The sequence below is a fragment of the Diprion similis genome, chromosome 2 (genome assembly GCF_021155765.1).
Source record: "Diprion similis isolate iyDipSimi1 chromosome 2, iyDipSimi1.1, whole genome shotgun sequence".
NCBI classification, from domain to species: Eukaryota; Metazoa; Arthropoda; class Insecta; order Hymenoptera; family Diprionidae; genus Diprion; species Diprion similis.
The window spans coordinates 15357516-15413846 of NC_060106.1; the positions used below are offsets into that span (position 1 = coordinate 15357516).

General features: G+C 42.1%; 9 protein-coding genes across 10 annotated transcripts; 3 read left to right on the plus strand and 6 right to left on the minus strand.

Annotated features, from left to right (window-relative positions):
* Positions 1–2287: 2287 nt before the first annotated feature.
* Positions 2288–5320, minus strand: LOC124411598 (endocuticle structural glycoprotein ABD-4-like). The gene is made up of 2 exons (XM_046890820.1): positions 5191–5320; positions 2288–2939 (listed from the first exon to the last, which is right to left on the minus strand). Exons 1-2 carry the CDS (start codon positions 5200–5202, stop codon positions 2541–2543), a joined length of 411 nt encoding a protein of 136 aa, XP_046746776.1. The 5' UTR covers positions 5203–5320; the 3' UTR covers positions 2288–2540.
* Positions 5321–9575: 4255 nt separating this feature from the next.
* Positions 9576–10428, minus strand: LOC124411605 (endocuticle structural protein SgAbd-6-like). Its single transcript, XM_046890832.1, has 2 exons — positions 10298–10428; positions 9576–10159 (listed from the first exon to the last, which is right to left on the minus strand). The coding sequence occupies exons 1-2, from the start codon at positions 10307–10309 to the stop codon at positions 9767–9769; spliced, it is 405 nt and encodes a 134-aa protein (XP_046746788.1). The 5' UTR covers positions 10310–10428; the 3' UTR covers positions 9576–9766.
* A 2782-nt stretch (positions 10429–13210) lies between these two features.
* Positions 13211–14181, minus strand: LOC124411591 (endocuticle structural glycoprotein SgAbd-1-like). Its single transcript, XM_046890809.1, has 2 exons — positions 14026–14181; positions 13211–13844 (listed from the first exon to the last, which is right to left on the minus strand). The coding sequence occupies exons 1-2, from the start codon at positions 14038–14040 to the stop codon at positions 13374–13376; spliced, it is 486 nt and encodes a 161-aa protein (XP_046746765.1). The 5' UTR covers positions 14041–14181; the 3' UTR covers positions 13211–13373.
* Positions 14182–22110: 7929 nt separating this feature from the next.
* On the plus strand, positions 22111–24738 carry LOC124411584 (cuticle protein CP14.6-like). Its single transcript, XM_046890798.1, has 4 exons — positions 22111–22263; positions 23136–23269; positions 23364–23641; positions 24272–24738. The coding sequence occupies exons 1-4, from the start codon at positions 22126–22128 to the stop codon at positions 24274–24276; spliced, it is 555 nt and encodes a 184-aa protein (XP_046746754.1). The 5' UTR covers positions 22111–22125; the 3' UTR covers positions 24277–24738.
* Positions 24739–27462: 2724 nt separating this feature from the next.
* LOC124411733 (endocuticle structural glycoprotein SgAbd-2-like) lies at positions 27463–28116 on the plus strand. Its single transcript, XM_046891077.1, has one exon. The coding sequence runs from the start codon at positions 27517–27519 to the stop codon at positions 27928–27930; it is 414 nt and encodes a 137-aa protein (XP_046747033.1). The 5' UTR covers positions 27463–27516; the 3' UTR covers positions 27931–28116.
* A 3960-nt stretch (positions 28117–32076) lies between these two features.
* Positions 32077–39115, minus strand: LOC124413051 (endocuticle structural glycoprotein SgAbd-2-like). 2 transcript variants are annotated; one of them, XM_046893375.1, is made up of 4 exons: positions 38996–39088; positions 38769–38874; positions 34133–34136; positions 32077–32440 (listed from the first exon to the last, which is right to left on the minus strand). In XM_046893375.1, the coding sequence occupies exons 1-4, from the start codon at positions 39071–39073 to the stop codon at positions 32155–32157; spliced, it is 474 nt and encodes a 157-aa protein (XP_046749331.1). In that variant the 5' UTR covers positions 39074–39088; the 3' UTR covers positions 32077–32154. The 2 variants fall into 2 exon arrangements, with proteins under 2 accessions (XP_046749331.1, XP_046749340.1); XM_046893384.1 differs by lacking the exons at positions 32077–32440; positions 34133–34136 and having other exon boundaries at positions 38420–38874; positions 38996–39115.
* Positions 34472–35670, minus strand: LOC124413064 (endocuticle structural glycoprotein SgAbd-1-like). The gene is made up of 2 exons (XM_046893396.1): positions 35566–35670; positions 34472–34984 (listed from the first exon to the last, which is right to left on the minus strand). Exons 1-2 carry the CDS (start codon positions 35578–35580, stop codon positions 34604–34606), a joined length of 396 nt encoding a protein of 131 aa, XP_046749352.1. The 5' UTR covers positions 35581–35670; the 3' UTR covers positions 34472–34603.
* Positions 39116–44745: 5630 nt separating the features above from the next.
* LOC124413072 (larval cuticle protein LCP-17-like) lies at positions 44746–45988 on the plus strand. The gene is made up of 2 exons (XM_046893407.1): positions 44746–44980; positions 45520–45988. The coding sequence occupies exons 1-2, from the start codon at positions 44966–44968 to the stop codon at positions 45880–45882; spliced, it is 378 nt and encodes a 125-aa protein (XP_046749363.1). The 5' UTR covers positions 44746–44965; the 3' UTR covers positions 45883–45988.
* A 3322-nt stretch (positions 45989–49310) lies between these two features.
* Positions 49311–50563, minus strand: LOC124415903 (endocuticle structural glycoprotein SgAbd-2-like). The gene is made up of 2 exons (XM_046896620.1): positions 50408–50563; positions 49311–49999 (listed from the first exon to the last, which is right to left on the minus strand). The coding sequence occupies exons 1-2, from the start codon at positions 50447–50449 to the stop codon at positions 49619–49621; spliced, it is 423 nt and encodes a 140-aa protein (XP_046752576.1). The 5' UTR covers positions 50450–50563; the 3' UTR covers positions 49311–49618.
* Positions 50564–56331: the final 5768 nt, after the last annotated feature.

Genomic DNA, 56331 nt, shown 5'->3' on the forward strand with positions numbered 1-56331 from the left:
CTCTAATCTTATGTAAAATTTTATTTCTCACAGCTTTTGACCTTTGCATTTTATAACCCATCACGTAAGAACAGCAACTATGCAATATTCTGTCTCGTGAAGTATAGCTCTCAGACTCGTAACATCGAATTTAGCATAATTTTGACACCACGGTTACTTGTTACTTTTTACTTCTCACCCGATAAACGAATTATCTCGAAACGAACAGGTTTACGAGCCATTAAAAAATCGTAAAAAATGCATCTCAGTTTCTGCCTGATTTTAATCGATACACACTATAGCAGAATTTACTGTGTTTTTTTTTTTTTTTTTTTTTTTTTTTACTTCTGTTTTTTCTCTCGCACTCGTAACTAGAAGAAGGTCAGTAGCAGCACGAGAATGAGGCATGACATTCATGACATCACTATATGTCTGTTTAGTTCGCGCAAAGGCACGCGGATGCCGCCACCGTCAAGTAAATCGTTATGATATACCGGTTTTAAATAATCGGTTAATAATAATGCTTGGTCAGCCGCCAGAGGCTTAAACAAATTCCGATGAACCGATGCGGTTATTTTTGTTCTCCGATTCTCAGCATTCTCAGCCATTCTTCCTTGCGGTCATCCTCGATGAAATAAGCTAGCAATTATGCAGAAGAAGACGAGGAATCAGAAACACGATGATTAAATTTCAAAAATAGCTGCGGCCAAGCATGTAATTGTTGCTCACCTATATTTTTTTTATCTGAGACAAAAAATCAGCCGACGAAGACACTTACATCACTTCGAAAGCCTTCGGCAAGGACAGATCGTATGAAATATTCAGAGACCTCTAAAGAACCATTTTACCGGTATAATTACTGACTAATTCTGTAGCATCGTAATTTGGAATTAATTAATCACACAAGATTCGAGCATACAACATTTCACTGAGAATAAATATGCTTTCCATTTTCGATATCAATATGCAACGTAGGTACATCAGGTATAAAAGCAATGTCCATTAATTAATGGAACAAAATCCTTTTCATTTTCAGAGCTGCAATAAGCCCTGAAATGGTTTCCTTAAGTAATATTTCACCCAAGCCTTGAGCTTTGCGATCCATTCGCTGGCACTCAGAGTTTCCATCGAGCGTATTCGGCCATAAAGATGGACTTCAAGAATATCTCTTGAAAGGAGAATCAAAAGCTGACAAAACTTCGCGCATCCATGCAGTTATGACATTACACAGCCCGTCAAGGAGGAGTTCAGAAAATATTTCGTTTCGTAAGATGTTCTCACCAAGTTGCAGCAGCAGCTGCAGCATCAAACGAAAGTTGAACCTCGGCGTAATTTCTGCTAATTGGTCAACGTTTCACTACTCGAGCCATTTCCAACCTCCTGAGAAAGGTAACAAAATATTCGCGCAATAATCTACGTTTTATATCTGACGCTTGTCCGTTGACCTTACGCACGGCTGTCAGGTAATTGCAACTCTTCTCGTTACAGCAACCAATTCGTCGGGAAACTGCTTTTCACTTATTTAAACCTTGGAACAGACTTCATCTGGCCGAATCTGTCCGCCAACATTCAGATGGGCTACATTGATCATCAGAGTATCAAATCTGGTTGTGCAACGAGAATATTGATATGGACCGTTCAATTTTCGACACTTATCTTGAGATCGAATGCCGAGGTCACGTGGTTTACCTCGTCGCGGTATTAGAAATTAATGCGAAAGTTACGGGAGATTAGGTATTTCGCAACGCGTTCGCTTATATCGATATAGATGTCAGTTGAAATTACATTCCATCACTTAGCACATTCATTACTTGCAAGACAAAGTTGCTTGTATAAATTTTTTCATTTACGTACGTTAGGCATAAGCCTCGCACTGAATTTTTACGTGTTTCCTCTCAAGAAAACAGCTACTACGGTCCAAGTTTGAGGCTGTGTTTCAAATGCACAACGCGTCGCTCAGCGGACACACGTATTGTAGTTTTATTATTCAGAAAACAAAATGTTACTCAAGGGAAAAAACTATGACCTCACTTTCAGTGTCCCTAATTCTTCCTGCAAATTCTGTTGATCTGAACTCCGTTAATCCTTGCTTTACAGCGAGTCAAGATTGTAAACTTGGAGTTAAACATCCCCGTGATCCACCGAAACCAACCCCATAAAGTGTAAACTTGTCGCTGGAGCTCTGTTTAAGTTTCTAACGAATAGTGAACATTGGGGGTTTGATGCTTCGTAAAAAGGAAGTAAAATCGTAAAGAGTTTTTTTTTTCACTCTGGACAGGGGTGAGTATGAATAATATTTCCCACAAGATTAGGTAGCAAAAAGCACAGTTTATTCCAGCGACTTACGGTGGCCGTGTACAATATGATGTGAGGATATTCGTATTGAATATAGTGTACAAAATAGTCCTCTCAACTATCTGCCACGCAATATTTACATTATTCTTATCCAACATTGACTTTAGATTACGTTATACGATTAGCATAAAGAACCTGAGGCTTGTTTATCGCCGCCCGTTTTCGCCTCCGCGGTTTCACAAAAATTACAAATTCATATATTGACCCTACGCGTCAACGACAGCCGGTGGGGGATGTGCCGCGTTGAAGTCCAGGCTCTTCTGGATCGCCTCCGGGATCGCGGGTGACGTCGGGATGGCGTCACTTTGTGGCTGGAATCCGTTCTCATCGGCGATGTAGGTCACCTGAATCGGGGCTCCATCCGGGCCAGGATAGGACCACGAGCCCTGAACGACCTGGGCGAAGGTCTTCTCGTCGATCTGCTTCAGGCTCCCCTGCTGCTGGACCTGGATTCCATTTCCGGTTTCGAACGCGCTGTTGAACGTGCCATCAGGGTTGGGTCCATCCTGGGTCTGGCTGATGATAGGAATCGGTTCGTCGGCGGAGCCCGAAGATGGAGGTGGTGCTGCGACGCAGACGGCCACGAGGGCGGCGATGACGAAGAACTGCATAAAAGGGGAAGAAAATCGATTGAAATTAATTTCGTTTCAGTTTTTTCGTGGCAGTCCAAAGGGGAAAAAACTGAAACCGGGATGAAAATGGCAGGAAACGTTGGGCCTAAGATCGTGCGGTGTGCGGGGAAGGACGCGATGACGAGAGGAGAGGAGGAGGACATGCAGGGATGGGACGACCTTTCGCTGTCCATTACGTAAGCCTCGCACTCGATAACCTTTGCTCGACTCTTGGATGATCGCGGCATTTATGTACCCCCTCTTAGGATCTCATATCATCTGCATCATAGGAGAAGACGAATCGTTCGGTTGTTGCTACCTCGAAGATGGAAATTGAGAAAAGTGCGGACTTCGGAATGACACAACGCGAATAGGTAAAAAATATGAATAAAAAAAGAATAATATAGTACCGCTTGAGATGAAATTTCAACGGTTTTGCTCGACGTTTACGCGGAGCAACTTGCATTGGTGGTATTCAGATGAAACACATCCGGCAGCTTTTCATGGCACTAATTATACCCAAGTTTAAGCCCATTAATACCGGCACCTTTTCAAAGGCGTAACGCATGGTTTGACGTAGAAAGAAACTAAAACTTTCCTGCGAACTTCGCGTAGCGAACAGTGAATACGTCGTTGAGTTGAGTTGAACGGTGAATGGCATGTGGGCGGGTGTAGAGACCAGAGAATATTCAAGTATTTCAATAACGTGTTTATCCTGAATAACATCCTTGTTCGAACGCAGCGTCAGCAGCGTAACATAATGCAGCCTGACGATTATTAATAACAGAGTATGATAGGACGCATTGCAAATTATACCGCATCTTATATCATGTTATACATGTATATTTATATATATATAATAAATGTATATGACACATATATGCGGAAGAGCCGCTGACAGGTGAAGGATTTGATAAAAATGATCCTGTACTGCAACCCGTATTATATTATACCGCTAAATGGATGTTACGTCAAGTGCTTAAAACTTTTTCTTTCTCGCTCTCTCTTTGGCTTTTCGCTTCTTTTTTTTTTTTTTGTTCATTTGTCTTTTTTTTTCGTACATGCGACATGTCAATGGTCCAAACGATCACGCGTATCACTAACGTGATAAAAAAACTTTTGAATCATAGAAAAGTAGCAAGTTATATCTACAGGTAATCTTGTATGCGTAATTTATTTTTATTCTTTTTCTGCATCGTGATAGCTCGGGAATATTTTACGACGTGACTTGATAGCGAATAAAGCTTACTATACCCTGCCATTGCTACCGCATGTGTATTTTTAAACTGTTTGACTGTGTAATTTTAGTTGCGCAATTGAGCACTATTTTTTACGATCAACTTTTCGAGTAAAATTGAGGCCTCCTTCGGCCGTAAATCAAACGTCGCGTATATGCTCGTAGCAACGCTTCAAGTGTGACGATGGATGAAACTCAGGCAATTGAGGCTCGCTACGCGTTCACGAGGATTCCTCACTTTCCCTACCTCCAGCATCCTTCACCGAGACTGTGAATTTACATCTAACTCAGCGAGTGTTTTTACCACGCGATTTAACGCCGCTGCAAACAAGGTACATGTACTATGTACGTTTATTAAATGAAAAACGATGAAATCCTCGCTGGAGGAAATCCGGGGTTTTCTTATCTCGAGAAAAAAATTCACCCTACCGAATAAAATTCCGCACGCGTATGTTTAATTTATGGGATACGTTTCCAAGTTCAATATGAAACGGGCCAGAATTTCACAAAAAAAAAAAAAACTTAGCTTTGCGTCTGATGGTAAATCCAAGAAATAAGTAATTTTTACGATCGCTATTCACCCGAATAAATTAGACTGCTGTTTCATCAGATATTCCTGTGATAAATTCGAGACTTTTGAATGGCCGAGGGCAGACGGTCCGGTAGAAAGGAGAGTCAGATATCGGCGAAAATTTGAAAAACCCATTCGTCTCGAATCACCGGGGCAGATTAAATTTGCGAGTGAGAGTTTGTGAGTCTGGTTTCAGCACTGACAATGAGCTCTACAACAACAACAACAACAATTTGAGTTTCAAATAATGCAGGATAAACGCGACACTAGACGGGGTTCTTTCTGTTTCAAAGATATTTCCACAAACTTATTGTTACCGAAGACTCAATATCCTTTTCACTTTGTTCACTGACTGCAACGTATTTCAGACGTTAACAGTTTTCTCAACGCGGAGTTTGGGATTAGATAAGGGTGCGGAAAATCGAGCCGTTACTCACCAGGGCGTTCATGATGAGAGTTCGGTAAGACGGATGTGTTCGCTGACGATTATCTGTCGAATGACGTACTTCTTGATGAGCTGACTGACAAAAGTTGGCTTATATACCCCATTCGGCAACTCGAAGCGGGGGGCAAAACGTGTGTACATACATTTCTTAGCCACTTGTTACGTACCAACGCTTTGACATAGACAAACCTTGCACACGTTTGTACTGTACTACACTATACCTGTGAGCCAACCGCCGAACCCATCCAAGACGGTCAGAAAACCACCGAATTCAATCTCTCGCGTTAGCTGTTTACTTTACTAATACAAACGAAAGGCTCACCACCATGAATGGATTACTTCGTTTCATTACGCGTTTTGTAACACGGTCACGACTCTATGCACCGGGCTCAGAGATCCTCCGTCAGGCTTCGTTTGCACCGATGATTTGGTCAGTTGGGAAGCGGCATTGACTCAAGGGTCTAGGATTTGGCTGGAAGCCTAGATTTTTTGTGCATTATAATTTGAAAAAGATTTTACAAGTCATAGGAAAGTCTTCGAGGATTACCAATACGAAGAAAGAAACGTAAATCGTTGACGTTACGAACAAAGTTGTCATTTCAGAACTCATCTTATCCGGTATGGTGAACCATTGGATAAACAAACGATGGTGAAACCACGAGAAGAACCCTGAGTTTCTTCAAATGGTAAACACTTTTTTTACTGAGCTATGTCGGATTTTATTTCCGTAAAGATTCACTCACTGTTATATTATGTTTAAGGCTTATGCAAGACCCGGGAATGTTTGGTGTGAAGGGAGCTTGAGGTGGGAACGGTCTATTTGTAGGCATAGCACGGGGAGCAGAGACCTTCGATACGGAGAAGGAAGTTCACGGGACTTTTGTAGTCGAAACGATACCTGTGAAGTCAATATACAGTTGGTAGGGAAAAATAGCACCGAAATAACTGGACAGTATCATCTGTTAATGTTTTAATGGGCAAAATCTGCTCGCAAGATAATTAAGAAAGGTGAGAGAGTTTTTGTTCGCATTAATTTTCACTTAATTACTGTTTTTTCATAGCCTCGAGCTATTCTAATTGCCCAATAATTGGCGAAACGAGAAAAAATATATTTTATCACTTTGCCAAGGTATCACGGCTTGTTTCAATTGACGGTCTTTCGGATGATTGCCCTGATTGATCGTTAACAATTAATTATCGCCGCAATTGCTCGGTGATAAATGTTTTCTTTATAACATGCATATATGGTATATCATACATACTTAACATTAACCGTTTTAGCTTAGAATGAGGAGGTGAGTTAACGATCGTTTAAATTCAATGTGGGCTTACTGTTCGTGAATTCCGAGCTAGAACTCATGCACGTCTCGTCTGGACACGCGTTAAGACTAACAATATTTACGGTCAAGTTAACTGGACGGGCCAACACATGAAAACGAATTAAAAGACGTGTTTCTCATAGCATGCAGCTCGCAGATTGTCTCAATCCAGTGGCAACTGATTCATTCAATTTTAACGAATCATTGCTAATAAAATCTTGACTATTTACTTGCTATAATTGATAGTTGATTCAAATAGCTAGCAAACTATATTCATTTTTTTTTTTAATTAAGAATACAGACATTTGAAATTAGTGGAAATATGATCAACGCATTCTAATCATTAAATTGTAGAATTATTTCATTCGAGTTGAAAATAAAATGGTAAAATCTACTGCAGAATTTCTGTGTGAGAGATGCGTTTTATCACGGAAGGAAAAAGGGAGAAATAAATATAAATAATGCTGCAACGGATAATGGAAGAAAGGCTACTGAAATAACGAACGGAATTGCTGGTACAAAGAAAAGAATCTCTGGTAGCTTCTCAAGTTTCGACCGTAATTGTGGATGCCGCAAGACCTGGCTGAATTTTTTACGCCTAATTGTTTAACAATGGGTTGCTTCCTTCGTTTCTGAGAATCTGCGTAAAACGAACCAGGGATATTAGCAATGATCCGGCGTGTCGTTGGTCAAATTACAGCCATTCGGTCAGTTTCCTTAAAAATAAATTTACAGACGACTTCCTTCACGAAATTTCAATGTGAATTTTCGAACTCCGTTTGACTTTACAGTTCTTCAGCGAATGAAAAAATGTCACTCGTCAATTTCTGCACGTACGAGACATGCGGTGACTAGAAAACGTGTAAATCGTAGATAATCAATCGGCACTGAATGCAATTGAATAGAAAGAAGTTGAGTTGAGAAAGTAAATTTTCACCATATCACATAGAGAGACATTCAGTGAGGCGATGATTATGAGAATTGGCAGGGGCCTAATAGCCAATGCCTTTCAGAAGACAAGACAGTTATTTGCACAACTCTTTAAGACACGTATTTGCAAGTATTGTAAATTTACAAGGTCTCAATTGGTACTGTAAAGATTGGCAAAGCTCTGTTGTTTGTCAGTATAGGGGTAAAATGCAAGTGGTAAAAGCTTCTTTCGTAAGCTCATTTGCACCAGAGAAATTTTTATATTGTCTGTCGAGATGTCTGAACATTACGGAACAACAGAAGAATGCACAGTATGAATATCCGGAACGAGAATGTTGATGCGGAGGCGTGCTCACAATGGATGCAGTGGGCCGTCGCTGTGATCTATGGATCATGTCGGATGATCTATGAGTTCGGAATGGAACGATCAAAGGAAATCGACTGCAAGTATGTAGCCGAGATAAATTTAACACATCATATGATCTTCGCCACGCCTGTAAGTCGCGTGATTTTTCCGGACAGGCAATTCCATTAAAGGAATCCCATCGTTGCGATAGATGACATTAATCCCGGTAAGTCGTGTCCTTTTTTATTTCTCTCCGCGAGGATTCCTCCGGCAGGAAATATAAGCGTGTGAGCCGCAATGGGCTTCCGGATACAACTGGAATCAGAAAAGCCTGGAGACCTCGTACGAAGAAAGCAGTTCCAGAATTATGGCCAAGGATTATTTCTAATCCACGTCCTTGGATGCCGAATAGATTACACAATGATGTCAGGATTTTTACACGATCTCGACACTCTGGGGTTATTGATTGATTCATTTCGTTCTAACTTTCACTTCTTATTGATGGCCAATTTCTGGCCTGCTCGATAAGTGAATCCATATCCCGTTATCGCACTTGCCACTTTATTAACATGAGCATACGCGCAAATGGGGCAGAGTTGATACAAGTAATTAGGTAACTGACTTATACTGTCCGCCAGTTCTTTCCTACCGCCTAATCACTAGACAAGTGTAAATAAATGGCAGATATCCTTGACGATGACAGGAGTCAAACATCGTCAAGGAGAAATTTTATAATTCTATCATAAGATCCATCACTGATGAGAAACAGGAAAGAAGAATCTCTTGTCAGCCGACGAGTGAAGAGGCTCGCCATTACCATTTTCGAAAAAATTGTTTTCATGCGCAGACTTTGCACATCGGATCGTAGTCTGGACACTAAAATGACTGATTTCAAAATGGGAATTGCGGTCCACCGTTTGCAATCGTGATGTGCGGATTTTATCACATTGTTTTACAGATTAGTGATCCAAAGTACATCGAAGGAAAAACCGGATTTCTGGTATAGAAAAATGTTTGAAAAAAAAATCGCATTAGAAGAACGATCTTCGCTTTGGATCCGTGAGCTCCAGCCGAGGATCTAAGTACGCATGTACAAAATGAACGTCTCTGATTGTGAGTAGAACCACCCGAGTGAAAGTTTGGTAAACAGAGCCAAGGCCCACCTGTAGCATCGTCTTAAACGTTGATATTACACAAAAACTCCTAATTGCGCTTAACATCTCGTGTGACTGATTCCCGATTGGAAACACAGACGGAATAACGCGGCTAAATCTATCAGCCTTATACCATTCTATTCTTTTTTTTCTCCGACTTGTACTTCCGGTTGAACAACGCTGTTGACGTGACTTGGAACCTTTTTTCGTTTACTTCGTTAACCATTCTTGATATTATTTTTTTTTTTTCCCCTCTCCTCACTGATTAGGAAAACATAAATCTTGACCTAGATTCCAGCAGCTACCATCTATCGCTACTCGTTCTATTCGTACGCGGAGTTCGATGCTAATTAAAAGGACAAACACCCGATGGCGATAGTTGCATAAGTAGCGTAACAAGATTCGTCTCCCAGTAGCAAAGGAGTATCGAAAATTTTAAACTGCTCGAGTAACTTCTGTTTTAGAAATACGAGAATTTTTATTTTCTGCAAGATCTGAGGCTCATCACTAACAGTTGACCCCTGAACGCTTAAAGATGATTAAATCTTAAAGAAAGGAAGGCGAGGTAAGCACAGTTCTTATAACGATCAGATCAATATTCGTAGAAACATATTTTTGGTAGAAAAAAAACCTTTTATTACTTTAAAATTAGTGAAACCAGTTGGTAGGTATATTATTAGTACATGGCACGTACAGAATAACGTCTAAAATAAGAAAAAAGAAAGAAAAAAAAAAAAAAAAGCAATCATGAACTTAGATGTTACTGAAGTAAATCCACTGAATGATTTCCTGCCCAGGCGACGCCTCACTCCTCACTCCTCACTCCTCACCCTGAACCGTGGTGCTGTCGGGATGAGTCTTGGCCCATTCGATGGCTCTCGCGATGGGCAGAGGAACCGGCGGGGTTGTCGGGAGGAAGTCACCCTCGGGCTGGTATCCGTTTTCGTCAGCGACGTAGGTGAACGTTTTGGTGGAGCCGTCGGCGTCGACCCAGGAAACGGAGCCACGTACAACCGTGACTTCGCTCCCGTCGGCGATCTTCTTTATCATGCCTTCAACTTGTTCCGAGATCCCGTTGGCTGTTTTGAACTCGGACTTGAAGCTGCCGTCGGGCTCGATGGACTGGGATTGGCTCAGAATGGCGATCGGAGTCGCCGTCGGGTCGGCGTTTTCGGCGACGGCGACCGCCGTTATGGCGAAAATTGTGAAAAGCTGTGGAAAAGGGGAAACAGGTATTGATTTACACTTGAGGTGAAGTTATGTTGCGAATTTCTTTGAAATCACTTGTAAATTTTAGTGTGTGAAAAAAACTTTGCGAAATTGATATTTTTGCACTTTTTTTCTACTCACGATGGTGTTCATGCTGCTGGTGTTCACTCGATGAGTTACTCGGGTACTTGGTTATTGACGTGTTGCTTGAAACCACCAAGACAGGGCCTCATATAAGGCAACCCCCACCAAAATGTGCGGCTCCCTAATTCCTCTAATGCTTGTGATAATTAGCATTGCCCCATTCTTGAGTGTCGGAATACCCCAACACTGGTGCATTTACTCCGAAGCACGGTGTCCGATAACCTTGCCTACGAGGATCTTTCCAAGGAATTTTATATTCCGACTTATTATCAATACTTGTGTACCATTCCGTACCGCGGATATCGTCTGGCATTGCTCAAGTTTCAATCGGGCAATGCGACGCTTTTATCTCCTTCAATTCACTTCATTACACAACGTTGTTTTACCTTTTTTCTGTTAATTTAATCACATATCAAGATTATACATGCGATGGCATCGAGTTACATTTTACACAACTTTGACAGAAAATCTTTGCCTCCTGTATCGGATTTCGATAAAAGTTATCGGTTGTTTAGGCTTGAGCATCTATCTTTATCTAACTTATTTCATTACTGCTTTAAATAAATATTTTAAGTTACGCGCGCGAAAAGGCTCTCAGATAACAAAACAGCCAACAAATATCAGAGTAGGTACTGCGTACGTACATTGTTATAGAAATACATTCATTTATGGGATGGCAGTAACACATTTTTTGCGGCGGTGTATTGAACTGATGCAGTGGGAATTAAACAATCGAAACTGTACTGGATTTAAAAAAATACAAATTACTCTTAATGTAATATGTAAAAAGAAATTTCGTGGTACCTATGATTTTCCATTTATATTAGTAAGGAGGCGTAGAAAATTGTTCGAAAATAATAGCATATCCGTTCAATTTAACGATCGACCACTTAAGAAAATCATCATCAAATTTATTCACATTACCTGCTACACTATAAAATCTGTAAACTATCAATGGACAAGGTCATCCACCCCATATTTATAAACCAGCAATCACTTATCTATCCTAATGAGGTGCAAGTGATTTATAAAAAACCAAATTAGATGAGAATTTGAAGGCTTATGTAAAACTGACTTCAGAGTTTTGGATTTCATATCTCATCACAATTTCGATACACATCGTGAATTAAAGCATCGTACTTCCATCCAAGTGGTCGAGAAAAGTTGTATTGCTTAATCGGTGATCAAATATTCGGGTACACTTCTAATTCCATCAAAATCATTTGAAACGCAATGTCGATTTAACTGCTAAGGTATGAAACAGTCAAGGAAAAAAAAACGGAAAAACTTTATCCAACACACGGCTTTGAAACTAAAAGTCATTGAACGTTCATTACACGTGGATCTATTCAATTAGCACAGTTCTTTACTGGGTCCTGCGACTAGCCTGAGATTACGAACTTTGGAGCTTAGTGTTGCATTGGGAGTTGATTTAGTGATTCCATCTCGTGGTTCGTTTCAGTTTCAGACATGTAAAAAAAAAAGTAACAGCTGCTAACTAAGTTTTGGACTATCGTTTTCCACGTGGCATCGAACGAGTAGTTTACCATTAAAATTACGTGTTACACTTCTAAAAGATTTCTCGAGAAGAGACCTGGAAAGAAAATGATTACGAAAAGGAAATTATACGTTCTCGGCTCCTTTTACCTTCCCGATAAATAATTCGCGCAGATTTTGGAAAGACCCTGCAGTAGCAGACGTAGAATTCCGAAAGATCTCCGGGTTCGGATTCAACCTCGTCACGAGCCGGCATCTCGACTGCGAAATCTACTCACGTTTCAATATTCGCATGTCCGTACATTGTGCGAATGTGTAAGCCGTCTGCGATTCCGTATTTTATGCGGGAACAGCTGGTAATTGATATCGCTTTTATTCGGGCCTGCAAACATACGCGGCCGTGAGTTGCAGTAATGAATATCGCCAAGGACTCTAGACGAAATTAATTCCTTGCATATGCCTAAGTATTCGCATTTCCATACAGAAGGATACGCGGATCTACTCGTTGAATTTTGGCATCTCAGGCGATGCGAGCATTATTCGCGACGTGCGTTAGCATCGACTAAAATTAATAATCTTCGCCCCATCTTGTTTTTCACACTTACGAGTGTACATTCCACGGACGAGTGGGTAGAAATGAGAAAAATGGTGGCACCGTGCCAGACAACCTCCTCGGGCAGTGGTAAGAGAATCGTTGATCCTCGTGACACAGATTTACGGATAACTTTCAATCTCTCATCGAGAAGAGAGTGAATACGCGTTCGAAATTTCGTCACGAATAGCATACGAAAACTATGAAACTAAACAATAACACGTAACACGAGTAGAGCAATAATGACGGATTACATCACTGCGTACACAAATTGTTACGACCCATGTTTCAGACCGAAACGTTAACTGCGATCATTGAAATTCCTAAGTGTCTTGAAAATTGAAAAATGGGAAATGTGCCAAGTTGGTAAAAAATTTCTCATCGTTGTACGATAAAATGCTGAAAATCATCCGAAGTACCGAAAGCTTCAAGCGTAAAGGTAAAAAACGGAGAAAACAACAATTGCCGTAAAGCAAATGCCTATTATTATTCATTGCTACTTAACCTGTTTTTTACCCCGAATACGCAGCGCCCTGTTCATCTCGCCTTAAGCAAGACGTGTCAACATCATGCCAACCCAACGACGAGTTGCACAACGCAAACGTTCTACTCGGATACTGCAACTTCCGATCCTCGAACAATAAGGAATTTGCATTCGTAAATCTGCGAGAAATTCACGCTCGGTGCAGGCGTGTGCAGATAATAAGCTACCGGTGAGCAGACAATTGGACGACGAGGATTCAAGGCTCCGTTCTGAGCTCAAACAGTCGCACGCAATTTCGCTGTACTAATTTGGATACTGGTAAGGTTACTTGAGCGAATTTCCTCTGTTATATACTGTTAATCAATAGCGTGCGAAACTTTATTCAAGTGAAAAAGGTGATTAATATACAGAAGTGGCTTCGCAGAAGCCAGAACGTTAAGACTGTCAGAGATGTTTGGAGAGTAAACTGTTGGCCAGAGTGAGGACGGAGCGTAGAACCTCTACAGTTTCTTCTCAACCTCCTCGACGTCTTCTTCGGGATGGGCAGCGGACCATTCCAAGGACTTCAAGATGTAGGCTGGAGTCTCTGGGCCGACGGGAAGATGACTCCCCGAAGGATGGAAGCCGTTCTCATCGGCGGTGTAGATCGTCTCGATGATGGTTCCGTCGGGGGAAGGATACGAGATGGAACCCTTGACCACCTGGATAATTTCACCCTCCTCCAAAGTCTTCAAGCTGCTTTCCTCCGATACGGAAATCCCGTTCGCTGTTTGGTACTTGTTGACGAAAGTTCCGTCCGGATTGACTTCGGCCTCTTGACTAATGATGGCAATCGGCTCCTTGGGGTCAACTGCAGGGGATGATCTTTGCGCTGCGGACCCAGGGGAGGCTGGTTCAGGAACTGGAGCGGCAGCTGGGTCGGCAGCTGGAGCAGCAGAGATGCTGGCCACGAGGGCGAAGAAGACGAGGACCTGAATGGGGGTAGAATGTGATTTATTTTAGTGGTAAATTGCTTCGAAACGTGCGGAAATTCATTGAAGATAATGTAAGACAGTCGAGGAGGCACAAGAGGATGGATTGATGGTGCCTGATGAGGACTGAATGAAGACTAATTGATGATGTTGAAATAAAAATGTTGGAAGAAGGACTTACTGCACGTGTGTTCATGGCTGATTGCTGGTAGGACAATTACTGCCTTTTGACGATACTCTCGCAGTATTTATACTGCAAATTCGACACCCCACCAATCCTGCTGGTAAGATTTGTAATCAGGTATTCTCCATTGCTAGTTTACCAATTGCTCTGTCGCGAACACCTCGTCTCTAAACCAATACAGAACTCAGAATTAATTTTTGAAGCAAATACGATGATAGACACATAATTCTCGTGACAAAACGATGCATAAGTCAGGCGATAGTGTACCGTATATAATGTATGCTAAACTAACAAACGATTTCGGCGAAGTCGCTGTGTCGATAATAAACTTCATGACTTTCGATCTTCATTAGTATTCTCTTAGCTTGTTTGTGGATGTCAAGTAACTTTTGAGGGTACCTTGAGCATGGCCTCCGAATTTATATGCAGCCGAGGGATAAGGAAGAATTTGCCCCCAGCACTTACTTATCCTACAAACAAACGAATAATGCATTTTGATAATGCACATTCAAGTCGACGGACCACCTGGTGTGAAAAATTTTTAAATGCATGACTGACCAGACAGTTCTGGTTAGAAAATTTAGTAACTTCGATCTTTTCAGTTGTCATCTTTTCACTTGCAGACAGATATCAGCTGCTGACGTATCGTTACAGATTACACTGTTCACAGGGCCAACGCAATGTTTTATCTGAAACCAATATTCGTAGATGAAATAGATTGAAAGTTCTCCAATTAGATCCTGCACCAGGACGAACAGGCGATATGAATGAGTGACTTGAAGCGACTTTGAAGTGAAGTTGGTGACTGAGAACCATAGAGCAGTAATGTGAGTCAAAAAAAGTAACCTCGTGAAATCAACTTCGTTCTTTGAATCCGTAATTTGTATTCCGACAAAGAACACGAAGTCTGGCCTCAGCTGCACCCGTGATGATCTAATCTTATGCACACGCGATGTATTATGCACGTATGCAACGTATCCCAATATTGCGGTCACATAAGCAAAAAAAAAAAAAAAAAAATTCGTAGGTACCTGCTAATTCAGGGTGAAGAAGAGGCCAAATATAAATAACACTTCAACCTAAGTTTACAGAGGTTTCAAAACCGGAGAATATTGGCGAGTCGTATTTGATTCTAAGCATAAAGCAAATCAACGTAACAAAGATTCTATAGCTTAAATGTTTCCAGCAATTGGTTAATTACAATTGTTAATGAAATAAAGGATGCATAGCGTTATTTGGTTCAGGGTTCGAGGGATGCAAGGTACACGGTAAATTTTCTGAAAATCCACAAATTTTTCACAGTATATAAAATTCAAATGCATCCAAAATAACCGAAAGTCTATTTAGGGGTTCGGTTGAAATTTTTTGAAACAAACAACAACTCTTGAGATAGATTAAATTAAATTAGATGCGTCGCTGTAAATTGACGCATCGACTTTAAACAATGAATACTGCAATTTTTTTATATACTGTCCCTGTGATTTGTTGGCCAACGCGAATTTGGTTATCGAGCAAGTCGCCCGCGACGATCAGCAATTTTTCATTGAACATGCACGAAGAATTGGCAAATTGAAAATTCATGATTTCGCCAGAGTTTAACGCAGTTCGCGTATAATCGATGCTTGAGATCTTACCGAGCTCTACAACATTGTAGCATAAATAGCAAATCCGTGGACATGTCATTAGTCAAGCAAATATTAAACATTATCATATTCGTGTACTTCAATCAACCGCTTACCAGAGCGTGTAGTCTTATTTTTAGTTGATATAATAGGATAATAATATTGACAACCTGAAAAAACCACACGAGAAAAAGTGTGTAAATTAAAAAAAATTACAACCACGTCGCCACGGATATTGAATAACTTGCCTCATTTGCGGTACCACTTTTTTGGCGACCTTGTGTACCTGTGGCATTTTACGATGAGTAGGTCACTTGTGATATCTCGTGAATGGCATTGCTGAATCATCTTGCACTTTGTGAAGAGACCGTTCATTGTGGCTAGGCTTCGATTTTTGCCCAAATCTCACGAATACCAATTGGAGCCGATAATTTTGAAAAATTTTATCATTTGAAAAAGTAATAACATGCAAACGAAAGTGTTCGTTCTTGACATGTACCAGTTACGGTCAGAATTATTATTAGTCAATTAAAAATTCGAAATTACATTTTTATTCTTAATTACAGCAACGTAAAGTATCTGATTGCAGAATACAAGAATAATTTCTGGTCTAATTCTTTCTAATTATAAATACTTATGTAATATGTAATTCATTTCTTTCTGATTAGAAAGTACAACATATAATTTGTATTTTTTCTATTCCACTTACGAATCACACATGTACATTATAACTTCAATGTAATTAATTACGAATTGTAATTAATCAGTGCCCAACACTGCTTGATACCGCCTCTACTTTCCAATATCTCATCAATAGGCGAAGAAAATCTTGACTAGCTGTAAACAGACGTAACTTTCACGGTTATGCGGGATAGGAATTGTATAACCTCCGTCAGATCTGGATCAATGTTAAACAGTAGTTCACCTAGTCTTGAAAGCGAACTGTCTCAAGGTCTGAGCGAGCTCTGCCATTTCCAGGCAAGATTGCAAGTAGTACACTAATACCGTTACAAATCCATGTTGAATGGGATGTGTGTAGGTACATATTGTGGAGGCATGGGCAGAACTGCTAATACCAACGAGGAAAGGCAACGGCCGAGAGACAACGCTGTGAGGTGAATGTACCGCGCATTGCGCAACGAAGCCAACCGCGTGTCGGTGAACTAGACCAGACTGCCTGCCTCTCGAGAGTTAATCATCTGCGGATCACCTGCATGTCAACTAGAAAAGCCAATTGTCGATAGGTAAAGTTTATCTCAATTTTACCTCACATTAAAAAAATTCAATTTCATAGTCTTAATATCAGAGATATAATCGTTCGATGGGATAATTTATGCGCAGACTTGACTGCACAGTCAACCCACCCTGTCAATTTTTTATAATTCTTAATTCTCATGCTTGAAATCATCGAAGAGTGAGCTGGTGAAGAATTTCGATGGTATACGCATTGAACGCTGTAAGTGAAGGGCAATTTCGCATGATCAAAGAGAATTTCACAAGACCAAAATTGTTAAAGGGCTATATTAAATATCGAGTAGAAACTTTTAGCCGATGCAAATGAACACGTTCGTCTGCTATTTTTCTATCATCATAGCCTGCAGTAAATTGTCGGCTATTACACAGCCTCTTGTGTTTAAGGTGATGGGCTTATTCGATAATAGAGTTATGCGCTTGGCAAATGAAAGCGTCTCGCATGGTACACGGTACTTGGACTAATGAATCTGAGAACCCATGACGTCATTGGCTGAATGAAGTACCAGCTCCATGGAATTCTGGGTCAAAGTAACGAACCCTGTTGTGCAGCATACCTACACTGATGATTCTCTCGAATTGCTCCGCTTATTGTAGGATCGTGCACAGCAAAAGGATCAGGATGAATGGAGTCTACGCGGAAGGGCAGAGAGCTGGAGGAGAAGAAGAGAACAATGGGCAGACTCGCGTTCGTATGGGACGACGGTGGCATTTGTTTTACACCGCGTATATACATCCTCGAAACTCGTTGACTAACCTTTCACGAACGTCTCTAACGCGACGTGCCATTATCTCTGGGTACCTGCCTCGAATTTTCCGAAGTCTTCACACCTCCCTGCGAAAATAGTTGAAACAACTTTTCCCCTGATTACTGCATCCTAACTCTTCATCGCACGAAGCTTTTACCGCTTACGGAGATGATAAATATTTCATAAAAGTGCCGTTGGGCTTGCGAAAATATTCCAAATTGCAGTTTTACTAGGGAATCATAAGTGTTCGAGAAGGATTGCAAAAGATTTTTGGGAACGTGCGAGAATTCGGATGTCAAATTTGCTTCGCTGCTGGAGAATACTGTCAATGTTTGTTCGTACCGCCTACTGGGGGACATTTTTTATTATGCAATCACTGAAGGCGTGTAACGTGCGCGGAATTGGGACGCGAATTTGCAAGTTTGATGCACCTCGACAAGGCTTTCGCTGCTTCGTTATATTTCTGCCGTAGGGTGTGATCCACTCCGACGGAAATACCAAGTTTTTGCATCGTCACTGGGTGAACATCACAGAGGAAAATTGCGTCAGTCATCCGACGCAGAATCCCTGGAGACAATGCCTTGTCGGTGACCTTCGATCACGCATCGATATGAACATTTCGCTCTCGTGTCGCAATTGTGTGAACCCGATTCCAAATCGAATGAAATATTTAGAAGCATTCCGTGTGTTTCTGCAACTTTCGCAAACAAAATCCAGGCTACACAGGCATTTTGCATAAGTAGCGAGAAAATTTTCCACTCACACGTGACCATCGAAAGCTAGAAATATATTCTGTTACTTCGTTACTCGTTAGTGATTATGGTTAAAGAACCACGAGGGACCAATGGTCCGTAAGTACCTACACTTTTTTGTTACGTCACATGTACGTGGGATGAATATTGGATGGATGTTCTAAAAATAAAGTATCTGTTGAAATTCTTGTAAAATAATATTTTTTTGAAAACATGCTTAATTGTTATAGAGTTGTGGCCAGCTGAACGGCTGCACGTACCGGTAATAAAATGACTGGTAAAACGGACCTCGAGCCATTATAATGTGTTTAAAATTCAATTTCCAGTCAAGCGTATTGTCGTAAGCGGACAATGAACTACATGTGACTGTTGTACGCTGAATTAATTTTACAAGTGAACAGAGAGTTCGCGTAATCTATAAATATTGCATAAACACAAAGCGAGAAAACTCTTCCTGAAACTGCAGTATCGAAATCCTAGTTTCCTTTGCGTATTTCAAATCAGCATTCAGATTACGCAGCTTGCATAATATTGCAACAATGGTGGTAAGGAAATTTCTGTGGAATGTGACTACGACCGTAAAACGATTCAATCAGTAGAAGTTTTTGAACTTTGACCAATGTATTAAAGTACGCATAAATCTCAGACGGTAAGTAAATTCGCGAACGACGAATTTGAGGTCGAGAAATTCGATGTTTTTGGTAAACTTGCACCCCTATTAAAACAGAAAAGACTTTTCCGAGTTCCCTAAGCACATAAAAATCTGGAACACATTTGAGCGCTCGAAACAGCAATTATCGTACTGTAACTTGAGCTGACTCTGAGGTTGCAGTCCATTAGTATACTTACCTACTTATACAATAATTGTTACGTACCTGTTATAGACTTAAATTTCTTTCGGTGTTGATAATTTCTTGAACTACGCTTCGGACAGACAATGACGTAAGTTATTTGCTTTTCCACTCGACTGTTCGGTACCACATGTCTGTGTATATGGTGAACAAATGTGCCCCGTGGAGATTTGTTTTAGTGCCGAAGGACATTCGTGTCCAGCGAAATACGTGGTACATCTATTGCGTGCGATTTTATTCTGAACTTAAGCCGACACGTGTCTTTTTGGCTACAGCTAGAAAATTTAATGTCAATCAATGCTAACGATGAGTTCCTTAATATTAGGATTTTCAAGAAAGACGGTGACTATGTACAACGTCGAATAATTGACGAGTCAAATCGTAATGAAAATTGGAAATCAATGGGCAAACGCATCTATGTCAGCGTAATTTCATCCGTGCATTCCGCAACGACGACGCCCTGGAGCTGGTCGCGTATTTGCGAAGATGATTTCCCTCGCGGTAGAACGTGGCAACGAGTCGATTCAGCATCTGCCATTTACCTCTCGGAGTATAGACGCATCCAGCGCATAAATTAACTCGACCACTTTAATTTTTATTTAAAATCGCTGATGATTTTTCCGTCGATGCTGCAGCCGCGACCTTATACAATCGTGTATAGATGACGTATAATATTTCATAAAACCATCAAGAGGCGGATGTTAGTCATGCACGTCTTATACATGCAGGTTTAGAGTACAGGTGAAGTCGAAAGTTTTCTCGTTTCCGTTTCGGTGAAAGAAACCTTGAGGTGAAAGAATCGCCCACAGATTCAATTAATAACATCTGTAATTGACGATTATTACCGTACATAACTACGATGATAAACATGAAAAATCACCATACGCGTTAGTTATTCACACTTCGTCTTCCATTGGTGGAGTTCGTTAAATTATACGGCCTCAAGATTTTTAGTTTTTTATTCCTTCATTCTTTCTTTCTTTCTTTCTTACTGTGTTAAAGGGTATCGTAAGATAGATGTCGCAATAAAACACTTCAGTAATCTTGATTTATATCTGAACAAATTAATAATTTTCATCGCTTCCTTATAATTGGAATGTGAAGGTCTTTTTTCATGAATAATCATCCATCTAGTTGGTTTCTGCACATCCCATATGTAATCGTGGTTGACATTAAGTATTTTTGATAAGAGGCGGAAAAGCCTTGGAAGCAAACGGAAGCGGTGAACCAAATGGAAGTGTGCTTTTGAAAACAAGAATAATCGAATCGCGATCGCTAAAACGAAGTCGAGTCGCGTGGATTTCTTGCCACGAATTACCTGCATGACTTTAAGAATCGCATGACAAGGTAAAGAGAAAGAAGAATTATTCCGAGCAAGAAGATGAGTCTGGATGGATTGTTTTCTAGGCGTGCCATCGTGACAGGGACAAGCTCTGGGAAGGGATAAAGGTTAGTTATTTGCACTAGACGTTGCGCAATCAACATTTTACCTCCGAGCAGAAAATATTTTCAGCACTTGAGTTACACACCGCGTATTAAATCCGCAGCGATAAACGCCCACCCACGTTACTACAAAATAACCTCGAGAGCGTAATTTTCTTCGAAGGCTTACTCTCACCCCCCTATCCATGCATAATTGTCGAAAAATCACGCGAGCTCGCATGCATTGCATCAGAATATCTCGGCGTCTCAAATTTCGCGAAATTTAAAAACAGAGAATTAAACTAACGTCACGATTTCGGTAAATGCATGAAATTTATCCGATCGTTAAACGACTGTAAAAGAGAAACAGATTATAACTACGTCGGCGGTTTCTATCGATGAAATTTCAGACTTATGGCGAGAGTTGAGATTCATCCTCGTGTGTTAACTGCGAAGCTGCATCAACCGACGAAGACAGGTATCCACCGCACTTCAGTGCAGTTATTAAATATGATTATGCAACTCGACATGCAACTCTAAAGGACGAATACGGGATGGCGAAGCCATCCGTCCGCCGGCACTTGGCTGCCAAGCAGCTGTGCATCGTTTTGCAAAGTCGTACCACTCATACCGGCTACTCTACTCTTAGTGCAGCTTAGTGGCAATATGATTCGTTCATAATGGCGGTACAGTCCCCTGCAAAATGAGTTTGCATCCTAATGGACCAGCGCCTATTGAGACATAAATCGCAGGGACGAAAGATGCGACCGTAAAATGTAAAATGTACTGACTTGCAGCAGATGTTTGCTTGCGAAACAGAATGGAACTTGCAGCTAATCTCATATTATCAAACTCTCACAGGATTTTTCATCCAGTTATGTATAAGTAATAAGTATATACCTCTTCAAACCATCAGACTCTAGGTGATCTTTGCGATGGTCAAATCACGTTGGAATTCATCTGCAATCCTTTGTTCAATCCTGAAATCCTAGAGCCTGTGGTAAAGTGAATTAGGGACATCACGGCTTCGATACTGCAAACGTAAAGTAAGCGTAGGGCGAAGGATGAGAGTTCAAGGCTGACTGAGGCTCGTAACTGCGATTGGATGATCCATACCCTGAGCAACTGGCCACCATTGAAACAGTTTGACCTAGACATTGCGTTTTCAGCGATAAACGTCAGCATTCTATTGTCAATGATGATGCCAGCAGGCATCCTCTCCACTGCTGCGTTATGAAGATCGATAGTTTCTTCGAAATATGCCTTCTAACTTGCTCGTCATTCGGCACTAGGACCCTCGTTTCGGGTCCTGGCCCAACGATGAGTCCGAGCGAAAGCTTTGTGCCGTTGAACTTAGCGGTCAAATGATTTCAAGCGAGATTTCGCGGGTTCGAAGTGCATCAGTTCGATGATGCGTCGGTCAGAAGGAGTGCATTATGCAGCGGCAGGGATGACCCCTTTCACTGCAACAAGTTGCATAGCCAGCGTATATAAGAGCCTTCGCTGCGAACAAGAATCACAAGTACAAAACCAACTGCAACTCGAGTCCTTCATACTAAGATACTACGGTATTATGTACACTGTTCAGGTAAGTCCTGCTAAAACCACTGTGCATATACTCTTTCAATTGTGATGATCCAGAAAGGAAAACTAAGTAGTTTGAACGCGAAAAATTATCCCGAATCTGAGGCACGTTCTTTGGAGACCATGTAAAATATTCTTTCTACAGCTATCGTGGCTCTTTTAGTTCTACAACGCTTCTACCGACCGTTCAAAATCCGTCTTAACGTGTTCCGATACTTGAACAGAAAAAACATGATCGCGACGCAATTAGCTTGAAAATGCCCATGAAACTGCTTCCTGGTTTCGTGTTTGCCACTCTTAGCATCGGCTTCAACACTGAACAACACTCACAAAGTTTGCTTTGCCTTTAAGTGCGAACTTAAGTGTCATTGCGAAGTAATTAACGGTACGATACGAGCGTTAAGTGACCATGAAAACGTAACTCGGTTCCTCCAAATCTTGCACAAACGATTCATTTCATGGCCTAAAATAAAACTGAAATCAAGATCCAATTCACCCTGCGTTTGACCTCACCAAATATCTCATTCGCGAAAGGGCTGTAGTCCAATGTCTGCAATCTTCCTCGGTAAGATGGCCTAATCATCCTCACTATGTTAATACGCCTAACCGTCAGTTTGCATTGCACAATCTGGTCTCGTCTAACGTAACGCCGTCAAGCAGCGCGCCACAAGGAGCTCAGAAAAAAATAACTGACACCAATTGTAGAAACGACACCTTGGAAACGGGCTCATTACGCCAATAGTTCGTGGTGTTCGAACCATCGTAAAATCTTTTCCGCGGTTCGAGTAGTCACTTGCGTTCCGTTGTACTTGGAACAACAAGTTTTCGACAAATTACCGTTGACAAGACTATCATGAATGTTGAATTGACTTGAAGGTGCTGGTGGTCGTCGCACTATGTGCGACGCGAATCTTCGGGGCGCCACAACGTCCCACCGGTGGATCGGATAAGGATGCTGTCATCACCGCCCAACAACTAGAAGTCAATTTCGATGGGAACTACGTGAACAAGTAAGTGAAACTTCATGGTTAAACTTGTCGATACTCCCCGTCACCAAATTCAGAAGTACGACGTTGGGACTGACGGCGATAATTCACTTTGCAGCTTCGAGACCAGCAACGGCATTAGCCACCAAGAGTCGGGCCAGCCGAAGCAAGTCGACAGTGAAACTCCTGTGGTGGTCCAGGGCGCCGACTCGTACACGGCACCGGACGGCCAGCAAGTGAGCATCACCTACATCGCTGACGAAAACGGCTTCCAACCTCAGGGTTCTCACATCCCAACGGCACCTCCAATTCCCCCAGAGATCCTCCGGGCTCTTGAATGGAACGCGGCTCACCCTGAAGAAGAAGACGGCGGCCAAGGCAGACCGCCCCCAAGAGGTGAACTTTTACTCCGTCACGAATCGGTGACGGGACTGTTTTTAACCAATTCATGAATTATCGAGTTCCTTCTCCGGTAGACCTTAAAACTTGGAGGATTATCTGAGATCCTGCGATTATGATCCAATGGAAAGGTCACCTCAGAGTCAGTTCGCTATCTGAATTCTAATGGATGGATTAAAGTTTAAGTGGATTCCGAGATTATTCTCCTCACTTTCATGAGCAGCTTAAACCAGTAGACGAATGTTGTATGCCGTAGGAGAGGAAGTTTCGATTTCGTTGGGCGTGTGATCTTCCCAAGAGTACGTTCAAACGTCGAATCAGGATCTGAAAGATTTTAAAACCTGTTTTTCTAGTTTCACCTTCGTTGTACTGACGTTCCCCGGAATATCAACCAGGAATTCACAGTAATTGCCTGGAGTTCTAATAATACAGGCTTCGCCACGTTTATGGGACCGGCTAGTAAACCTGTTACATAATTCTCTTCGATAACTGGTTTTCTGGGAGGTTTCAGTACAGACATGGCGCTTTCGATAATCTTCCAGCGATGCATATTAAGTTAGACATACTTGACAATGAAAAATGTGCCGAAGAAAATTTTGTAATTTCTATTTTTCTCTGTTTCTTCAGGATAAACTGAAGCCTACATTGATCGAACAGGACCAGACCTAAAGCAAATGTCAACCTAGCCGCGGACACAACCGATTCAATCCTTGGACATGTCTACAAAAATAGATCTAGGTTTCATATTAACTATAGAATACAAATAACAAAGCAAGCCAGTTACACGCATGTAATTTTCTCACCATAACGCTATTTTTATAGAAAAAAACACACACGTGAAAAAAATAGACACTAAAAAAACTACTCGTACCCAATCGTAATACTAATTGTATAATGTGTCAACGTGAACTCGACCGCAAACATGAATTGAACGTGGCCCGGGCCCAGGTTTTGCGTTCATTAAAATTACGTGCCTGTGCAAGTACACTGGTTCATGCAATATGGTGGTGTACCGACGCGCTGTACACGTTACAAGTGCTACTAGATTGTGATTTTTTACATGTAAATAAATAAAGGATATACTCAAAGCTTAAGAGGTTCGTGATTTTCATCAGTCTTATTCGAATTGGAAAAATCTTGTGGGAATTTCGGCATTGACATTATTTTAGATTTCATGAATAATTCATGATCATGGTTAATGATTATTCACATCATAATTTGTATAAGACAAGCGCGGGGAATTCTTCCGCAATAATGAATAAGGTATCGGCTAAAAAAAAATCATCTACGTGCAAATGCTGAAAAATTATACACTGGGCTTTCGTCTAATGAGAATGAACATTATTTTAAATCAAAGTAGTATGAAGGTTATCAGGGCATATCAATATTCAACGTTCGAATACTTGGGTGTTTTGAAATTTTCAGTAGATCATCTTCTCATCGACCAAAAAATAATCCATCGACGTCTGACAGTTGTTGAAAAAAACCTCTGATTAAATACATACATACATACCTTACGAAACACACGTCGAACGGCGGCTTCGGCTGACATTCAAAAACTGAGGTGAAGATCGGACCAAAACTGATAGATGAGACGAATATATTAATAATATATAGGATAGGAAACGATTTGGTCATCGAAAAATGCGGCTTACCTTCGGAATTCAAGTGTCAGGTTTGAGATTCACCATTTTAAAGGTGGACGGTAAAAGGATGGTCTTTTTTCTTGACATATTTCAATGCCTCGCAATCCTAGATATTTTCAGCATATCTGTTTATATAATTATAAATTTCTACGACTGGCCGCGACCATGCAAGCAATCCTTCACCTTAATCGATAAAAAAATCCTTATACTTTTGGTCACCCAAATTTAGTGTGTTTGCTTGCATTTATCAGAAAACCAGCATAATCTTCAAGTTAAATCTGCCTAGATTGTTAGTGAGAAATCCCTGAATTTTTTTCCCTGGAAGACACTTCTTCGGATAAAATTTAAGCGATTCATTCAATCGGCAGTATTCAAGTTACAATGCAATTCTCGAAAGACACGGCAAGTTCTGTAATGAAGATATAATGAGAGCACGTTTTTTATGGAGCATCCTTTGTTCGTGCGCGCATCTGTCTGATGCTCATTTTTTGCCGAAGGTATGATTACTGGGAACGGTTAATTCAGCCTGCCAAACGAGAAACAAATATCGGCAAGCATCGTCCAGGAAGTAGTAACGGTTAGATATTAATTTTCGCCATGCGGTTTTTGACGTTTGGCTATAGCTGATGTACGACTTTCGTTGAGGAATCGTTTACACATTATGATAATCGGTCCGACCAACAATTATCAGCCTCAGAACCGGTTCACCCTCGATCGCACGAAAAGGTTCGATTCGCGAATAGCCTTGACGCCTTCTGTAATGCAGACCTAAAATTGCATAATAAATTAGCTACTTAAATTTTAATCAAGTGTCGTCGGGTCGTGAGGCTCATCAGCCTTGAGGTCCAAGTCTATAAGTTTAGACACGGAAAGTAGAAGAGAAATCGAAGATGAAAATATACGAAGAGTAACGTGTACTTCTGGTACATTCATCGTATGCCTAGAGGTTCGTGGAAGTACCTCAAGATTCTTCCACTAGAAAGTACCATCCGCTCGTCTAGGTATCCGATGGCTCAGCTATTCAAGCACATTCACTGCAAGTTGGATCGGAAACTTGAGATATAAATAGTTCTGACGAAACAAACGACCGACGTTACTCGTATAACACGCCAGTACAACCAACGATGCTACATTTCTCCGACCTACAATTTCGTTACGAAACGATCGATGATTTATCGGAGAACGCTACTTACAACCACGCCTGCCTTGGTCGTGATCTTGATCTTGATCTTACTCTCCTTCCAGTACTGTTCATTGATGCCAAGAGCTCCTGCGAGTACAGCAACCGCGGAGAGTAAAAGGCTGAAATCTTGATCGTTAAGGTCTCATGTAACGCACCGAGGCCACGCCCTGACAATTTCGGAAACCGCAAGCCACGCTGCTTCGGAAACTTGTCGATGACGTGAGCATAAGTTAATTTGACGACTCGCCAGGCTAAGCGAAGAGTATTATAATTGCCAAATTTCCAGATACCTCACTCTGCGCCATAGCAGACATTTTCTGTTTTGTTCTTTTTTTTTCTTTGGTATAGTGCAATTTGCATCGCTGTTAAACTCAACAAAGAAGATAGAGGATCCGGAGTGCGTTACAGGTTCGATTATCTTTTACTAGTTTTTTTTTTCTAGCAACGCTGCCGAACCGGTTTCGACGAGCGATTCTCGATTAGTGCCTTTAGAAGCAATTGGGAACGGATTACAGAAAACGTGATATCACAATATATTACTCCCTACGGCGATCAATGGATTAGAGAATAGCTCTATACTACTCACTCACATCGGTGACTGAAAAGCGAGAGTTACGTTACTGATTTGCTCCAGACAGCTGGCCATGAAAAAAGATTTAACTTTCGATTCGGACATGGGTTGCATTCTTCAGCGCGAGATAGCTTGCCGCTGGATATAGTATTGGATGAACTAATGAACCACCTCACCAGGTGGTTGTGGAATCGGCGATCTTCAATCGATATAAGTTGGACGCTTTTTTTCCTTTCATCTTCTTCATCGTCTTTTTATTTCCTAAACGAAATGGGCATCGAATAAGTGGGGAGCTGTCTGCCTCGTCTCGTATACTCGTCCGTAGAAATATTCGGTGACATTTACAGGCTTGACCGTGTGCGTTTATGTGTGCGTGTAGTTTAATCTACCAAAGTTTGGGTATAAAAGGTTGCTGGTCTGCGATGGAAGGTATCAGTCGTTCTCAGTGCTCAGTACGCTTTACTCAACAAACATGAACACATTCGTAATCGCTCTCTTCGCCCTGATCGCCGGAGCTTCGGCTGCCGCGGTCCGAGAATTGGAGAAGGAAGTCCCCATCTTGAGCCAATTCCAGGAGAACAACGTTGACGGATCCTTCAAATCGGGATTCGAGACTGGCAACGGAATCTCACAGGAAGAGAAAGGATACCTGGTCAACGCTGGCCAGAAGGACGAAGCCCAAGTCATTGAGGGTTCTGCCAGGTGGACCGCCCCGGACGGCACCCCCGTCGAACTAAAATGGCTGGCCGGACCCGAAGGTGTCCAATTCCAGGGAACCCACCTCCCAGTCGCCCCACCAGCACCAGAAATTCCTTTGGCAATCCAGCGCAGCTTGGACTGGAACAAAGCTCACCCCAACGAGGAGTCCCAACCCAAGCTCCAGTAAGAACCTCCACGACGGCAGAAGCTCCAACGATGAAGCCCAGTCAATTTTTAACCCGATGACTACTCTCAATACCTGTGTTAACTACACACTCACACCTATACTTACACAAAAACACACACACACCTACACAAATACACACATTTCGTATGTTAATTGCCTGTGAATAAATTCTCTTTTGACATAGAATACAACATCATTTTACTTTCACTGTATATTAAGCACACTTGTACTCGACTCTCGCACAAATGCTCGAATATATATCCTTTGATATAATTCGATCGGACAATCACCCGTTTCATTTGTCCATCTTTCTCGTATTGGAACTCATCGTTTCATCTCTTGACGTCGTAATTTGAACGACATTGTGGTTTTGTTACGTGACAACGTTGAGACAGTACCATTGTTATCGAATCGATTGTGTATCGATTGAAATCGATCATCGTAGACGAATATGCTAGAAAGATTAATAATCGCTATACTTTGAGCTTATAGCTGAATTCAAACTTAGCAAGCCTTTTATTAGCTGGTATTCGGTAGATTGAAATCAAGAACCTTCCTGATCACAGACTCCTCTTTTCGTGCTCTTTATCGCCAGCTGTTCTCTGGTTGTTTAGTGTTTATAGTTATTACTCAGTTTTACTTTTTGTATAACGAGAGATGCTTTAGAACGACCAAGTAGTCGGTCCACGCCCATATTAGCTACGGACTATGCAACGTTTTATGCCAGTTTCACTAATGCTAATTAGTGACCACTCGTCGTTAGGATATGTACGAAAACTTCTTTTCAGGTATAATAAGTACGGGAGTCAATTACCGAGCGCATCTGAGCCCCACCGAAATTATGCCTACTCGCCAACTTTATGCTCCGCGTCTTAAGCTGTACTTCAATTTCAGTCTAGGAATTAGACGCAATTACCCAACTTCGATTTTACACCCTTAGGTTTATCTATAGCTCGAATGTAGGTAGATGAATGCTTTATATTATACGAGTCGATAATTTCAGGATTGGTTACTCTTCATTGTATCGTCTGCTTTTGAAAGACGTGCTCGTAATAACTGCGTTCGGAGACCAGAAACGATCGAGGGGGGAATAAGTCAAGCAGACTCAGTTATACTGCCAAGTAATTATTAAGTGCGCAATCGGGTACTTGTGTCTTCGGCGTAGACCCAAAGCGTATTTCTGAAGTTAAATGTTACGTCTTTTCATCAATTATGGACATTAAGATACCTTTAATCAGTTTTAATAGCGATTATTCTGAAGTATGAATCGAGAATTTACGCTCTTCGGAATCGAGAAACCTTCATCTACCAACTAATTGCTCAACGTTTCCTCGAACATTCTCAAGATCTTTGAGAAAGTACAATCGCCATAAATCGTGGATAGTCCAAATCTTACACAACTCCGACTTACTCGTATTTGCCAGTGTCAGCCTCTCGTTTTTTCGAAATCAGATTCTGCAGAACGAATCAAATTTTCGATGAGTGGAATACTTTCGTATGAAATGAAAACAGAAAAAGAAACGATGTTCGATATTTGAAATCAATAGTCATCCAAGTATTTCGTGGAATTAGGAGGCTGGGAATTTAAACCCTATTTTCCATGGGAAAGCGATTCAGCGTAATTAACTTTTTTGTTAAATGCAAAACTACAAATGTTGTCATTTTAGATGCGTTAATTCCTTGAACAAACGTAGAACGGAACTTTTTTACTCAAAGACACGTCAAATGAATGATGCGTCGTAATTTATAACCAGGTAAAAATTGACAGAAAGTTGATTAATTTCCCTTTCGAGTCGGATTCCATTTCGTCCTCGTTGCCAAGGACTGATATTTTTAAATTAAATTCATCACCTTCGAAATAAACGGTATTTCTCATACTGCACAAACCAGGAATCGCGAAGTTACTGATCCCATACAGCAGGGAGGGGCCGTTTGATTACCGTAATTTACATGAACCAGTATCACGCCATGCGTTCGTTAATATTCCGATTAACATGACAAGTCCTGCGACGAGATTCGGGACCGCCTATAAAAGCCGGGTGCCACCAGGACACAGCCATCACTTCCAGCTATTGCTTCTAACGTCCCGACTAGCACCTGTAATAGATAAATGGCATCTTTGGTCTAGGCAGTCAAGCTGCGATAGATATAAATAACAAATCACGGTCAGGCTGGTGATCTTTGGAATCTTATTTGTACGAGAGCAAAAAATTAAGTAGAGAATAACCCAGAACTGTCTTCTCATTCCATTGCTGCAGGTGAATCATCATGAACAGCGTCCTTCTAACAACTCTTGTAATTGTCGTCGTAGCTTCGGTCGCAAGCTCGGCTGATTTGTATCCTTATCCCCTTTCTATTGATAAACCGGAAGAACCCCTTTCCCGTTTTCCCGGGACTGAATTTGAAACTGCGACCGGGATTGCTGACTTGAAAACAGAGCAAAAGGACGAGGCCAAGGTGGTTCTATCCCCCTGAACCACGGCGGATGGTACTAAGCTGGACTCGTTGCCGATCGCGGACGAGAATGGTGCCAATGTTCAGGGAGCCGACCTTTCCACGCAACCACAACATGAAGAAGTACCAGAACCCGTTCGACGATGTCTTGATTGGATCGCTGCCCACCCTCCTGAAGAATAATCCACTTCCAAGGGAAAGTTTTAGGTTCCCGGTGAAAATTTTTATACCAATTAACGTTGTGAAATGAACGATTATTGAATATTATTATAAACAAATGTATCTAAGTTGTATCGTTTTGTTCTTGAAACTCTGATTGATGACCATGGCGGTCGAATTGCCGGTGCCATTTGTGAATTGTTAAGACAGAAAGGCGCCTCAATTTCACCAAGTTAATGACTCCATCAGTGAGATGCCGGCGTTATTAGCTAATTATTGAACAATTAACGTATTCAAACCTCGCGTATAATCCGCGGGGATCGCGGTAAAAATAAAATTCGAGTTACGCATGGATAATATTCAATGGCACAAAGTCCACTTATTCTTCCATTCAAAAATTGAAAGATTCGCGTAGGCCCTGGTCAAGTATTAATTGCTTCTCCGCTTACCGATCCGCTCGAGGCGCAAATTCGTTAGCCAGTTTGGCATCCGTTTGATTGCATGATTGCGGTGATGATTTTAATCCTCGAAGTGTTATGAATGGGAGATTATTCACCCACTCGACATAACTGAAACTTATGACGCTGGAATATAAAAAATAATAATAATAATAATAATAATAATAATAATAACAATAGAGAGATGTGAAAATAAGAAAAGTAAAAAAGGCGGTACATTGATTTGGAATTGAGGTCGAAGATCGCTTTTGCTCTCCTGCAAGGAGAATTTCGCAATTACCATACTGCGAAAGTTTTGCTAATAGCTCTGCGGCCGAAGAGTGTAGACGGGTTATGCATGAAAGTACAGGCTGCGGTACCCGCAAGAGATCCTCTTCAGGTGCCGGACGCACGTGTTAGTAAAAGCGAAGGTAAACGTATACGCGGCTCTGTCGGTAGTCTTAGCACCTCTTGTAACTAGCAACTAAAGACAACGTAGGATCCTCCTCGTAGAGACAACCGCATGACCTCCTTCTGGTATACGCAAATCGGGTCTTGCGATAGTCATCATTCATTATCCTTGACGTACCAAACATGCTTCGAAACAACACGCCTGGCACAATATTCTGAAATATTGGCTGGAAATGAAAATCACATCTCTTTTTTTCCATCCAACACAAACCATACAATTATCGACCTGAGAAGCTTCGACGTTCTATTCCTTTGGAGAGATAAAGAAACAACAAACTGCGGAATCACCTAATTCGGTATCGGTACAATACAACGAAAGCCAACGGGTTTTCCTGAGCACTTGGTTGGAACACGTGAGCCGTTTTCTCATCCTCGCGAAAGACCTTGTCCTTAATTCCCACCCACGCTCAGGCCGAAGAGTGTTGAGCTATCCTTAAGCCATTACGGGTTCACGATAGTTCGAAGTCGTGCAACGTTCGCAAGATTCCATTTGCGTGTTTTCAACGATCGGATACATCCCAATCACCCGTAGACGACGACTTCGGACCATCGTGAAAGAGGCACGAGGATCTTGGATTTGGAATAGAAGTGTAAAGACTGCGTGAAATGGTTACTAAAGTTTTACGGAACAGGCAGAAACTGCGCTTTATTTATCAACATACAAGCTAACGGTCACCCATGGTTAATGGAGGACGGAAAAAACTCATTCGTAAGTCTTCTTGAGCTCGGCCTCCTCGTTGTAGGGATGATCCTTGGCCCATTCGAGAGCCCTGGCGATGTAGGGGGGAAGTTCAGGGGCTGGTGGGGCGACTGGCAAGTGAGCGCCCTCGACTCTGGAGCCGTTCTCGTCGGCGATGTATAAGGTCTTGATGAGGGTGCCGTCGGGAGCCGTGTACGAAACCTCCCCCTGGATAACCTGGATGACGCTGTTGTCGGGGCCAGCCTTGGCGGAGCCAGCTTCATTTTGGGTGATGCCGTTGCCGGACCAGCTGTTCTGGAACTCGCCATTCAAACCAACATCCTGAGACTGGCTTTCGATGGGAGCGTCCTTGTCGAGTCCTGCAGCTGCGAAAGCGGCTCCGAAGAGCATCGTGACGAAGATCTGTAAGTTTAATAAACGGTTTTAGTCGGTCGGCTGTAGCCAATCAGGGTTAATTGAGGCCATCAGCTGTGCAATTTAGTCAATAAATCTCGAGGGGGTGATAAAATCTCTCCTTTCAACGATCAATTTATCTAACTTAATATCCCGGTGAAGAAATTTTTGGTAGATTATTTATACGAAAGAACTGTTTAAAGAGAACAACGATTTATATCTACAACAATTTCACTGCTGCTGGTTGTATATTATGTATATGTTGTATAACGGTGAGTAAACACCGCTCGTAATCCATTCACAACGTACAAGAGTGTTCATGATGAAGCTGGGAGGACTGCTCAGGATTAACTGTACTAAACTTGAATCGAAAATTGCTTATATACCCACCCATCTCGACGATTCGTAATGGACGTTGTTCAACGCAACCAAAGGTCAGTGAAAATATTCTAGGTTTATCGGGTCTTGCGCAAGCTTACCACAAGCCCAAATGAATTCGATTGCGGTATGAGTATAAAATTCAGGCTCTCGCATTAAAGCGGCAGCGTTGAAACCTCGTCGTTTAAGTCCATTTGCATACGTGTCTTACCACGTATAAAAAACTTATCACTTTCAAACTATTCGTATGGATTTGTACGCTTGAACATAAATAGAAAGAAAAACACGGAAGTCGGAGGAAGTGTATCGATTACGTGAAGTAAGAATTCATAACGATGCAAGTAATAATGGGCAAAATTCTTACAGATTTTATTTGTTATTGACCTTAGACGTGGCGTAAATAAGCCCAAAACCTTTCTAATAACGATCTTGAAATTAATTATGAAGTGTGAATAACGGTTTATGGACAACAAGAATATAATGTATTGGAAAAAAATCGTCAAGGATTTACGCAAATTTGAAATGTTCCAACTCCTGAAGTTTTATTTAAAATAAGAAGCGAATATTTCTTATGTTCGATGATAACATCTGCAAACTTAATCATGATATTATTTTGAATGATGCTATGACATAAATAATTGCGAAAAAAATTGTATAAATACGCATTACTGTAAAAGGTTACCGCGATGCAGAAATACGAAGCATACCGCTGCAAGGACACATAAGATGGCGAACGTGCGTCCTGCAGATCTCTTTGACATTATAAAAAATCTACGAATTACGAATTGAAACGTAAAACTGGTAATCACGATTACCTCGCTAATACGGAAGCGAATAATTAAATTTCTTGAACTTAATCCTCACCCATTGATCTTCAGTTGACATTATACTAACAGAGTTCAAACAAGCTTCTAGTCCGTCTAGCAAATTCGAAATTATTCAATCTTCGGACAATCCTTACTGTTCCGCGCTAACGATAGCATGTAAATACCATTTGCCACATTAAACCGAGTCATAAAACCTTCAAGTCGATAGATAAGAGGTTCAATTTTCCGCCTGGTCCCTGCGATTGGAGTCAAGACCTTGGCGCTTCGTACGCTTGGTAAGGTTGTGCTCCGAAAACGTCGATCAGGCCGACCTCCTCAAAGGATCTCGATTAACGGTTCTCTTAGTATTTCATCGGTTCACTGGCACATTCACTGGCTCTAACGCATACCCCAGAATTCACCGTGGTTGGGTCAACGTTCGCCTATTTAATTATATATTCCGCAAAGCGGTTTATCGTCTCAATCATATGCGGTGCACCAGTTAACATCGAGCGTTATTAAGCACCGTGCGTGGCGAATCGTCGGTTAGGGTTACCGCAGGGTGAATAATCATGTGAAATCCACAAAGTATAGTTTTCAATTTTTAATACATTTTTTTGTTCTTTATCGTACAGACAATTTGCTGTGCTTTTGCATTGACTCTTTTGTTTTTATATCATCGCGTACAGTGTGTATGGTTTTGTGTATATATATATATATATATATATATGCATATCTATATCTATATGCATACGTGTATGTAGTAAAAGTAATAAATATGTACAACATTTTAACCAATGTTAGTATATCGTAGGCACTGGGGGTGGCTCTGGCTGGACGGGGACTCGCTGGGTCAGGTCAGGGGTGGATCCGGATCAAACTTGGTTCTCATCTTCCTTCGAAGGGTGGGCCGCGTTCCACTCAAGGGCCTTCTGGATGGCATCGGGAATTGGCGGGGAGGTTGGCAAGTGCGCACCCTCCGGCTGGAAGCCCTCCTCCCCAGCCTTGTAGGTCAGGGAAATGACGACCCCGTCTTCGCCGGTGTAGCTGTATCCACCCTGGACGGCAGTGCTCTCGTTCTCGGCGCCGGCGTTCACCACGGAACCTTCCTCCTCGGCCTTAATTCCGTTCGCCGATTCGTAGCTCCATTTGTAGGAACCGTCGGGGTTCGGTCCATCCTGGGTTTGGGCGACGATGGCGATCGGCTCGTCGGCGGGTCGCGCTAAAGCGCAGGCCGTCAGGGCGAGAAGTGTTACCTGGAGGACAAAGTGGGCGGTTAGATTACGTCGCCGTTTCGTTGTGGCAGAGTTTTTTTTTAAGGATCGCTCAAGAATACACCGCAAGAGATCAACGCGGATCAAGGATAAATCGATTCGTAGGGTAACAAATCACTGTCGGATGGACGGTCGAGATTGACTCTTTGTACGTTAAGGCTTCGAAAGGACGACGTGGATGCTCCTGGTGATTTATGGATTGTCGTTTTATTTTGCCGCTTGACGTCATCGCGCGTCGACGAGCAGTGCCCGTTCAATCGTATTTAATTGTTATGGGGCGAAATTTTATTTTGCATGGGACACCTCGCGGAGGACCACGACGACACCCGGATCCATAAACTGGAAGCCAAATCGCGACTACAAGATCCTCGGCACTCGATGACACCACAGATTTATTATATCCAACTTTAAGGTGTTCTCATTGTCGATTATATAGTTCCCGACCGCTCGGAAATGAATAATCCAATCTAGCACTGTTATACTGAACCGAGACGCGGCACCAAAAAGACTGCGAGGATGGTCTAAAAGACAATGAGTCCCGAAGACAGTGCCTCTTCGCTTACCAATGCCGTGTACATGATGCAGTCGTAATCGCCAACAGCAAGTGTTTGTCAAGTAGGTAAGCCGTCGGCATATTTATACCCCCGAAGGCATCACCAACACCGTCGTCCCGACGCCACCGACGTCGGCATATGGCTTAACACCACCTGCACTTTGACTTACGCATGAATAATCCATACACACGACCACGCGCACGTCTCGTCCCAAGTACCAACAAGGGCACACCAGGCATCGCTTACATACAAGTGTCGAAAGTGTGCGAGGATGGAAGCCGATGACAGACGTGTTGGTATCGTTAGGCGCCTCCACACATGGAAAACGGCGAACAACACACGTCGTTGAAACACCGAGAGATCTGGAAGCTGCGACGAGGGGATGCGGAGATACGGAGGTAGGTACAAACCTCCAGAGATCGCCGTACGTCGTATGAGTCGTTAAATGTCATCGGGTCTCCAATAAGGAAGGCTTACTCAATTGTCATATATAAATACTTTTCTATCGACATTTATTTTCCACTGCAATTTTTCTCGTTTCAACCATACTCGTATATTCTTCTTCTGGACAACCGTCCGTACGCCTCAGAACGCCGATGCATCAATTTCTTGGGCGTCGAGACGTCGAGCGATTCCTGGATGATATACATTATTTTCATACCAACATGTCGTTCCGTTCAATTGGAACGGGTTCAAAGCTATAGAAATTTCAGTTTCGCTCAAGCTCGGAAGCTGAGCGCTTATTCTCAAAAGGCACCTGCTACAAGGGGAACGAATTCATTCGTGTCAAGCTGGGCGCTCCGCGGCGTTATTGTATTCAAAATTAGCATCGTGTCTCTCTAGAGCTACTGCTTCCCAAAGCCTACTTCAGATATCCGTTTCAACCCCGCTTTTGAACACGCCAGACTTATTGTCAGACCTGCGAAATTCCTTCCTGTCAGATGCTTGCTAAGCACTATAAATTTATCTAACAGAAAACTCTTTTTCTTTAAGCAAGATATCGAAGTTGGGCAACATCCCGCGTTGCTGTGGTTATCCTTACATCGTCAGAATTTATTTGCACGTTCGTCTCTATCGGGCTGTTTCCATCGGCTGGTGACTCAGGGTCTTCAGCTTTTAGAGCGTGGACCTCATTTCGAGTTGATGGATTGAAAACTCGTAATCTCTTGACAGTTTCTACTTTTCTACCTTTCATCTGAAAATACCGTGTAAATTCTGATCTTCGTCTCTGTTATGCTCGATTCTCGATACACTGCGTCAGACCACGTAAGAATTACTTCCTAAAATTATAATATATTGAATGAAAGAAATTCATTCTCGACGTTTAGCTGCTAATTAAGCATCAACAATATAACATTTTTCACCTCAACGACTCATTTTGGCGGAAGTTGTGTGCATAATGTGTGTTGTCTATTAACAGCCTGCTTCTATAACGTGTTCTTGACTCGTTAATTCGCACTTTCTTCCTGCTGGTATGATAGTTTACTGCATTACATATATCTCATAATTTTCTACAAACATCGGTAGTCAGTTACAACAATAACGGGTCACGTAATTGTGCACAAGTATTTTGACATACTAATTCCAACCGTCGATAATACTATTCAATTAGGTTCCAGCACGTAACCGTTTTTATTTTTTCAACAAGATAGTTGTAATCCCACTGCATCGTTAGACCCTCTTGAATATGGGATTATCGATTGTCCGTCGGCATATCGCCAAAGGCAGGATTATTTTGATAGGCAGATAAGGTGAGGAAAGATCCTTTGAGTAATCGGCAAAGTTTCGCCGCGTGGTCCATCGCTTCTGTTACGTAAACAGCATATACTCTGCACGAATGGTTTACGGTCGTGTTATGTCTATTTCATTGTCACTTTCATTCGGCGTTGGCGTCGGCGTCGAGACGCAGAGCGTATAAAATGCGCAAAGATACACCGCTGCCGCTTCGATAGCACACAGACATTCGCTGATGCAATCGCAACGTAGGTATGTTAATCGCATCCTCGAATAGGTACGCGGTAAGTTTAATGTATAGTCCTATAACCATGATCAAATATCGTTGCAAAACCGGCGTACGGAACGTTTGCCAAACAATGGTTGAACCTTTCATGCTATCACTCGAAAAAAATCTTGCCATAGCGAGGGAACTTTTTTTTTAGTACAAAAATGGATGTCGAATTCCAAAGTTGAGCTTCTCGTACTCATTTTCGGTCGTGAATTACCGAGCAACGTTGAATGCAGTTTTTTTCAAGTATAATACAAAAATTATTCTTCACGGTTACGAATCCCTACGGGCAATGTAGCATCTAACGGTTAGGGTAGACCAACAAACAAGGCCGACGAGTTAACGCAGGATTTGCACTTCCAGTTCTACAGCTTGTCGGAATGCCCATTTTTCATCGTTGCTATTTCTTGCAAGCGTAGATGTTTACTTTTTATACGGCGCCAACTTCTTGCTTCGAAGCCTCCTCAGTCTCGCGCTGACTTCTCAAGGACGAAGATCCGGAAGATAGTCTCCGATCGATTGAGCTCTTACACTGCATTGCTTTATAATCCATACGTATCTACTTAAATAGCTATGTATTCTGGTTTGCTGGTTTGAATTTGCGATATAACCTTTATTTTTCGACTTCTAGAGATAGACTGATGACCGAAGCAGGCTATAACAGTTAAATTAAACTAATCATAATCATTCCAAATATGAACTGAAGATTCATAATCCATTTTGTGAAAGAAATTATCATGATCCCTGATTGTGGTCAAACACATTTCTAATAATCGACTTACAATTAGTAAGTAGGTATGTCCTGAAACGGAATATATCAAGTTAAAGGTCTGATCGAAAAAATACGATAATTGGGTTAATTGAAAACCGTATCCTCTTTATTAAAAAATACGAATCGATGAATTAGGTTTTAACCAACACACAACTCAGTTGTAAGTCTTTCTGAGCTCGGCCTCCTCGTTGTAGGGATGATCCTTGGCCCATGCGAGAGCCCTGGCGATGTAGGGGGGAAGTTCCGGGGCGACTGGCAAATGGGCACCTTCGGCTCTGAAGCCGTTCTCGTCGGCGATGTATCGGGTTTGTATGGGGGTGCCGTCGGGAGCCGTGTACGAAACCTGTCCCTCAATAGTTTGGACGACAGTGTTTTCGGGGCCTGGCTTGACGGAGCCAGATTCATCGACGAGGATGTTGTTGCCGGACCAGCTGTTTTTGAAAGCACCCCCAAAATCGGTCTCCAGAACTTGACTGTCGATGGACGCGTCCTTGTCGAGACCAGCGGCGCAGGCCGCTCCGAAGAGCATCACAAAAAACAGCTGCGAAAGAGAAAAATCGTATATCATTAATGATAATTCACGACGCTAAAGATTTCGGATCTACAAATACTTGTCAAGTCGGGACTTGGAGTGCGGTTACGAATACTGAAAGTAAACTTACAGCGGAGTTCATGTTGACAGTTCGGCTGAATAATGCTTTGTATTTTACTACGGATTTCGACAGGACTTTTATAGTCATCCTCTCGCATACTCGCTAGTGGAGGGGCAAATGTCAGGCATTCTCTTGAAAAAATAAAAAACTAAAACCTGCTTAAAAATTTTATCGTAATACCATTTCCGAAAATTCTAATTACCGACGAGGTTTGCACGTACAAACCCAAGATCTCCGTCGCCACCCTGATACCATACTCAAACAGTTGTGACGGTGCACAAAAAATCTTCTAAAATCTGCCAAATTAGTACAATTCAGGCTGCAATTTGATTTTCTTAGAAAATCCAGGTACAAGTTCGAAAAAGTTCATCGTTTTACATAGCTAGTTGACGAGTAATAAAGAAATGTTATACAAAAATTCAGACCCCTTAGAGTAGTATTCAAAGGCTGATAAAGCGCTTACTTTGTGTTGATATTCACACTGCAACGGCCAAATGACTAGTGATAAACTGCAAAGAGCAAAGTTTCTTCAGATTCGTACGCCATATGGCTATTTTAGAATCACCGAGTTTCGCACAATACCGAATAACTAATGTCCGGAGTGATATTTAAACGACGAATTATGTTCGACGTTGTCGTTTTTCAAGGAACTCAATGAACAGAACTTGCTTTGGAATGCCGTTCCAACTTCCAAATCTTCTTGGAGATTTTTTTTCTACTTTTGACTAGCTACGGAAGAACACTCAGCCACAAATATTCAACAGTGACAATGAATTACCAACTGCTGAGCAAACAACCGTCGAACTTCTTAAAATTTGACGCAGAATCCCGTACGACTTGACCGTGCTGCGTTATGCAGAGATTGAAGAACTCATTGCGACAGCCTGTGCGAAAAATTATTTCGCGCGGTTGACATTTTTTTTTGTCCATTGTTTCATTTAGTAGAATGCATGACATTTACCCCACCCTGCAAATTCGATTCAAATATCATTGGACAAACCCTGTCGAATTCCGGAGTGTTGCAATTCCCGAATATAACACGAAACCCCTGCAGTGAGTATTTCAGCCCATAGCATTCATTGGCTACAGCTATCTTTATCTTGAGCAGGGCCCCAATTCGCTGGCTTCGATCCAGCGATCACACTTGTTCGATAAATCTTGTTCACTACATGTTCTTTGGAGCCGCCAGCGATGCAAATCCTGTTAAGAACGCAGACATCGGAAATAGAGTTCGGCAAGATGTGAGTTTGAAGGGTAATTTCCAGCAGAGTTGTACAGGTAGAAGCTTCTATGTCTTCTATAGACGTAGCTACTCACCGTTTCTTGAAATAAAATAATAGTACATGGAAGCATTTTGCAACAGAAGGCTTGCCTTCTGTAAAAAATAATTCTACACGTTTGAATTGGCTCGAAGAACACGAAATTGATATCGAAGCATAACCAGACGCTCTGCCTTTGTTTAAAGATTAGCCAAGTCTGCATAACGCCTGCAGTATACGTCAACAGCATGATTCTTCGCTGCGCATTAAAACTTGTTTATTGAAAAATTATAGGTATAGATATCCCGGGGTACGATGGTCAGACCTTGTTGTCCAAGCTGAGAGTTATGCGTAATTGGTCGGGTCATTTTGTAGTCCGGTGTAAATAATTGCGACTGCAGTCAAATTGAAGTGTTGTTTTCATCCGGCAAGGTCCAGGACTGCAGACGCCGGAGTGCCACGAAGATCAGATGATCGCCAATTGTTTCTTCGCTGTAAGATAATACATGCACACGACTGATTCGCGGCATAAAATTGGTTCTCCGATACTCAGGTGGGTATAATTGTTACCCTGAGGTTCATACACGCCGTAGATAAACTGTCTTCCTGCCTACAAGCCAATCGCGACGAAAGATATATATTCATTCTTAAAAACAATCCCTGAAAATGATCGCGTGAAACAAAAAGAAGTTGAGCAAAAGTCAGAATCCTCTTGGATAAAAAAGATCGGACTGGTATGATGGGCCAAGGACTTTCCGGATCGGGCGATGCAATAGATGATATACGTATTATATCCTTTCCAAATCTTTTGCGCAGAATATCCAACGCCGATTCAAAAAGGCGGGGAAAAAGTTTTCGGAAAAAAAATCATCGTACAGTCCCAAATCAGATTCCTGGACCTTTGGTGGGCCATTTCTCAACCTTCGACATTCTCTGCAGGCCACGTCCCGATGGCACCGTCATCTTGTCCTTGGTCACTTTTACTGGCGTTGAAAAACTCGAGGGAGGGGATGTTTTAGGGTGATTCGAAGTGACGAAATTTTTGCACATTACATTGTGCTAATTGCAGGTTAGGTGTGAATTAGAAATAATACGACGAGCTCTCCGACCGCGGAGTTTGCCCCACCTTGGGAGATGGATAGGTTTTACTGGCAATTTGACCCGCGCACTGCAACAGTGTGTACATCGGGTGTTGTTGTAAATGAAAGTATAAATTCAAATTCGGCTCGTTTACATCGCGATGCCTCAGGCGTGCAGCTTCTTGCGCTGCGGCTAGAACCGTTTACTTTTATATGTCAAGGTCGTCCTCCGCAGTTTTTATTCCCCACTCGCGTAAACGTACCTGCACGGCCTCATCTTCACGCGAGTCTCGTCTCTGCAGGCTACCCTCGGGCCCGAGGCGTAAAAAATGGTCGATCGACACCGCCGCGACGTCGTCTGTCCATCCATCCATCCATCCATCCATCCATCGATGTGCCCACGTGCCCATAACTCCATTATTAAGCATGCAGCGGCTGCCTGCTTGCCACAAGTCGGCTTTTTCCCACTTGACATTTACTTGCGGTACCTACGCTGATTGTGAGATCACTTCTCGACCTCGTGCAGGCTCGTGTAATAACCGCCATCTTGGTTCCCGGGGTTGCAGTACGGCCATGAGGGGTAACCCAGTTACCACATACCAGAAAGACACCTGAAATTGCAATATTTCGGTACCACCATTTTTTTCCAGTCCTTCGGGGAGGTCATTCGCAGTCCAGTTCCAAAATTTCGGCCGGAGTCTGCAGTAGCTTCGGTTGCCATCTCCAATTTATGGTATAAGTCGGATAATGTCGATCATTGTCAAAAAATTACGAGGATTATTTTTGGTAAAAAATAGAAAAATAGGCCAGTCATTTGACAAAAATAAATTCAAAATGGAGGCCAAAGCTGCCACAGAAACTAGTTAAAATTTCGGATTTAGACTACCAGTCACCCCCCACCCAAGGATTGGAAAAAGAAATTAACGATATTTATTTACTGCAATTTTAAATGCAGATTTCGATTGGATTAAGCCTCACCCCTTCAATTTCGAACCCTTGGGTGACACCGAAGCCTCAAGGCCGGGGGAAATGAATGGAAAAAGGGATCTCGCCACCGACACTCAAGTCGCAGCCCGGCTGATCGAAGATTAACTCGCGTTACTTGTTCTACCAGTAACACAATACCATTAGTCCACGGAGATCTTGCAGATCATCCGCGCGATATCATGAACTGTACACCTTATACTCGTCGCTAATACGTAATAAGGGTACGATCAGCTCGTGTCTTTCTCGATTATCAGTCTCGGTTACCCAATCTGCGTAACTCTAAACCATATGCACGTTCCGGCCTTGCCGACGTCTACGCGTTACTATTACATATAGAATCAAATTCGCCTCGCTGTATTGTCCGTCCGGCGAATTTTGAGAAATTTCAGGGCCTTCGATCCCACGAAATTCAATCTCCATCGCGAACCGAAACGAAATCCATGAATACCTGTATCCAAATGTATCCTTTACACTCGCTCCGAATCGTACATATCAGTATAAATGTTCACGCCTCGTAGTCACCTGCAATCAGGCCCAATTTCGCCAGCGTTGAGCGCTAATTAAGTCGCGAACAAGCGTAGTTACGCACAACTACGATCATTAGCAAAATGTGAAAACGACAAATTTCCGTTCCGTTTCCGCAGGGCGACCTGTGGGCACCTTCCTATCGAATAAAGATTACATCAAAGCGAAAAAAATAACGCAAAAAGGTTTATGGTGTGAAGTTTTTTTGGCAATTGCACAATGGTGAGTATCGTACGACCCGGAGGTCTGTTGGAGTTTCGCCAAAGGATTGGGCGGTAAATAACTCGGTTCACCCAGGCGTGAGAAAACTGCGTAACTTTTAATTATCTGGAACGAAAAATGCCCCCCGGTATTAGACGATTCTCAATTCTCGCAGCAGCTTGGCTCGCGTAAATTACCAGGTAAAATAATATCGCAACGGGAATACGCCGCGAATACGTGGCCTTCTGATCCCGCGATCGCTAATTCGCAGTCGATGATTGGCACAGCCTTGAGGAGCATCGCGATTCTCCCTAATCGAAGCAGCCTGCCATACCGGCGAGAAGATACGGTAGTCTGTTCTAGGAGCCAATTAATTCCCCCCCCCCCCCCCCCCCCTTGTCTTCGTCGCGATCGTCGACGTTATTTACTTGGCACTTACCTGCTGGCCCGGTGAATGTGTAAGACACGTAATTCAACTTTCGTTTTCGAGATATTGATCTACGAGCCACGCATTTCATTCAAGAGTAATTAATACTTTGTAATGAAAATTGGAGAGAAATTTGCGCAGCTTGCTAAGTCGTTTCGAAGAAGTTCCACGTTTTTCCAATTATTCTCTGCATTCTGCGGATAACCAAAATTTCCGAATCGATCTAGGAATACCCTCGATGTTCGAGGAAATTTCATCATGCAGGTAATTCAAATGTCATTGCTGCAACTTTTACTTTCGGTATGTGATATATTCGTTTTTTGAAATCTTTCCGTCTCTTTCATTCTGCTTTGTTGCGAAAAACTTCGATTATCCAAGTTGCTGGGTGATGAATTGCAGAATTGTCTTACACAGTGATAAATGAAAAAAAATAAAAAATAAACACCGGCGAGTATAAAATCTACGGTGAAATAGATTATCTTCTACTTCCGCCGACTTGTTTTCGACCATCTTTCGAATTTAACAAAAATAAACAAAAGTCAAAAAAGGGTACAATCTGTTGGGAAAGAAATGAAAAAACATCAAACTTGAAACTTGAAACGGACGTCTACTCATTCAGTATTGAAAAACAAAGAACAATTGAAGATCTAATCGCAGGACGAAAATTCTGCACCACCACGAACACGTGGAAAAATTTCAAGAGTGAAAGGTAAAAATTTGAGTATTCGGAAAAAGGTAGTAAAAAAAATTTTCAGGATATATACGAGTATATCCAATAGTTTTTTAAATTTAAATTTCGATTACCGCAAATAATTTATGTCTGCAGCAGCATAGTAAGCTTTCATAGAGCGAGATAAAGTTGATGGTAAAAAAAACTGGGTAATAATCAGAAGAAACTGGTTGGTTGTTAAGCCGCTACCAAACTGTGCATGCATGAAGCATTGAACGGATAGCTGCACGTCGATAATGAACTTTTGATATTCATGTGTATAATCAAAGTTTTTGTTTCATTTTTTCTTCCGACTAACTGGGGGTAATTGATTGGGGACCGAATGGGTATTACTATGTAAAACAGTCCTGATGGGAAACAGACTCTCGAGATGCGAGGAAAAAAGGCCAATAAAATAATACTCGTCTCGCATTCCGATGGTTACGAAATAACCGCCCGGAGCTGTCCAAGGGTGGGGTAAACGTCACGTGTACCTAAAAGAGGAATAATTCGACCGGCTACGACTTCCAGCTGGCGTTATGACAGAGCTTATCCTCCGTGGATACCGAAAATAAATAGATGCTCTGTATTCATTACCCTGTACCCAACGACAAACCAGTTTGGTGGGTCTACGAGGTGCCTGCGTGACATTTTACGGCTAGACTCACATACACGGACACACACCATGCGTTTCAAATTTGTGGAAGGCTTTGTCCGAGGGGGCGATCAGTTTACTATATAAGCTCGAGGGGAAGCTGATTCAGTCAGATCAGGTTCATCCTCTGTCCCATCATGAACACTTTATTGGTAAGCCCTTCGCTTATAACGTGATATAAAGTCATCTACGCAGTTACCATTTTCCGACGATCGTTTCTGCCGCGTTGATTCTTCGCTCAATCTGCAACTGTGGAACGCGATTACACTGAGAAAAATCATCTCGTTTATATAATCTACTTTGTTCTGATTTTCAATATCGTGAAAAATTTTTTTAATACCGTAGAAGTAGCATTACTATGTAACTTTATGCTCTGATCATCGCGGTGATATCTTACACTTCAGCTAATGTCAAGCTGACCGAGTCTATCGGTGCAGTGCGAATGTGACGTGAACCGAACAATTGGTTTGTGGATATCTTGTATCAGTTGGGATTTTTGAGATTGAAATTAAAAAAACACTGTTTTAAAAACACAGATTAGTGTCTTTTCCAACGCGGTAATAACGAAAAACTAAACCCCGTGACGTATGACTGTTTTTTCCCACTAATTGTAGTTCCGAAACGTGACATTGCGCGCCAGTTCTTTTTACTTTAGTGGTATCGTAATAACGAATAATTATGTTGTTTTCAGGTATTCACTGTCTTCTTCGCTGGCGCCTGCATGGCCGACGTTTCCCACGTCGTAGGCGCGCATAAATCAGCTGAAATCCTGGAGCAGTTCCAGGACGCAGATCCTGCGGGAAATTTCCGTGCCGCATTCAAGACGGAAAACGGCATCTTCTCCCAAATGGAGAGTAACGCTGAGGGGGAAATGCGGGGGGAATATCACTACACCGATCCTGAAGGCAAGCCCGTCGATGTGACCTGGGTAGCTGGCCGCAATGGATATGTTGCTGCAGGACCGTCCATCCCGGCTGTCCCAGAATCCGTGGTCAAAGCCCTGAAGTACATCGAGGAACACCCCTACAAAGAGTCCGTCGAAAAGAAGTTCTAATTTCACCAGCTAAACCGATTTCGGCACGATAATATAATAATATAGACGATATATACAATAGTTCTAAAAATTTATATGTTCGAATAAATTTTACTCTGCGTTTCAATCCTGTCATTTTTTTCTAAAACAGTTTGAAAAACCTGCAGAATTTCGATTAATTCGATCAGCTTAAATCGACCCTCTAATATTCGAATGTCATTTCTCTCAGTCAGCGAAGATTCATACACTTTTGTGAATTTTTTTCTTTCGATGAAAATTAATACGTCAAATAAGCTTCGAGATTCAATAAGCTTCGGTCTCAGTTTCGGACTTTCGACGTTTTCGTAATGTACGGGAGATCGGCTCTCTCGAAAGAGAGAATGGACCGGACGGCTTCGGAAAGGTATCCGCTAATTTGCTCGTCCAACAGGTGGTTCGATACGACGAAATTCGACGGCTGTTTAGGCTTAGTTACCGACCTCGGGTTCGCCGGAATCAAGTTAGCGAACGTCGAGATATCGACGCCGAAACTCCGTCGACAAGTTGAATTCCTCGGTGATTCGGATCCTCGGATGTTCACTGCAGAATTAACGATCGAATACACAGCTGCTGAATGTCGATAACGAAATTGGCCATTCGGAATCCCTCTGGCTAATCGATCGTCGGGCGAGATCTCGAAAATTATTTCACCATGCCGCGGATCAACTTGTAGAGCGTATTCCCAGCTGATTGTCGTGAGAAATTTAAGCTGAAGGTAATCGGCTCGTCTTCCCCCGAGAGCCAGAAGAAAGTCGGGTTCATTGACACAGAGACGATCGCCATCGTTGTTACACCCGAAGTTACCTTATCGGGTGGCAACGGATGCACGCTTTAATTTACCTTATTAATTTCTACCTGCACCTGGCCAGGCAATTAGGTATGCCTCGAACACTGCATCCTCGAGCAACGACGATAAGCGGTGCATTAAATTTTAATTACGACATGTCGCGCTGACCGATGCTCATTTTATAATGTTCAAAGATGCACTTTCGAAATTTCCTGATTCACTCAAGTGGTATCACCGGTTCATCCTCCTCACGACTCGTATCTCTTCGTGTCATTGGCCAAGATGTGCATCTGATAAGAATAAGACTCTGATTTTTATCAACCTTTAGGACGAAAACGACGCGTCTGCTGACGAGATTTCGAGCATTACCATAAAATGCACGCTGCAATTTCGTAAAGCTGCGAAAAAAAATCTCACTCTATGTCGTGGGAAACGTTGAAAAATCTAGTGAAAACATTTGCGTGTTATTTCACTTCGTGTACAAGCAATAAATCATTCTCTACCTCAAGCCAGCGCGGACTGGAACTAAAACATAAACGGTCGTCTTGATAGATTCCCTTCAGGATCATTTCTACAAGCATCTTATTACAGCTTCATTATTTGAAGCAAGAAACCAGGACATTGTTTTGACATATCAAATTACTCCGGTCCTCGTTCTCATCGATTATAATCCACAGATAGATCGGCCAATTTCAAGATGTCGTGACAAGGAAGCTCGCATTCTGGATGAGAGCGCAGGATCAGGAAACTGAACTTTCTCTCTCTCTCTCTCTCTGCCTCGGCTGCAAATCTCATCCCGAGATCGAAAGAGAAGAAGAAAAAGAGGAGAAAAGAATGAAAGAACCCGCTCCGCCCCTTTGGCATAATTAGACGCTTTGGTTACTTTGACTTTCCTCCGTGGCCTGATTGTGCTTGAGGATCTTCTTTCGCCATTGCGCAACCGGAGTCACCGGCCTAATGACCTTTGTGCCTGCAGTCCTCGCGGGAGGAAAAGAAAGGACTTACATACTCGGGGTAACTCGTTATTGGACATTATACTTCCGAGTATGGGTTATCCATTATTTTAGCATACGTATTTCTGAAATTGTTTGAAACGGAGATGAGCTGGATACGTTATGAGCTGCACTTTTGATTCAGTTCTTGTTTTCATCATCGCTGATACCAAAAACCGAGTCATTCGCAGTAGAAGAGATGTAAATTTTTGTCCAAGAAATATTCTAGAAATCAAACGTTGCGCAAACTGGTTAAATATGCGATTAACCCGTTCAAGTGTGACCCATTTTCAGAGCTTTGCAACTCGTGTTTTTCTATCCGACACTGTATCGTAAGCGACTCTCCCGCCTGATTTTGCACATTCTAATCGACGCCCGGGGCTGATTAAAGTGCGAAAAAAAGACATCCAGCAATTTTTTGGACACTGATGAATTTCTTCGGAGGTCAAAGCTTCGGCCAAATCATGCTTCGAGGTAAATCGAACTCGTATCAGGGCCGAAGATTTTATCGAGGGCACCGAGAGCCCTGGGCACACAGACTGCGATTACGTACCGATCCGTATATCTGATCCCAACGTCACGTTGGCGTTTGACAAGCCGGTTAGATTATACTATCGACAAGTGATCACCGCGCCGAAATTCTCGATTGACACATGAACGAAAGTGAAAACGAGTCGGTGATTGCCGAAAGGTCTTTACGGAGATATACAGCGCGGGAGTTCGAAGTTGCGACAAACGCCGCGTGTAACTTATATCTTCGTGTGTATTATACGCGTTCAAGATAATCGCCGGATTGCACGGGTCGGTTAAATTCTTTGACCGATTGACTCCAATCTTCAATTCGTGGCTATTAAAGAGTCTCCCGCGTGAAAGTAAAAGCTTCTATCTCCGTCAGCTGTACGTAGCTGGTATCGGCTTCGTTATGCGAGAGAATAACTCACGATTTTGCAGAAATCCACCTCGCGAGAGACTCTCTTTGGGATTCAAAACATTCCTCATTCATATTTACTGCGTCCAAGTAAACAATACGTCTATAACTATAACTTGCAACTTGTGATATGTTATATATATATATATTTGTATTATTAGTATTTGTCATACTAATTAGAAATCCTATCGTTAATATTGGGATGAAACAGTGACGAGAAGGTAAACAGACGTGTACCTTTAACACTAGAGGATGATGGAACAAAAATGTGACACAAGAAAGCCAAATGCCAAGGATGATTACGATGAGCACATCGTGCGCGGGAATAAATCACGAAATAATTGAAAGGTTCGTATAAATCGCGGCCGACGTCCTTAAAGATATTTCTCAAATAATGAAGGTAAAATTTAGGTACCTACGTCGTGTTTCCATTGCGTAATGCATGATATTATAACGATCTATGCTAATGATTTGAAATTCGTTCGACGAGATATTCGGCTTAGCTTTGGCTTGGAACAGTTTTGTCATAATATACGAGAAACAAGTTACCACGAATGACATAATAGCTCGTGCTGAGCTGAAATTCTAAAATCCTTCGGCATCGTCGAACCCAGACGTAGGCGTTTTGTTGACGGTGGGTAAACGCGCACGCATGTAATATTCCCACGTATGAACGATAGGTACGAGTAAAAGAATTCCATCATTGAAGCGGAACCGTTTCTTTATTTACAAATTGCTTAAAAAAGTACAGATTTCATTAAGCACACAGCGCGTGTCAGCCATGTTTGCATATATAATGACATGAGCCGATGACGCCACACCCGATGCCAAGAGTGCTTGCTGCTCGAGTGCCGATGAAGATGCATCTCGAGTTCCAAGCCCTTCTGGCGAAGCGACATGGCGCCGAACTTATAATACGCCTGAACACTTCGACAGTAGAACTGGTCAAGAGGTAAATGCAGCTACATAATCAACCAGTTCTGCTCGAGCGTTCCTCGATCCATTCCCATTCTACAAATTGTCCTCCTCGGGATGAGCAGCGATCCATTCCAGCGCCTTCAGGATCGCGTCAGGAATTGGCGGCGCCTGAGGAAGGTGCGCACCCTGCGCCTGGAAGCCATCCTTACCGGCGACGTAAGTCAGAGTAATCAGGTTTCCGTCTTCGCTCGGATAGCTGTAGCTGCCCTGAACGGACTCGGCCTCGTCCGGTGTCCCGGCGTTCTCCAGCTGGCCCTGTTCCTGGAGCTTGATGCCGTTCCCAGCCTCGAATCCGTAGCTGTAGGTACCGTCGGGATTCGGACCGTCCAGGTACTGGTTGACGATTGGCACAGGGGGCTGCTGATCCAGAGGAGCGGCTGCGGCGGCTGCCGCCAGGGCGAAGAAGGTCAGGATCTGCAAGACGAAAAATCGGTATGAGATCGGCGAATGATCGGAGAAATTCAGCACGGATACTGCAGATGTGGCGGCCTCTGTTACTATTGCTGTGATAAATCGTTATGGAATCTAGCCTGTGGGATCGGCGTAACGATATTCGATTTTACTGGACATTTGGTCCGTCTAGATTTCGTTATTGAAGATATTGTACCGATTGGGTTCACGAAACTTCTCGCACAACCGATCCACACTGACCTCACGATGGTTGTTGTAATATCACTATTTGGCTTTGAGTTTGTTCGAGACAAAAGAAAGGGGAGGGAGGGACTAGTTATACCGAAACCGATGCTCTCGGCATAGCCACGTGGCTTGAGCCGAGAGACAATCGGCCGCTTCGCGTACGCTTTCCACACTGTGTCCACTCACCAAAGTGTTCATTGCTGGCTTCGTACCTCGTCTCGTTGACATCTTCGTCGGAGGACTCACCTTTATAGGGACGCCGAAACCTCCTGTCGCAAATGGCCCCCCTCCGGTCTCGGTAAGTGGGGGTGGTCAAAGACGAGTATTGACTTCTACTGCAGGTTCTTCTTCTTCTTCTTCTCCTTCTTCTTCTTCTTCTTCTACTACTTCACCACGCCATGCAAATACACGTATATATCGCGTGGCTGTATAATCTTGTCGCATTGCGAAACGGCCAAACGAAGAAGCTGTCGCCAGCGTGGCAGGTCCGAGTGTATCTCTGTCCGGGAATTTCGCAGGTGGCGGTTGTACTTTAATCTTCCTGGCATATCGACGCCTCGTCGAAATCCTTTTTCTGCCACCTTTGGTGCAGATTTTCGACGGTTCTTTGTCGCCTTCGACAAGCGGCATATGCAATCCCATTGTGCCTTTGACACGTGGACCACAATACCAAGAGTTCCACTCATCACGGAGCTCCTGCCAGACTTATCATCGCGATAAATGCCGGCCTCTGGTCAGCCGGTTACGCAACGGCTCGACGACGATTCGTCATATTTTATGGCATATTCCTTAGCCATTATGAAATCGCGACTCGTCTCTCTCTCTCCAGCGGCATTTGCCACGTCCACGCGGTACGTGCGAACTCGTGTCAAGCTTAGGGTCATAAACAATAATCGGTCAGCTGGGGTATACCTTACACCATGATCGACGGTGCGAATTGCACGATCATTATTGATTGTGCTTCGGGCCGTGTCGTTTCACACGAGGCTCGTCGTATTTTCTTTTCAATAATTTCGCTAGACGAGTTACGATATGTGTTACATACACGTACGCAACACGCTTGTCTACCTACGACGACAGACGTACCGTAGACGTGAACAGGGAAGTTAAAATCTGCCGGGGAAAGTTTGGGAATTCTACGAGTATATGCCTTGGTTCACGCAGTAGACAATCGATTACTCGAAATTACTCATCGTCACCGCCACACCGTGATCTCAGTGGAATTTCGTTATACCCCTGCCGCAAATTTGCGTTAAACTTTTTTTTTCTTAGAGGTACAATACAAATAATTTCAATTTTATCTGTTATTCGTTTCAACTATCAAATAAAAAAAAAACTATAATTATAGGAACACCTGATAAGTAATACTAGGATTCGAAATCCTTCCCCTTTTTTTTTCTCGAGTCAATGGAAATTTTTTGTACTTTGATTCTCACTTTGATGAGGCAGTTAATCAAATCATTACCTTGAACTTTATGTGGTTCTCCAAGAATAGCTCGTATCGTGTATTAAGGAAATTATTCTCTCAAATCAACACCTTTGGAATGGGAAGTGGGAAATGACCATTGCTTGCGGTCAGATTATCTAACGAGATAATAATTGATACATGCGTCTTATTTCCAGATTTGAGATGACCACACGCGAAGGACGTCACCCGTTAGAATAGAACAATCAGATTCCTATATTCAGACAGAAATCAACGACCTTCGGTCTTGTTCAAATACAAATGTTACGCAGAGATTTTCAAATCACAGGTAAAGTTCGTCGTAACTCAGTCTAAGATATTTTTGACTCCTTCATCAAGTCGAAAGTAATCATAATTAGACAGATGAATTTCCATACGCCTATATCGTGATACTCGTTTAACAAAGAATATACTCGACATCAATATCTTGGTAATCTTTTATTCATTTAACGACCCCGAAAAATGCATCCGATGAATTACGATGTCGGCACATCGTAGGTACAACGAATTACGTGCAGCACACGTAATTCATGCCGAATTTTTAGTTGAATCTTGAAAAAATCAATCAGCTCCACGATTCCTAACAAATACGAAATAATCTATCAATCGATTAGATTTTAGCGATTCAATCGAGTCCTGTTCGATTATATTTTTGGACCCGATTAACCGATGCATCGATTATTTTTAGCTTCGTGGCCATCGCTGATACGAATGTTGTATCGGTGATTTTCGAGTGAAGCTAATCATTTTAAGGCGATGCAAGATTTTCGAGTATTTGGCATTCGGCGCGTTTCTAATTCTTGACAAAAATTGCTAGAATCGTTGACGGAATTTTGAACGACGCTGGTATTACACGTTCACCGTTCCATTGACCCAGCTCCTCGATCCGATCTCCATGCCATTCCCGATACTTTGCAGTCAGGAGTCTTCGTTTTATCTTCTCCTCCGTTTTTTTCTTTCTTTTATTTTTTTCTCCAGTTCAGGACCAACCATTATATTACATATATATCTTTAACGATTCAGCCATGTACCGAATTTGTGGAACCTTGGTTTGTCTCTACGCGCTCTGAATTTCCGAGGGCCCAACAATCGTCATGGGACATTTACTCGTTATTATCCCGCGTTGACTTGGATTTATGCGAAACGCACGCCGCGCAGCGAGGCCTGCAAAGGCTGATGTATAACAAGGAACACGTGTTCCTGCCTTATGCAGCACAAACTCAACTTATCTAATTTTTATAGCTTAGCTTAAATCGACGAGGTTCCTCGTCGTTAGCTTCCCTATCACGATGTTTCAAACAGATTCTATTCGATTTCGATGTGCACGAGGATCCAGGAAATCCTGGCTCTCTTTGACACCAAGGAAATCGGGAGGAGAAATCAATCACTTCCGGGTTCTGGATTGTTTTCAGAGAGTGATTTTCTTATAGAAGAATTCGTGTTTTTCTACCTAATCTTGGGAATCGATATAAATAACTTATGACTTCATATGTATGGCGTTTCTGTTTGGTTTTTTTTTTTTTTTTTTTTTTTTTTTTTGTTGTGAAAACACTGATGCAATCATAAAAACCTTTTAACGCTATTTTATCATCATAATTAACTGCTGAGTTTCAGCAATCATATCCTGCATCATGGGTCGATGGATTACCGCTATGCACCCAAACAGGTTGATCAAAGTAGCTGCCTGCTACCATGCGTAATAAGGATCTCGCGGCAATGCAAATGATTAGCAAATCGCCAAGGTATGAGCTAACGATGAATCTGTAAACTAATAATAAAAACAAGTACGATTTTTAACCGTTCTTTAAGCACGTGATCGAGTCTGTTTTGCAAAAAAATTTAATGAGAGTTTTTCGGGAGTTAACTGACGCTAAGAAACAACAAGGCAACTTAGGTTTTTATCGAATATGAAAAACCCTTCCTTAAAATACGAACGTGATGAAAAATTATGTTTTGCGGTTTATCGCATGTTTTTTTCTACACTCTATGGAACGCAGAGAAAAAATTCCATCAGTGATATTAAAACGACCTTCCACATCTTCTATGGATATTTGTAAGCAAGTCTCGATTTCGAGGAATAGAAACGCCATAATGTATGCGATGAGATCGTACAAAATAGGCAAACAGAATCGAGGAAAAAAAAGATGTTGCCCATATATCTGTGCAGTGAATACAACGTAGAAATAAAAGTGGTAAGACGCCATTGTAGTTGAGCCACGATTCTATTATTGTAATTATAAAAGACGATGATCGTATGCACGCCTGGCATTAATGACGATCAGTAGTCAAAGTCACGCAAAATGTTACTGATTGGGAATAACACAGTCGCGGTAATATCCATAAATAGGTAGATAAAACTGGGTGTAAACAAGCCATGCAACAAATATATAATAACATAACCGAGATGCAAAAAAAGAGAAAAGAAAAAAAATAAACAGCTATCTAATACCGTCGAAAGATTGTAGTCGCGTGGATTTTGAAACAGAGATGACATTCCGATGTCCAAATCACCTTTCTGAATGTCTTCTCTCGATCTGCCAGATGAGAAGACGCGCAATCACATTGGTAAGAAAAAAAAACGCTGCTGGTAATCCTGATCGGATAAGGACTAATAATAACCAATAGATATGGTCGAACAACCATGCGTTGCTGGGTAGTCAACAATCGTAATTTGCTAGTCTGATTGACTCGGTCATGATCTGCGCCGTGACGTCAGCAGCTCGCAAATATCCCGATGCGTGATATCCAGCATCTCTGCTTCCGTCATCGGACCGATGGTTGTTGCTCAATTGGATGAGCGTGAGAAGTTCAACCTTGTCTTCAGGACAAAAAAGAATTCCCAAGAAACTATCCGCGGAAACTATCCTCCAAAGAGGAAAAAAATGCATCCCAAAATTCCCCGATCCGCTAATTTATCTCCCGTCATGTCAATCGAGTGTGAAATTTCTGCAGAAGTCCGCGAGAGCAAAAGTCGTGGAAAAAACTTCAGTCGCGTGTGTAAACGGGTGAATAATTATCGTTGTGACGGCGGGATACGAATTCGGCGGTGCACGATGATAAAGGGTCGCCCAGCAATCGCATCGTTCATCGCTTTTGCAACTCGCATACTCTTTTTCTGCCGGTAGGCTGACTAACGCAATCGCGAAACTTATGGCTGTCTTTTGGAAGGACGAACGAAACGAGCGCCTTTGAAACTCTTATCCGATCCGCGCATGCACTCGGTGAGCATCGCTGTCAGACGAACCGAAAGGGGAATTGAAGATGAACTCGATCGGATGCAGCACCGTCTCAATCGCTTCTCTCGAGCCGCATTTTTCAACTGGCTAGACGAATTGCTCGGAACAATTCAAACGAAGGCTGCTTATCTCGATTAAGCTGCTTCTGTTATCCAACCCTCTTCTCTAATTATATCCTATGTACTAGTAACAAATTACGGAGATCAATCTCGACCTCCAATCGAGCGGAGAACGTAACCAGCACTTATGGGTATCGCATAGCATTCGTAGTTACAAGGTTATACCGTTATGTTTATCCAGACAGTGATCAGCCGAAACAAGTTTGAGAACGATATGATCCAATGTTTCAGCTTCGAACGTAAAGCTATTTTAATACCGCGTACAAAGTTCCTTTCTAAGTTTTACTTTCTTCTTCGCTTATATTCTCATTTTAAAAAGTGAATTTATAAATGTTATCGTAAACAGCTTCGTGTTTTCTTTTTTTTTTTTTTTTTATGTTTTTTTCTTCTTCTTCAGATGGGATAATATAATATGGAGAACAACTGCAATGATAATTTATTAACGATATTAAGAATGTTTTCATGATTTTGAAGATAAAATGTGATTTGCATAAGGTGACGAAATTTGGTCGACGGTTCTTCTGAGATACGGCCTCGAATCGTTTTTGATATTGCATCGCGGCTGACTGTAAATAACTTCACCTCTGACGGAATATTATGTACCTACACCTGCTTCGTCTATAACGTCATTTCTCTACAGCGATTAATCAAGCCGCATGAGAAAAACGTTCAACGCAACAGGTGGTTGATTTACTTTTTGCCGCACGGCATATTCTGACGCCCTCCTGTAAAATAACTAGGGATATACTTTCCCGGAAACGTGTAATGAAAGCTGTCAGAAAATTCCGGCAAACTTTCAAGGCTTCGAAATCTAGAAACACGTTATAAATTCACAAACATAGTAACGATTAAGCCCGTGATTAATTTACCAGGCATGAAAGCGTGGACAAGAAAATTTGAAATCCCTGCAATAGCTGTTGATGCTCTGCTCTTAGCGTTTGCAGAAAAAATAAAGAAATCTCCATAGTATCGCGTGGATTACGCCATGCATGCCTATATATGTGGGTGACAAATTCTTGACCACGTTCCGTTGAATATTTATTGCCTAATAATGAGATTTTCGTTATCGTCGTGCGCACAGCGCAGCGCATTAAATGTAAAATGTATAATATTTCGCAAAACATTAAATATACGCAAAAAGTTTCTATTCAATGGTGTAACACATAGAAATTGATAAGAGTTGTAACGGACGTTTACGTTACGCTTAGTTTTACACTGGAGGATTTTTTTTTCTTATTTCTATTTTTTTCTTTTAATTGTTACGTACAATTTAATACAAGCTATCGATGA

Coding starts and splice junctions, on each gene's coding strand:
- LOC124411733 (XM_046891077.1), top strand. CDS start 27,517: ATGAACACATTCGTAATCGCTCTCTTCGCCCTGATCGCCGGAGCTTCG.
- LOC124413051 (XM_046893375.1), bottom strand. CDS start 39,073: ATGACTATAAAAGTCCTGTCGAAATCCGTAGTAAAATACAAAGCATTA. Junction 38,875..38,995: donor CTGTCAACATGAACTCCGCT/GTAAGTTTACTT, acceptor TCTCTTTCGCAG/CTGTTTTTTGTGATGCTCTT.
- LOC124415903 (XM_046896620.1), bottom strand. CDS start 50,449: ATGTCAACGAGACGAGGTACGAAGCCAGCAATGAACACTTTG. Junction 50,000..50,407: donor AGCCAGCAATGAACACTTTG/GTGAGTGGACAC, acceptor TTCGTCTTGCAG/ATCCTGACCTTCTTCGCCCT.
- LOC124411584 (XM_046890798.1), top strand. CDS start 22,126: ATGACCCCTTTCACTGCAACAAGTTGCATAGCCAGCGTATATAAGAGC. Junction 22,264..23,135: donor GTATTATGTACACTGTTCAG/GTAAGTCCTGCT, acceptor ATTGACTTGAAG/GTGCTGGTGGTCGTCGCACT. Junction 23,270..23,363: donor GATGGGAACTACGTGAACAA/GTAAGTGAAACT, acceptor TTCACTTTGCAG/CTTCGAGACCAGCAACGGCA.